The 70,888-nt window shown below is 35.5% G+C and overlaps 2 protein-coding genes across 2 annotated transcripts; one reads left to right on the forward strand and one right to left on the reverse strand.

The window, feature by feature from the left end:
• The first annotated feature begins 1,626 nt into the window (after positions 1–1,626).
• FGF23 (fibroblast growth factor 23) lies at positions 1,627–19,265 on the forward strand. The gene is made up of 3 exons (XM_052000743.1): positions 1,627–1,931; positions 13,929–14,032; positions 16,276–19,265. Exons 1-3 carry the CDS (start codon positions 1,730–1,732, stop codon positions 16,705–16,707), a joined length of 738 nt encoding a protein of 245 aa, XP_051856703.1. The 5' UTR covers positions 1,627–1,729; the 3' UTR covers positions 16,708–19,265.
• A 10,889-nt stretch (positions 19,266–30,154) lies between these two features.
• TIGAR (TP53 induced glycolysis regulatory phosphatase) lies at positions 30,155–55,253 on the reverse strand. Its single transcript, XM_052000742.1, has 6 exons — positions 55,097–55,253; positions 44,124–44,161; positions 41,056–41,177; positions 40,202–40,279; positions 36,115–36,225; positions 30,155–30,988 (listed from the first exon to the last, which is right to left on the reverse strand). Exons 1-6 carry the CDS (start codon positions 55,126–55,128, stop codon positions 30,554–30,556), a joined length of 816 nt encoding a protein of 271 aa, XP_051856702.1. The 5' UTR covers positions 55,129–55,253; the 3' UTR covers positions 30,155–30,553.
• Positions 55,254–70,888: the final 15,635 nt, after the last annotated feature.

The following is a 70,888-nucleotide window of genomic DNA, read 5'->3' on the forward strand; positions in this document are numbered from 1 at the left end:
GAAAAATGCCTCAGGAAAGGATTTTGCAATGGGGGCTCCCTTTATGTTGACTGGATTATACTTCCATGTTCTCCATAGCATCTTGCTGGACATAAGACCCTAAATATATCCTTGCTCCATTAATTCAATCAGAAAATATCCAAGCTGACAGGGAACTGTTAGATATCAGCTAGTCCAAACCCTATTTTATAGATGAGAAAACTGAGACCCACACAGATGACGTGATTTATCTAAAGATACATTATTAGTGGAAAAGCTTACGTCAAATCTCCTCTCAATCCTGAATAAACAAATAAGAGTCTGGAATACATAAAAGAAGGAAAATGAGGAAGCATTCTTTAAAATATTATTTCTTAGACATTTAATATGTAACAAAACCAAAAAACCCAATTCCCTAATTTGTCACTAATTTAAAATTAAGTTTTTTGCTCTCTTGGGGCCTAGATTCAGATGTCTCACTCCTACAAAAAAAAAAAAAAAAAGCTCCCCAACATGGAAGCAAAAGACAGCTCATTGGCTTTGGAGTCAAAAGGACTAAATTCAAATCCTGGCTTTTCTCCTTGTTAATCATATCGATTCTGGGGGCAGTTAGATAATGCAATAGATAGAACACCAGCCCTGGAGTCCTGAGTTCAAATCCAGTCTCAAGACACTTAATATTTACTAGCTGTGACTCTGGGCAAGTCATTTAACCCCAATTACCTTGTCCTCCCACCAAAAAAAAGATAATCGCCATCCTTTATATAGTGCTTTAAAGTTTGCAAAGAACCTTTAAAAATCCAATATCTTTTTATTCTCAGGAGAATCCTGGGTGGTAGGTCTATTTTATGGATGAGGAAACTGAGGCTGAGTTAAATGACTTGTCCAGAGTCACAACTAGTTAGCTGGATTTTGAATTCGAGTTTTGTGCCCTATCCACTGAATCACCCTTATTATTACTTATATATTTTTGGGTAAACTATTTAATCCTGCTGGGGCTCAGTTTCCTTGGCTTTTCCAATATTAAATTTTCTGTTCCTATGTCCCTGATCCTATAGCAAGGACTATCCCTCTGTTGGATTCATCCCCTTTAGTCCTCATTTTATCCTGTCTCAAAAAAGGGCAAAGCAAGTTATTTTTGTTTTAATAAAAAGTCCAAGTCATTTTTAAAAATTCAATTTTATTTCAAGGCATCTTGTTTTTGAACCCACAATAATTGCAATTTTTATTTAATTATTTAATGCTGAATAGGATTACAATAGGATTTCAGGCGCCTGTCTGAAGCTGGGTCACTTGGGAGGCTGCTGCTTTCTCCCTTCCTGGTGGAGGTGGGTGGAGCAGGTCAACAGACATCCCAGAATTGCAGATAATTTTTGCCCACACATCCACTTTTTGGAAAGCTGGCTTGAAAATGAGGTAGGTGTGTGTGTGTGTGTGTGTGTGTGTGTGTGTGTGTGTGTGTATGACTGTGTTTCTCTCTCTAGGGAAACCAACATGCCTTCCGTGTTGAGGTCTTTGCACTTTCTTCAAATGGACCGATTACAGCACAGAGGATGTGGACAGCAGAGTTTTTCCTGTTTGATGTCACACTGCTGCCCTTTATAAGTCCCTGTTAGAAAGGAGGGAGACACATCCAAATTCCCAGACTAAGTGTCCACAGGGAGGAAGAAGAAAGCTCTGAACAGGCAAAAGTGGGGGAAAGAGTGTCTGATTTCAACCCCTTCACTCCAGCCATTCAGAGAACATCAGGATGTCAGGGGGTTGCCTCAGGCTCCTTTTCTGTGCCCTGTGCAGCATAAGGGCCATCCAAGCCTTCCCCAATGCTTCCCCCCTGCTCAGCCTTGGCTGGGGGGGCCTGACTCACCTCTATACGGCCACAGCCAGGAACAGCTACCACCTGCAGATCCACAAAGATGGCCACGTGGATGGGTCTCCTCATCAAACCATTTATAGTAAGTAGAGGGTCAGAACTCAAGAAATGGGGACTCATCAATTTGACTGCTGGTTAAGGGAAAAATCCAAATTTTGTTGGCTGGAAGGCATCTCTAAGAGATCCTATCGTTGACCCAAGTAGAGCAATAGCTAATCCATCTGCCATTGCTGTCACATCTTTAGGCAGAAGGAAGCAGTGGTGATGGTGAAACAGTCAAATAAAGGAGTAGAAAGGCTAGGGAGGTTAGATAAGACAGATTCATATTGGATTATGTATTTGGGACAATTCATTAGCCAGCAAAATCATGGAACTTTCTTCTCTGAAAATCTTGAGAGATCAAATTATAAAGATAAACTGGATTTTATATAGTCCCCTAAAATTTCCTTCCTGACCCTCTTATTTTCTTTTCCCTCCATCTCCTTCTCCTCTCTTCCTTTATTCATTCATTCATCAAAGTAGGTATGGTATTTGGTATAGATAAGAGTATCACTTTTTGAATCAGAAGAGCTGAGTTCAAATCCTATCTCCACTATTTGGTGTTACTGTAATTTTTATCAAATTATTTCATCTCTGCCTCATTTTCCTCATCTGTAGAGTAAGAGCTGGCATTTATAAAAGTCTTTAGGGATATCTTGTATAATACTTCAAAGTTCGGAAAGCACTTTTTTCTAAACGATCTCATGAGAGCGTTACAATAACTCTGAGAGGTAGTCTCATTTTGTAGATAAGGAAATTGAGACACAAGGAAATTAAATAACAGGGCATATTAGTAGGCTAAGAAATATCGGGGGCTGGATTCTAATCCGCGTCCTTCCTAACTAAGAGTCCTCTCCACTAAACTCTGCTGCTTCTCTAGAATTGTTAAAAGTTTTTTGTCTCATGGATCCCTCTGGCACTTTAGTAAAGTTTATAGACTCCTTCTTAAGAGTGATGTGTTGCAATGTAAATAATAGGATTACAAAGAAAAGCAATTATGTTGAAAACAAGTATCAAAATTAAAATATGCTTATATAAGCTTATAGATCTCAAACTCAGGATGTCTAGACTAAATGATCTAAAAGTTTCCTTCTAGTCATGGAACTTACAAAATTCATTACAAATATGATCTTATTTTATACTCATCATCACCTGAGGAGGTGACTAATATTATTATCCTCATTTTACTGATGAGGAAACTGAGGCAAATAGGTTAAGTAACTTGCTCAGGGTCACACAGCTTGTTAGCATTTGAGACTGAATTTGAACTCAGAACTTCATGAATACAGGTTTACTTAGTCCATGGGATAGGGACTGAATTGATGATTTGGATATTATCCTGAATTCCCAAGTGAGCAAAGTTTCCCCCTCACCCCCAAAGCAGATTGCCATCTTCTCTGCAAATTGTATTCCTAGAAAATTGCTTAAAACAATTTAAAATCAAATAACTTATCTAGCAGCCCAGAGCCAGGAAGTATCAAAAACAGAATTTGAACATCGATCTTCCTGGCTACTTTATTTTTGGATTTTTTTTTTCTGAGATAATTGGGGTTAAGTGACTTGCCCAGGGTCATACAGCTAGGAAGTGGTAAGTGTCTGAGACCAAATTTGAACTCAGATCCTCCTGACTTAAGGGCTGGTACTCTATCTATTGCAACAACTAGCTTCCCCCCTGGCTATTTTATTATCTCTATTTGACAACTGAGCAAACTGAGGCACAGAGAGAACAGGCATTGTCCACGATCTAATATGTGACACAGCTGTGTGTATAGATAAGGTTGGCAATTTGGTATATTAACAGATGCAATGGTTCAATGAAAGGAGCATTTTAAAGAGAATCACTTCATAGAATTTAACATGGGAAGAGATCATAAAGATAAATTCCTTCACTATTGGTCTTACTCGAATGAAATGAGAATCAAATGAGATGCCAGTACACTAAACTGCCTTTGTAAACTTTAGTGTGTGATACATATGTCAGCTCTGATTATTATTAGTTTAGTCAATACCTTCCATTTTGCACATGAAGAAAGAGAAGCAGTGATGTGTGGGAAAATGTTTAACAATCAGCTTTTGGGGGGTTGGGAGGGCGGAAGGAGGGCAGTGAATGGGAAATGTATGCAATGGTATTTTTACATTTAATCTATTATTAACATTTTCTCCATCACTTTCTTAAATCTAGGTTTCTTAAACTAACCAAATGATAAATAGAGCTCTGATTTATAGCAATATCCAAAGTGTAAATATCCACACTGAAAATTTAACAATTAGCTCCCTAGTAGATTGGAGCTAACTGACACACTCAGCAAGATAAAGGCACCAGTAGGTAACACAACAAATAGGTGATAGAGCCAGGGGGAAGTGTAAGCTACTGTGGGATAGAAAGAAGGTGGTTTCAGGACCTCCATAATTAGCATCTTCTATAATTACCATAGATCATCAATTTCTTCTTGTGTAATAGATGTGTCTCCTCTTGTCCTACCTCAAGCAGTTGAGTATCTTATGATATGACAGCTCTAGAGAGAACGAGGGAGACCAAATGATGTAAACAGACATATTTAGATTATGGACTTTAGGATAGCTTACCAAGGGAGGGTGTGGAATTATCTTCTCTGAAAATCTCTAAATATAGTCCTGCTCCACCACTATCTATGTCCTATTGAATATGGTATTTTATTTTTTAAAGTCCAAGAACTGAATCATTTTTAGAGCTTAAAGAGATCTTTAATCCTCCTGAATAAAAGGTGTTATTTGGCAATACAAAGGGTCAGAATGTCCCAAAAGTTTATGTGCAGTTGTAAGCTTTAATAGCTTAAAAAGCATTAATCAGAAAGCTTTAATTTCTGTTCTTTAGAGCAACTGCCTCATAGATATCCTGCTTAGCTACCAGGATACACTAGGTTTAATAGCTTAAAATTCAGACTAAGGCATTTCAAATACATTCTATATAGTAAAACAGATCCTGACTTCAGGAAATTTATAATTTAGCTGGGGAGAGAAAATATGCATTAAAAGATAGCTTATAAAACTATGCAGTAAGTGATAAACAAGTAGTATGCCTGTATAGATAAAATAAGCTGATAACCTAGTATAAATAAGAAATGCCAAAGGAGGACAGAAAATTATGAGAAAGTATTTCTAAATACCAAGAAAGTTATAGAACACAAAGAGCACAATAGAAATTTGGAAGTAATTAATTTTAAAATTAAAAATTGAATCCAATGACAAATATCCAGTGCTGGAAAAATCTGAACAACTGAATAGGTTGGAATCATTTCCATCATACCCCTACCCCCCACTCAGTTATATTCTAGTACAAAGGTATGTAATACACACTCTGGCATGTGGCCCAAAACATTCCCAAGTGTGCTGCACCAGATTAAAATGCAATTATGAAATATTTACTTATATAATTAAAAATACAACAAAACATAGATAACATTACATTTTAAAACAAAATTAATAATGCCATCTGTAATGATCCTTCTAAATGGATTAATAGTTCCCGTTCTTATTTGAATTTGATATCACTGTCCTAAGAATCAAATTCTTCAATTCTAAGATAAAATTTAAAAATATTTTTATTTATTTCTATTATACTAATATTATTTTTGTTTCCAAATATATCCCTCATTAAAAACCATTCCTTATGTAAATAAAAAGAGAAGAAAAATTTTCAGAAAAACTGATTTTAAAAAATTAAGCCATTTTCCATATATTTGATATTCCATACTCTTTTTTCCACTACCTCTGCAAAGAAACTATGGAGGAAAGCTTTTCATAAATATGTTACATCTAAAAAGGAAAAAGAAAAGTTGAGGGTAGGAACATTGTATCTAAAAATTGCACCCAAGAGATTTGTGTGGTATGTGGTAGGAAACATGCTTGACTTACATACCTGGGAGAGAGCTGGTTAAAATGCAAGCTCTGACATTTATTAAAGCTATGTGACCTTGGTAAATAGCCTCCCATTTCTGAGCCAGTTTTCTGTCTTATAAAATGGGGGAAATGGGGTTGTTATGAGGGGAAAAAGTTTTTTTTTAACTTAAAGCATAATGTAAATTCAAGCTATTATTTTCATTGTCTATCACTAGCTGGTTAAATCATGTCAAAATTCAATCATGTTGGATTATTATAAAGAACAGAGTAACAGCTGGATATAGAGCAGCAATTTAAACTTAGAATTTTATCAAGAAGTCAGCTAGTACAGTGATCTCAAACCCAAGGCTTTCTGTTTCCGCTTCCCAACCCAATTCTATCTTTTCTTCTTTGAATATTCCATGTCCATATAAGCTCCTTGAAGGCAGGCACTGCTTAGTTTTATCTTTTGTATATAGAAAGGTTTAATATATCATTATTGAATGAAATTAAGTGCACAATAGTACTCGGTTGATCAAGAGGTATTTATTAAGAATATGCTGGGCACTAGCGATACAGAAAATAAAAACTGTCCTTCTTACCCCTCCTTCCCCCAGAGAGCTCACATTCTATCAAGGGAGGATACAACAAATTACATTATAAACATATGCAGAATATACATGAAATAAATATATTTTAGTGGAGGAAATTGCTGGAGGGGGATAATTGTACTGTCGATTTAAACCAACTGTACATCTTCAGTTTGAGATTCCACTTATTTCTTTGGGCAAAATAAAATCTAGCATTCTTGAAAGATGGGAAACCATCAATTCAAAGGAGCTGCAATAGATGAAGAGGATAACCTGAATAAATTAAAATAAGGATTGTAGGAGGCAGAATTATTTTTAAACAAAAAAATGTTTATTATGGAGAAAAAGCCAATTTTTCTTTCGTTCTATTTCTTCTTTCACAGCATGACTAATGTGGAAATATGTTTCCATGATTGCACATGTAAAATTTTTATCAGATTGCTTGCTGTCTTGGGGAGAAAAGAAGGGAGAAAATTTAGAATTCAAAATCATATAAAAATGAATGTTGAAAAACTATCTTTACATATAATTGGAGAAAAAATAAACTACTACTTACAAAAATAGAAAAAAGAATAAGGAAAGTCTCCTCATGGACAAGATCTGAGTTCAAGGTCCACTTCTGATATGTAGCACCAATTTCCCTAGCCTCTCACTGCTAGGGCAATTCTGTGCGACTATAAATAAAACTGTTCCTGATTTGCACTGGCAGAGGGAATTTTCCCTACATAAATTGTCACAAAGCTGGTCCAATTTTCTTCCTCCCCAAAAAACCCCCAAACGAACAAATAAGACAAACTAGTGTTATAGTTTTTTGTTAAGAAATTAAGAAGACCCCAAAAATGGAACTGCTCAAATAAATTTTAAAAATTTTAATCGACATAACAATGGCCAAGAAATAGCTTGAAAGATTGTCTTTAAAAAAATATCCTCCATGAGATCTTATTCACATGGTTAATTTGTTTTATTTCAGTATTTCAAAGACCAGTGATCTCACTGGTGTGATATGCATGGTCTTCATAAGTTGCCATGGCTGAAAAATTAATCAATTGTCCTGGTTAACCTCTGCAATGTTTGGCATTCTAGACCTCCAGTGAGAGAAGTACAGCCTGTCACTGGGATGGTACTTAAAGCCTTTCCAGCTGGGCAGAAGTAGCTAGAGGCAGAGACATTGGGAGGCATGGTATATATCCATGAAGGATATTGGCAAAGGGATTTGCTCAGTAAAGATTCTTTCAATGTCTACTTACCCTCCTTGTCCTTACAACATGTGGTAATATTCGGGTCTATATGTGTTTGTACACAACCTGGATAACTGAAAATTCTTGGGAGATAGGGTTGAAATTAATGATTTCCTGAATCTATTCCTCTTAAAACAAACAAACAAACAAACACTTCTATAGGAAGTCCTATAAACCTTCTTTGGTAGCACGTATCTCAAAACTACTGAAGTCAGCCCTTCCTAAAGCCTGAACCATCATCTCTTTCTCTCATTCCTTATTCTCCTGTTCTTCATGGAAAGAGATAACCATATGCCCTTGGACAGCATTCTTTTGTGGATTCAAAAATCTTTCATTATTAATGTTTCCTTCTTCCTATTTCTTTTCTTTACTTCTCATTTTCACCTCTTTTCCCTTTCCCCTACCTCAGTTTTCTTTTTTTGACACTCAGTTTCCCTAGTCTCTTATCTTTCGTCATTAAGTTTTCTTTCTCCTGAGAATCCATTTACAGTTATCATTCATTCTTCCAGACTTTCTGGAAGGTTAAGAGATACCAAGCATTTTTAAACTCCTTTTTTATGAGTGGAAATTAGAAGTAAAGAAAAGGGGCAGCTAGGTGGTGCAGTGGATACAGCCCCAGCCCTAAAGTCAGGAGGACCCAAGTTCAAATATGGCCTCAGACCAGTTAACCAGCTGTGTGATCTTGGGCAAGTCACTTAACTGCAATTGCCTCAGCTCAAAATGCAAAATATATACATAAAAATAAGTTCAGAAAAAATAAATACTTGGCTGAGAGTCAGCAGTAAGTAAAAGATTGAGTCATCTGAATTTGTTTAAATGGACAGAGTCTCTTGAGAAATTGTGGTGCTGGTATTTGTTGGATAAAATCCTTTTATCTTTAGATACCCAAACTTTCTTTCCAATTATTTTTTTTTACCAATTATTTTATACAATTATTTTGTAAGGCTTATATAAATATAGAACCCCTCCTTGGAACCTTCTTAGCTTAGCATAGAGTTTGGTATAAAGTAATGACTTAAGTGCTTGTTGAATGACATTGTTTGTTCCTGGAACTTCACCTTGGACAGTACTTGACAGAATCTGTTGGAAGCTTATCTCACTTCCTTCTGATAGATAATGTAATAGTCTTTTTCTTTTTGACTGAACCCATGATTTTAATAGTATAGGTAACCTCAGTGTGGAAACATCTACTGATAGGAATTTGGTAACTGTTCTGCAATTCATCAAAGTTTTAGTTGCTCAGTACACTATGAAGTAAAACTACTTGTTCAGGGTCACATAGCTACTATATGTCAGGTGAGATCGCTATTGCCAGATGGATCTTTCTGTAAATCCTCACAGAATTCTGTAGAGCTCACAGAAGCGGGTATCTACCGGCTGTGCTTGATCTCTAGGCTCACTCTCCTTTCCTTTCCCTGGCTCACCAATGAGCTTTTATGCAGGATAAAATAAGCATGAAATGGGTCTTGCCATACCTGGTCAGATGTCCAAAAGAGTCCTTGTTGTCCCAAAATCATCAGTGCACATTTCAACAGAGCCTCAGGGAACCAAAGTCCTAGCTCTTTCACATCCATAGCCTCATCTGATCTTCAGGGACGGGCACCAGGCCATCCCAGTTTTACAGATGCGAAAGTTAAAGATCAGAAAAAGTAAATATCTTGTCAAAGGTGTCGTATTCAGTTTTTTTTTTTTTCCTATTGTGTGAATTGTCATCCTAAAGGCATTTTATAATATGCTTTAGTCCAGGAAGCCAAAAGGTTTAACAAGTTGCTTCCATGGTGTTTGGATTCAAGTCTCCCATGCCTTGATTTTAAAGGCTCAAGTATATTTTTCAGGATTTTCTCACTGTATTATAATATGGAAGCCTAAGAAAAATTTCTGCCTGATAATAATAGTAATGGTGATGATGATTAATAATAATACCAGTAGTAGCTGTAGCTACCGTTTATGTAGCATATTACCAAATTATTTCATTTTACCATCACATCATATCTGAGAGGTAGGTGTTCTCATGATTCCCATTTTACAGATGAAGAAACTGAGGCAGACGGAGATTAAGTGACTTGGCTAGGGTTACACAGTAGCTGTGTGATGGAAGAATTGAACTCAGGTTTTCCTAACCGCAGGTCTATCATATCCCAAGAGCAGCTCCCCACTAGTAACGATGCAGTTTGCAGAATTAAAGGAAGTCTTAAAAGAAGGTGAAAGGAAACAAAATGGACTCGACAACAGATTTCTTGGGACACGATGGCCCCCTCCCAAGGGTCTACACAGGACTTGGGTGACAAATGACTTCCTTTTTCTCGCCCACCTCCTTCTGCCAGGTGGATCTGAAGGGCTCGTAGAAGACGGCGTCAGGTGTTGTTCCCCACGCGGCTTCTGCTCCTGCTGCCATCCGTCTGGAACAGGGTCCTTGAAAGGGTCTCATGCATTTCCCCCTCGCTCCCAGTGGGTGGCAGCAGATATTGCTCTTGGGCGCTCCGAGATGCACCAACCTCGCTGCCAAAGCAAACATTCCTCTTGGCCAGTCCACGCTACCAAAAAGGGGAGTTTTTCAGGTTACGCCCTGTCTGGAGGGATCACAGACTTTTACAGCTGGAAAGGACTGCTCTGGGCACTGCACCTAACGCACACACAACAACTTCTCTAACACTCCAGACGAGTGATCACTCAAAGCTTTGATGACCGAGGAGTGAGTGGTTTGCCCAAGGTAGCATGAGCATTGACTGAGGTATAGTGGAGCCTAAATCATCTTTCAGTAAGTACATTGGAGATTTAATGGATTACAAATACTCTGCAGACTGAAAAGCATTAGACAATGAATGCTAGACACTGGCTAAAACTGAAGACAAAAATAGAAAAGTGACCTCAAGGAGCTTACATTCTAATAGGAACAGACAAAACATAGGAGGAAATACTGGGCATGTGAAAAGGGAATTTTGATTCAGGAAGTCACAGTGATGGTGAATTGATCCATAAACTATTAACTAACACAGGTGACTTTAGTACCTTTCCAGAAGGAACTGTATTACTCATCTGATTACTATCCTAAGAAGAGATAGAAAGAGGGGCAAGACAAACTCTGGCAAGGAATACAGCAATTCTGCCTGAGTGAATGGCCGGCTGAAATATAAAATGAAGTACAGTCTGGGCTAGGGTCTGGGGCCATCCAAGATAGCCAGACCCCAGGATAAGAGTTGCATCAAGAAGTATATTAACTTTTTCTGGGACTGGCAAAAGTGATTTTTTTTTTTTTAAGTCTGGTACAGAAGTCCAGCATGTGGAGTGCTGGTCCACATTGAGAGATGTGGGCCAGGAGCTTCAAAGTTGGGAAGATGATTTGGTAAGACAGAATGTCTGGAACATGAAAGTGAAACATAGTCTAGTCTGGGGTCAGAGAGATAAAGTGAGCAAGTCACAACAATGTAAACTATTTACATAAATTATATTTACTAAATAATAATTGTTACTACTATAAATATGAAAAACATAAGCAAGTGAACAGAAAAGCAATATGTGTTGGAGAAAGGTTGATGAAAGTAAGGAGTTATTAAAGTTCCGACTTTGATATTTGCAGGGTGTTCATTGGCAAGACACTTAATGCTACGTAATCTCAATTTAGACATAAAATGAGGACAATAATACTTGTACAAAATCCTTATTAGACCATCTCCCTCAACCTCTTCACTCCCCACTCATACTTGTAAACAACCTCAGATTAAAAGTGCTCTGCGGGTCCCTACTTCTTAAAACTATATAATGAGCCCCACTGATACATCAGCTTATCTCTACTCAGAGGAAACAATTAGCTCAAAACAAGGGAATGGTAAATTTTCATAAAAATGAAATTACTTAGTAAGGATGTAACAAAACATCTCCATAGCAATATGGCACACATTAAATACCTAGTGTCAATGGAAATAATGGACAACTTAAGTTTCAGTAGTGGAGAGCCACACTTGTAGGAAAGACATGTGACCAAGGTAGCTTAATACAGTACTGCTATGGGGCCCTTGGGGTATAGAGATGCATTCTTGGAAAGAACTGGAGCCCGAGTCCTAGGATTAGCAGTAGCCTATTCAGTTCTGTTCTGTTATTCTTAGCTCTCAAGCCTATCATGTTCTGAGCAAGAAAATCCCAGCTCCAAGAACCTGACTGATACAAACACTGATCTTAAGGCTCTAATTCACACAAGATCAATTTGTTTTATAACATAAAGTTGTAAGATACGGAAACTGTTCTCTGGATTTAATTAGTTTAGGAGACCAAAGACCAAAGCAACTGACAAACCAGGATACAAACTGCCATCTGGCTGCTCTTTCAGGCTTTTGATTGTGCCATCCTAAACAATATGGAGGTAGAGAAGCTTTACCCAACTGATCAGTGCTATATTTTTGCAGAATATTCTTTCCCTTCTTTGAATATCTTTCCCTTGCAAACTAAGCAAACCTTTTGTTAAGAATCAACTATGCTAAGATATTCATTCCAATCTCCAAACTAAAGTATTGGACCATCCCTCTCTACTTGATCAGACTATTGGATTCCTTTGGACACTTGCCCATCTGTTTCAGCTACAGGACAGAATTGATAGAGAGGGAAAGGGAAGAAGAAAAGAAACCTCCATTCCCCTCTTCCTATCTGAGAGAAAGGCGGAAAGGTAGAAATTGAACTTTCTTCAGGGTAAATGACTCCCAAAGTGGCTAACTGGCTTTTTAAAAACACTAAAGGTGCGGCTCTTCTGTAGACAGTTATTTTCATTCAGTGGCCAAGGACTTACGATTTCATTAGGTTGATTGATGAACTCTTTGGACTGAATATTTCTCAGCTGTAAAAATAAGTGGGTTGAACTCGATGACCTATGTGGTCCTTTCCAGCTCCGAATCTATCTTCCTAGACTTTATTGCATTATAGAAATCTGAACTCAACTTTAAGGACAAGAGTTCATAAGAGCTCTTATTCCTTAAAAATCTCCTTCAAAAATAAGCAGCAAAAATGCCAACAGAGAACAAAAACTATCAGAAACTCTCAAAAATTAGTTTTCAGGGAGAAAAACTACTCAAAATGAAGAAAGGAGAGTTCCAAAAGAATTCAAGATGAAATATATATATATATATACATATATATATAATATATATTATTATTATTATTATTATTAAAACAAATGGAGGCAGAAATATAGAAGAAAATTATGCTAAAAGAAAACCAACAGAAAAAAAACACTGGAAATGAAGCTGAAATTGCTTCAGGATTATTCATAATTAAAAAAACAACAAAACCTGAAAGGAATCCATGAATCTAGTGATTGAGGAAAAGCTAAGTAAAACGAGGATAGATATATATGCAGTGTTTTTCCCCCGCCCTATCTATATCCCTCAATTTAAAAATCAGTCAGATTAAAAAATTCATTTATTGAAATAGCATTGCTATAAGTATGGTAACAAAGACTACTCCAATAAAGCTGTAGTGTACTTTCCCATCGATACACAGTGTCAGTGGAAAGAGCAGGCACACACATAGAGCATAAGACTAAGAGGTGAAACACAGAAGCAAAGCAACATTGATGCATTGCCCTCTTGTTGCTTCTTCTAGTGGTGTCAATCTGCTTCCCCTGGCCATGTCTCTGCTGGTTATGTCACTTCCCTAGGTCTGCTACTTGTCACAGTTCATGTTAACTCTACAAAGTACTTTTTGGATGAGTTTTTTATTTAGCATGATGTCTCCTACTGATTGAGTTGCTATATTACAAGATGCCATTCCTGAGAATAGGGAACATATAGAAGAGAGGTCCCTCTACCCTCCCTCCCTCCATCCATACATACATGGCTTTGGAAAAGCATTCTGGAAAAAGCAGAAAGGAAAAGATATATTAGATGAGTCTCTCTTAAGAGCTGGGTTCTTTCTTTATAGCTGGATCTCTTCTTTCTTAATTCTTCCAAACTTACTCAGGCTTTGAAAAAGCATTTCAGGGCTCATGTGAAGGCAAAGATGAGACAAAGTGGAAAGTTTTTCATCTCAAATGGTTTTCTGTCTTTTTTTTTATTTAATTTAATTTAATTTTTTAAAAATAACTTTTTATTGACTGAACTCATGCCAGGGTAATTTTTTACAGCATTATCCCTTGCATTCATTTCTGTTCCGATTTTTCCCCTCCCTCCCTCAACCCCCTCCCCCAGATGGCAAGCAGTCCTTTTCATGTTAAATAGGTTACAGTATATCCTAGATACAATATATGTTTGCAGAACCGAACAGTTCTCTTGTTGCACAGGGAAAATTGGATTCAGAAGGTATAAATAACCCGGGAAGAAAAGCAAAAATGAAAGCAGTTTATATTCATTCAAATGGTTTTCTCAACAGGTGCCTTGATGATCAGATCAGAGGATGCTGGGCTAGTCATAATAACTGGTGTGATGAGCAGGAGATATCTCTGTATGGACATCAGGGGCAACATCTTCGGATCGGTGAGTCTTTGAACTCTGGTTGTGTGACTTGCAGGTTACTGTATGGCTGCTTTCAAGAAAAACATAAGATACTAGAATGAAATAATCTCATGTGACATTCTGTTGACCTGCTTTCTCTCTCTTGGTACCTTTCCCCAAACCAATGTGCTAATATATAAAATGTGGGGAATCTACCCAAATTATCTCAATGCTCCATTTTGCTTTACAGAAGACCAAGCCTCACAGGGAACTACTAGAATCTTTGGTTTATCCAGGTTCTGTCTGTCCTCATACTCTTAAATCCACAACAGAACAAAAGATTCTGAGTTCAGATCCATCTAGGAATCTGATCCATTGCTATTCCTCTTTATAAAAAGGTGACTTACATTAAGTTATCTGAATCCATTTTCTTATCTGTAAATGAGAGGGATAGATTAGACCACCTCAAAAATAATCTGCAACTCTGATATCCTAGTCCATGTAATTAAGTATATTTGTAGGATGCTAAGTTGTGGGGAAACTCAGATGAAGTAGCAGACTTGAAGAGTAAACTTTCAAGCTCAGTGTCGGGCATCCTGCAAAGTAAATCGATTGAAAACCTTACCTTATGCTATACAGAAGTTGCAAGTGAGAGTGTTAGTCACTGTCAAAACAAGTTTGTTTTTTTTAACCAAAGGATTTGTGCATGTGCAAGCAATTAAATATTAAATATATTTATATGAATAAATATCAAATAAAATATTAAATCAAGAAATTATACCATCACCAGATTATATTACTTGTTAGTTGTGAAATTGGTCCTGATGCCGTTTATATTTCCTTTCTCCTTAATAGTGGAGCATGGGTAAAGTAGGCTAGATTTGAATCATGGCTCTGCTATGTGTAACTTCTGGGTCATTCTATCTCCCAGCCCAGCAATTAGATATTTGAGTAGATACCACATTTAAAATGCAAATCCCTCTAGATATCAGTCTAGATGTCCTAGGATTAAATAATGGAAGTGCCTTGAAGGAATGGGAATTTAAACATATGATAACTGTTTGCATCAGGAAGGGGAGGTGGGAAGAGGGAAAGACAATTTTAGAGGATGGGAGAGTGCTGGGTATAACAGCCCTAAATAGGATTCTGTAAGGAGGGGATGGTTGTAGGCAGCCAGATGCAGCCATGAGACCACTGACTACCTAGGAGGTAAGTGAAAGGTGTAAGAAAGGGACACAGAAAAATAGAAAGATTATCAAATACAACATTGAAGACTGACTGTTTTTCCCCAAAACTCTAGTGGGAAGATCCTCCTTTGGCTTGGTGGGCTATTCTTGCATCATTACTTGCATTTCCTTAACTAGAATTGTCCCACTTCTCCCTCTCCACCTAACTCCTAACCATTCTGACTGTGAGAATGGATCCCTTTTTCTCAATCCCTGCTGTCTAATGCTACTTAAAAAACTTCCAGCACCTGCTTCAGTAAGCTGGCTCTATTGTAAACGGACAGGAAGAACCTGAGGATGTAAGGATTCTTACAATTAAGTATACCACAAGCTTGGGAGAGGACACATTTACCCAGATATTCAAATACCTTAGAAAGAAGTGTCTTATGGTTCTCAAGGTAATCACTCCCTTGATCTTGACATATATAACCTATTCTGAATATATACCTGCAAATCGGCTGACCTTATAGTAGATTCTGAAGCAGAAGGATGAAGCCAACATATCAAAGACAGAAAGAAAATGGTTTTCTCCAATCAGAGAATTCAATTCGCTGCAATCAACACAGGTTAATAATCATGAAACTCTGAAGTCCTTTTCCTCATAACTACCTGCACCTTGAGTTTATATACTTCTTTCTTGTTTATAAACCCAAATAGCCTGATGTTATAATTGGAAACATATTAGGTCTCTAGCTTATCTTGCAAAGAGGGAATGCCTTGTAGTTGGAAGAATTAGGAATTAGGAAGGGGCAAGGGGAAGGGAGGGAGAAAATTTTGGAAAACAAAGTTTTGCAAGGTGGAATGTAGAAAACTATCTTTGCATGTATTTTGAAAACAAAAAGCTATTATTTTAAAATAAAAATGGGTCTAGTGCTTAAACTACCTACCTTACGGGTTTAAAAGGAAAATGAAATGCATATATCTCATATATAAAAAGCTATAATTTAAAAAAAAAAAGTGTGTGGTAGATTTAAGATGATACTATTTCTATATTGATCCTGAACATGCGAAAGGAGTCATTAAGTCAGTCTTCATCTGGTTCCTTCTCTATTCTTTCAGCATTTCTTCAGCCCAGACAACTGCAGGTTCAAACACCGGACATTAGAAAATGGGTATGACATCTATCACTCTCCCCAGAACAACTTCCTGATCAGCCTTGGCAAGGCAAAGAGGGCCTTCCTACCAGGGATGAACCCACCTCCTTACTCCCAATTCCTGTCTCGGAGAAATGAAATCCCCATAATACACTTCAATACACCTGAACCCCACCGGCATACCAGGAGTGCAGAAAACAGTCCTGACTTGGACCCAATGAATGTGCTGAAACCCCGACCAAGGATAACTCCCTGCTCCCAGGAACTCCAAAGCGCTGAAGAGAACAGTGTAGTGGATGATGACCCTTTGGAAGTACTCAGAAATAGCAATAGGCTGAAGCCCTATCCTGGCAGAATGAGTTTGGAAAGATGCCTCCATGTCCCCAAGGCAGCTTAAGTGGACTACAACAAAATTCCTTTTCATCATCCCTAACTCATTTTTTTAGCAGCTAGCCTGTCTTTAAGGGGTTCAGACTCTTTAAACTTTAAAGAACAAGGGAGGGATCATTTTTCCCGACCCCCTTACTATCTTAGGACCCCATGAAAATTAAACCTGGAATAATGTGCTAAGCCCTAGACTTAATGGTAAAGTTCTACTCTCTTTTGCACCTTGACTTGACATTCCAATCAAGAACCAATGTGGATGTTCCCCCACCCCCCTTCATCTTTAATCAACTGTTAAAGGCTCTGCTTTCAACAGATTTTGGCATATTAATAGTATCACTCTTGTAACTTCTTCCAGTTTAAGGTTATGGAAGATACATAGGTGGTAGGAGAATGCACTGGCTGAAAAACAAGTAAGACTTGGTCCTATAGTGGACTTTGCCCAACCTGAAGCCAACATTTGCTCTTCTGTGTCCATAACCTTTATCATCATGCTTCTACACTGCAACTCAGGATGAGATCTGTAAAATTAAAAATCCTTCCCTAATTTCCCATGTAATCTTGAGACATCTCCTTATAAAAGCCCTTTATTTGCTTATGACAAGTTACTATCCTGACTAGATTCACTTATCTTTTTCCTTGAGCCCCTTCTAAGGACTCCCATTGGGAGAAGTTGTTTTGAAAAGCAAGCAGAAGTTGGTTAATATTGAAAAATTTTATCTATTTAGTACCAAGAAGGTACCAGGAAACATGCTAGAAATAACCCTGACAGAGTGGGATAGATTGCTGTTCACTCCCTTATTACATTATAGGCCAGGCGAGAGGGGTCACTTCCAAGCTTAGCAAAAGTCAGGCAAAGACAGAAGATTAAGCATTTTCCAGTCTTGAAAATCAAAACACTCTATGCACTTTTTGGAGGAACACTGAACCTTTGTATTTTACTAGCCTATTTTTTTTCCAAGCTGACCTTAATTTAAAGTCATTCAGTTCAGTGCAGCTTCCCTTTGCAATAAGAATAGATTTGAAGTCTTCAGAAGTTTTTAACAAACTTCCTTATCCAAGGTTGGTAATACTATTCTGGATGGTCATAAAAATGTTAGTGTGTACAAAGGGAAGTTGTTCAAAGTTTTCGGTGGCTCAGCAAATTTCCGAAGACCTTTCTGAAAAACCAATTTTAATTTTGAAGTTTTTCACGGAGATCAGACCAGGCTGCCCATCTCTAATTCAATTCAGTTCAAAAACAAAAATTAATTAAATGACTCTTATTTGTTTGGCACTGTACAAAGCATCAGGGATAGAAGAGCAAAAGGAAAACTCTCTCCCTTCAAAGAATTTAAATTGTATCGATTGTGGATAATCTGAAATATCAAAGAAGACAAAAGTGAAATCCCTATGTTTTTCTTCTTAATGGGCTAGGAATGTGTGCTTTCTTTCCCTCCTGCAACATTGTCTTGAACATTCCCCTAAAGATGAATCCCAAGGCATTCTATTAACTCCAACTTTGCTAACTGATTTCATACTATAAGCATCACTTCTGTGGCTTCCCTGAGCTTAAGATGAAGAATGGAAGGTGATGAGTACACTGGCTGCGAAACAACTAAGACTTCTTTCCGTACAGACAAAACTCTAGCCCAGTCTGGGGCCCATTTTTGCTTTTCTATAGGATCCTTTACCCTATACCATTTCATCACTCCCCTCTTCCTTTGCAAATCAGGATGAGACCTATAAAGCTAGAACCCTATAATTTTCCAACCCCAAAAGTAACACTGAGAAACCACTTGGTAAACAGTCTTGGGGCCCACGCTGTATAAAAACAGTAAATAAAGGATTAGTGACCACTAATTTTGACTTTCCTAAGACTGTCCTGATTTCTGGACATGATGCCAAAAAATATAACTCAGTACAGGAAAAGAAATTGGGAAATTCTAGAAGTCTAAAACTTTGAGGTTTAATGTTTGTTTATTAGGTCTTGTTCCAGTCTACCATTTCTGAATTTGAATCTTTCTACCTGAGGCCCCTCTCTCCTCTTCTAAATCTTTCCTGAGTAGTCAAATGATATAAAGATTCAGACAGAGTCTCACTTCTTTGTTTATTTTCCTTCCTATCTTGTTCTGTTAGAGCTCGATTCATTCTATTTTACTTCTTGGAGGAACAACAGTCCTTGGCTATTTTTTTCCTTTTTTTTTTCCCTTAAGCTTTTTTCCCTTATTCTGGAATACACAACAAACTATGCACAACACAAAACAGTAGTGTTTTTAAAATGTATTCATTCTGTTATAGAATCACCAATATCCATTCCTATTGAGGACCTGACACCAAGAAATAGATGGGAAACAAAGAAATACTTCTAGAGTTGACTAGTTTGAGTCAACAGTACTAGCAACAGCAGCAGAGAGGCCTCTCTGGCAATCCCTTGTAATTCTAGAAGTGTTCCTTTGGAAGTAAAAGTATTTATTTATTTATATTTTGTCTATCACCTGATATTTATGGATATTTATAATGTATTCCCACTTGTTTCTTTGCTTTTACTTTGTTAAGAAGAAAAATAAACTTTTTCTTAGCCTCAGTAAACTTCTTTCCATTGCTTTATAAACAGACAAGGGTAATATAAGAGTCTCAGAGACTGGAAGCAACCTTGGACATAATCTAGCTCAAGGAAAGCATGTAAAAACCTTTCATTTTACAGATCAGATGCTTGGGACCAGAGATATGCCCAAAGTTATAAAAGTGCCCAATCCCAAATGGCTTACCTAAGGTTATACAGCATTTATAGGCTATGATTATTGAATCTTGTGTCTAAATCCTCTGCCCCCTTCTGCTATACCATGTTGCCTCTTGGATGGAGTTTGGAGAATACCACATTTTCAAGTGTGTTTTTTTCCCCAAAAATTCTCACAGAAGGAAACAGAGAAGCTCTATAGCCCTAAGATGGTCCCACTGGAGGGAACTAGTACCATAAATTGGGGCAGCATAAGATTTGCTCACTACTATGGGGAATTGACTACCCATATTTCCTTCTGTAGTCACTTAGTTTCCAATTTCCTGCCTGCTATGGGGAGGTCTATAATGATTGGTGATTCCCATAAGAGATGATCCTGGTAATGAAAACATGGGTGAAAAACACCAATTTTGGACTGAGTCATTTAAAAAATATTTTATTAGAGACCTAATGTGTCAAACATTATACTAAGTGCTGGAGATACAAAGAAGGCAAAAGGCAGTCCCTGCCAACAAGAGGACCACAGCCTAATATAGGAGACAAGTAAACAAATATGTACAATCAGGAGATATACAGTATAATCTGGAGAGAATCAGCCAAGGGAAGGCACTTGAATTAAGAGTGGGGAAAGGCTTCCTGTAGAAGATGGGGTTTTAATTGGGACTTGAAGGAAGCCAGAGAAGCCATGAGACAGAGATGAAGAGAACATTACAAGTATGGCAGATAGCCAGAGAAAATTCCTGGAACCAAGAGGTTAAGTGTCTTCATGGAAAAGCAAGAAGGCTTTGTGGCTAGATCCAAGAGTATATGACTGGGCATGTAATGCAGGAGGCCTGGAAAGGTGGAGGGAGGAGAGTAGATTATGAAGGGCTTTGAACAACCAAGAGAGGGGTTTATATTTGATCCTGGAGATGAGAAGTCCCTAGAGTTTGCACGCACATGTGTTTGTGTGTGATTGTGAAAGACATGGTCCACCTGCATTTTAGGGAAGTCACTTTGATGGCTGAATAGAGGATGGTTTGGAGCAGAGAGCAGAGCAGCAAGCCATTGCAACAGTTCAAACATGAGGGGATGAGGGCCAGCATCAGGGTATATGATAAGGTGACACAGTCAATAAATGTTAAAGGTGAAATTGGCAGGTAAGAGAACACATTGGATATTAGCGATTAAAATGAGTAGAGGATAAGAATAGGGAGGATGGCTAGTCTGAGAGACTGGGAGAATGGGTGTTCCTCTTAATGGTTACAGGGAAGTTTAGAAGGGAGGAGGATTTAGGGGGAAAGACAATGGGTTATATTTTTAACATGTTGAATTTAAAATATCCACTGGACATCCAGTCTGGGATAGTTGAAAAGCAGTTGGAGAAGTGAAACTAGAGGTCAGCAAATGGGTTAAGGCAGGATAAGTAGATTAAAATTATCAGCACAGAAATGGTAATAAAATCAGTTAGCGCTAATGAAAACACTGTGAAGACATTTACAAGAGGATCTGGGATGGAGAATTGTGGAATTCATCTACAATGCAAGTGATCCAGATAAGGATCCAGAAAAAGACACTTAGGAGTGGTGTCCTGAAATTTAAAAAGGAGAGTACAAGAACAGGAGGATGATCAACAGTGCCAAAGGTTTTGCAGAGGTCAAGAAAAATAAAGACTGAGAAAAAGACTCAGGATTTGGCAATTAAAAGATTATTGGTAATTTTGGAGAGAACAGTTTCAGCAGAAGGATATTGGAAGCTGTGTTATAAAGGGTTAAAAAGAGAGTGAAAGGAGAGAAAGTGAAGGTCTCTACTGGAGACTGCCTTCTCAAGGAGTATAGCCACAAAAGCCAGAAGAGATATTTTTGAGGATAAGGGCCAATGGGAATGTTTAAAGAAGCACCCAATAAGGCATGGAGAGACTGAAAGTGATAGGGTAGAGATGACAATAGAGTAGGGGGCAATCTGTTGGAAGTGCTGGGAGGAAGGGCTTATTAGAATTAAAAATGAGGTGTAACGTTACTTCATCATGTGAAACTGATGTGAAGGAAGAGATAATGGCAAAAGACACAGGAGATGAGGAAGAGGAAGAACAGAGTTCATGGTGATTGATCACAAATTTTTTCTGTAAAAAGAATTAGTGCAGAAGAGAAAGAAACTGAGGAGTCAAAGGATTGGAGGTCACAATGTAGACAGAGTAAGGTTTGGTAAGGGAAGGCATGAAGCTAATAGATCATGGTCAGTTTTTTAGAATTCCTGAAAATGAAGATAATGAATTTGAGTCAGGCAAGATCAAAGGTAATGACTGTGTGTGGCTGAGGCAGGATGGCGGAGTAGGTTATAGGAAATGAGTAGGTTGAAGAACTGAGTGATGAGTGTATTTGAGAGAAAAACATTATGTATGATGAAGTCACCCTAAAATGAGGACAGGAGCTGTGGAGAAGGAATTGGAATAATTGTGAACCAAGAAATGAACTTATTTAGAAAAAGCATTAGAGTAATTTGGAGGTGTGCATACAACAGGTACCAGGATTTTATTGAGATAGATTAAAATTATAAGGATTCCATAAGGTGACAGTATAACTACACGCAGCTCAATATTCAAATGACCAACCCAAACTACCAGATCTTTAGAAGTAATCTCGATTTGTAAGAGGTCTTGCCAACCCCCCACCCGCCTTGGACATCACACAGGGCATGGGTCGGGTAAACTGAGGGTAGCCTTGTAAGGGTGAACAAGATGGCGCTGGGAAGAAGGGGTCCCACCCGACGAAGCAACGTGGCAGTTCCCAGGAGAGGCGTGCTGGACCTCGGAGGGGAGTACCTTGAATATTCCTATTAGGAAAGGAATGTACACGTAGATATATCTATGTGTAGCTTCCTGCAGAGAATCGCGTATCTACCATAGGTTAGAATGTGCTTACGTATGATGTAGGAACTAGAAGCAGGCACCGAAGAGATAAAAGGACTTGCAGTCTTTGCAATAAAGCAGAATCTCACACCACCCTCATTACTCAGTCTTCACCATTCAAGTGGACGGGCAGTGCTGGTCACATAAGGCCTGTTCCAATCAGCAGTTGGGGCGGTGACCCCCAACATAGATTAATCCAGATCCTTGGCTATTATGACACCACTGGGGTGGAGAGCTTCTTACCAATCTCCTTATTCCTTTAATACATCCCTGGATCTGTAGCAAGGGTCCTGAACATATTCCCTATTCTCCACCTCCTCCCCAAACACATACATTTACTTTCTATCAGCTTCAGACAATGGGATAGGGGAGTCTCCTGGTTATATCTGAAATCCTGGCAGGTCAAGAGTTAGAAGATGGTTGGTGGAAGGAATATGGTTCCATGTGAGAATGGTTATTTTTTTCTTTTCTTCATTTTCACTGTTCAACAAACTAAGTCATATTATGTTTGAATATCTTAGCTCTGTGAAAGAGAGTGGGTGTGTGGTTGGGAAAGGACTTTTGGGGGAGTTGTGACAAGAGAGGAAAGCCTAAAGAAGGATTTGGAGTTACTGAGCCATAATTTGCATTTTTAAAATGTTTTGAGTAATATTCCATCATATAACTCCAAACCTGACCATCAGAGCCAGAGGTCTAGACACTTGCAACCCGAGCGCCCTCTAGTGACCTATGAGGATACCATAGATTTTAGGAAGGACTGTTAAAAGGCCTAACACCCAAAAGGAACTAGGGAGCTACTGGGCTAGTTGTTCATGGAGAGAGCCACCAAGTGAGCACCTCAGATATTCCGGCTTACTCCAATAGACAGACTTGTGATGGAGAGAGCCATCTGCATTCAGAGAGAGAACTACAGAGACTGAATGTGGAATGTGCTTCACAACATGGTTTAGTATAGTATAGTGTTGTTTACCTCTCATTTTTCTTCTTTTTTGATCTGATTTTTCTTGTGTAGCATGATAAATGTGGAAATGTTTTGAAGAATTGTACTAGATTGGATTACTCGCTATTTTAGAGGAGGAAGAAAAATTTGGAACACAAGATTTTGCAAGGGTGAAAATTATCTTTGCATGTATTTTGAAAAATAAAAAAGATGTTATTTCAAAAAAAAAAAAATAATTCCAACCTGAAAAAAACTTACGAATGGCTTTCTAGAGGTTTATGGCAACATGAGCTAGTTTGTGCTGCTTCTACAGCAGTGTTCCAACTAACATTGTGGGACAAATAGATGTCACACAAGTGATTTCTTGTTTCAAAAAACTTTTTTAAAGTTTTTTTCAAAAAAGTCCTTCTTGCTACATGAATTTCCCAAATATATCTGAGGTTGCACTTGTACCCATTGGATTAGCAAATTTGATAAAAAGGGGAAATGACAAATTTTAGAGGAAATGAAAATATTATACTTCTGGTAGAACAAGTATAGACTAATCCATTCAGGAATACAGTTGGAAGTTATTTAAATGAATATACTCTGTACTCAAATCATAGCCATTAATGCTACTCCTAGCCCTATACCATAAGGAGACCGAAGAAAGAGGGAAAGGATCCAAAAATATATTTTTAAAAAATTTATAGGAGCTCTTTTTATAGTGCCAAAGAACAAGAAAACTACAGGGATGACCATCAACTAGAGAATGGCTCAACAAATTATGCTATACAAACATAATAGAATATCATTATGCCATATTAGACATGAAGCACAGTGAGTAGAACCAATACATAATATTATGTAATAATATTGTAAATAATAAACAACTTTGGAACACAAGAACTCTGATCAACTACGATTCTAGAGAACGATGATGAAGCATGCTACCAGACATCCTTGGAAAAAATGATGGATTCAAGATGCAGAAATAAACACGTTTTTGAACACAATGTGGAAATTTGTTTTGTTTGTGCACACTTGTTACAAAGATTGTTTTCTTCCCAATTAATAGGTGGAGGGAAAAGTAAATGCTCTTTAATTTAAATAATTATTTTTTAAATATATAAAATACATTCAAAAAACATTATGGAGAGAGCAAATCCAATATTGTGACAGAGAGAACATTCTAATACAACTTTCCAAAAAGCCCCTTGAAACAATTTTAAAATAATGAATCAAACAGAATTCTGGAGTGACATAACAAAAAGGTGGGGCGAGACACACCTAGACAAAAAGAGATTACAGGGGATGTGTGTGGAGACTGGACACAGGTAGGTCAATGAAATACTGCAAGATATGAAAAAAACAGTTAATATACTGTACAGCCACTGTCAGAATGATGGATCGTCTGTGTAGATCTACAGACCAACTATGATAAAGGAGTAGAGGGAAAGAAAAGGATCTAGAATTACAACCAAGAATAACCTACTTTGCCAAAATGAGTACAGTTTTATGGAGGTAGAAGTGTAGATACTGATGGAAAAAACATTCAATGAAATAGATTTCTGGTGTAAAGACAACACCTGAATAGAAAATATGACATTCAAATATGAAATTCAAGAGAGGCATAAAAAGGTAAATGTAAGAAATCATGAGGAACTTTACAAGATAAAAATGTTTATATTCCCAAACAGGAAGATGATACAAGAAAGTTCCAAGAACTTTATCTTCATTAAAACTTCATTAGTTAGAAGCTTATCCATTTAGAAGGATGGATTTTGTTGGAATAATCTCAAATTAAAACAGAAAGAAGAAAGAGAATGTCCTGGGAGAAGATGGTAGGGAAAGGAAGAATGGAAAAAATTATTTCACCTAAAAGATGCATGCAAAATAAGAGTTTTACAGTAGAGGGAAAAAATGGGGAGAAGATAAACAAAGCTTTAACTTCATTCTCATCTAAACATAGGTTCCAAGAGGGAAGAATATAAATATACAGACAGCTGGATATAGAAATCTCACCCAAGAGGGCACTACAAGGAGAATACGCTAAGAGAAAGGCAAAAGGGTACATGCTAAGAGGAAGGAATGATTAAGAGACAGTGGTCAAAATCAAAGTAGATTTTTGAGAAGGATAAACAGAAGAAAACAGGATATAGTTATCAATTATAATTGTGAATGTGAACAGGATGAACTCACCCATAAAATGGAAGTGGATAGCAAAAAAAAAAAAATTCAGAAATTGGATTCTAATTTCAATATGTTGTTTACAAGAAACAAACTTAAAATAAAAAGTTCAAATAATGAACTATAATGGAATCCATTATGCTATCCACATTCAGACAGAAATGATGAACTCTGAATGCATTCTGAATAATTTTTTCCTATTTCCTTTATTTTTCTTGACTTTTCCTCCCCAATATGCCTAAAATGGAACTGTTTTACATGACTTCACATGAACTCTGTGTATCATATTTCTTGCCTACTCAATGGCTAGGGGAGGAAGTAGAGGGAAAAGAATCTGGAAATTTTTAAATGAATGTTTAAAAAAAAGTTTTTAGTGATTCCTCAGAAAACATTAAAGGCAAAGGTACTAAATAGAAGAGAATGTTGCAGTTTTTCAATATTGAATCACTATAAACTGATGTGGCACCCTTAAAAAAGAGATGCAATTTTAAAAATCATTACAACACAAACCACTCACAAGAACCAGGTGGCATAACGACATAAACTTAATGATACCCTGTAGGGTCTTATAATAGATCATCCTAATAAATATGGATATAAAGGAAAGCTGTTTCCAATTCTTCTACCCCTTAGTAAAGTTTGCTATGGGCAAAAAAATACATTAGCTAGTAGAAAGTCTTCTGATGTTGAACCTTTCAAATGAGCTAGGCCAGTCCTTGGATGACCAATCCAAGCCACGACAAGCCCTATGGTCTAAGTTTTGCCAACCCATATTCTACTACATGTATACACAAATGGATCCATTCTCTCATGGCTTCTATAATGGTGACCACAATCCATCCATGCCTTCCCATTCTGTGCAATTCTTGTTCATGTCTTTCTATAAATTTACCATAAGCCAGAGTTCACAGATTGTATAATTCTAAGCACTCTGTTCCCTTTTCTACCATTCTACTACTGTCAAATGAGAAAGGGGCCTCACAGGACAGACATTGTATATTTTCTTTGTTCTTTAGGTTGCCATGGCCAAAGAATTCATCGCCAAGTGACAAGCCTACTGGTGACGAGTCTCTGCATACTGAGCTAGGTCAAAAAGACCTAGCTTTGTTGTCACAACCTCAGTTGAAGTTTTTCCAGCAAAGTGAATTTGCTTGCATACCTTTCAAAAACCATCAGGTACCATGATGCTGTGATAAGACTCTGAAGTAGAGTTTTAAAACACTATCCCCAAATTTGAGGAGATTTAAGATTTTTACCCATGGTTTCTAAATTTTTGTCTCCCTGAAAGGATGACAAATCCACAAACCTTTGGCTTCTTTTGTTTTGTACTCTTGAAGCATATTTTTCAGCATCTTTCTCACCATGACTCAAAAGTTTTATATTGAAGTCATCAATTACCCAAGCATATCTTGGTGTGAAAGATCTTGTTAAATTGAACAATAGTAATGAATTTCTTTTCTTCTCCTCCCACCACAAATGTCACGTCTTCATAATCATCATGAGTACATCTTGATATACAACAAAGTGTCCTATAAAATGTCAGTGACCACTTGATGTTAGGCAGCAAAGTGCAATGAAAAGACCCATACATGGAAAGTCAAAAGATTAAAGTCTGAATATTGGCTCTTCTGTGTCACACAGGACTTTTGGACCTATTAAGAGACTGAAAAATGAAGGGACTGTCCTAGATAAATGATCTCCAAATCTAACAAATATTTATTAAATGCCTGTTATGTGTATGGGGAAAAGGATACAAACAAAAAATAAAATCTAACATCTGTATGGTGCTTTGACATTTATTAAGTTCTTTGTATATATTACCTGATTTGAGCTTTGAACTTTCCCCCAAATCATATAGAAATAAATGTCAAAGATAGGATTTCCATATTCATTACTCTATTTAGTCACAGTGTACAATATGGCATAATAATACTCATTGGCATAAGTCAGTTTTTACCTTTCTCCTTTTTTATGAACTTTTGGGGAAGCGGACCATGAGTGAGAATGCTAGATCAAAGGCTATGCACAGTTTTAATGCACTTTGAACATAGTTCCAAATTATTCTCCAGAATGGTTGGATCATTTCACAACTCACACAACAATGCAATAATGTCCCAGTTTTTCCATATATCCGCCAACATTTATCATTATTTTTTCCTATTATCTTAGCCAATCTAAAAGATATGAAGAGTCCCACAGTTCTATGCCAAAACCTTGAGGTTCAAACCAGACTAAATAATGATCAAAAATTCATTGAGAAACTACTCTAAGTGAGTTCCATGCCAGAATTGAATAGAAAGGTCTGCCAAAAACCCAAAGCCAATAAGGGTGGGGGGAGAGGAGAAAAGGAGTCAGGGAAAGGAAGGAAAAAATGGCTAAAAAAAGAAATTTACATGAAAACTTTGTTGTATAGTTGAAGGAAATCTCAAGGAAAATCAAAAAAGTAGGAACATAGGTCGAGTAGTAAAGATCTTCAACCATATTACAAAGCACTAATCATCAAAACAACAGTGAAACTGGATTAGGAAAGAATGCATGACCAAAGGACTAGAAAGGATCACAAACGATAAAATGGACAATCTTGACCACATAAAATTAAAAAGGGTTTGCAAAAAAAAATCCAAATCCAACACAAGTATGATTATAACTGGAGAAAAGAAATCTTTATAACAAGTTTTTCTAATAAAAGTTTCACTTAAGACATATATGGAACCAATTCAAATATATATAAAAGTAAAAGTTGTTCCCTACAATTGACAGTTAAAGAATATGAACAAACAGTTCTCAAGAAAAATCTAGTCTATCTATATTTTAAAAAGGTTCCAAATTACTAAACATTAGAGATGATCATTAAAGTAACTGAAGTTCAACCCAATTTGTTGATACTGACAAAAAAGAAAAATAAAAAAAAGAAGGGACTTCAGGAAAACAAATGAAGCTGTGCAAAGCAATTTGGAACTATTCCCAAAAGTCAGTAAATTATGAAAATCCTTTAGATTCAGCAATACAGGGACTGTGCTTAAACTATCCTTAAAGAGATCTAAGAGAAAAGGTCCCTATACACAAATATCTATAGCAACTTATTTTATAGTGGTAAAGGACTAGAAACTAAAGGGATACCCATTAACTAGGGAAAGGTTGAACATATTATAGCATATGAATATAATAAATACTATTTTGTTAAAAAAAATTAAGGGAATAATTTTAGAGAAACCTGGGAAGATGAATAAACCAATGTAAAGTGAACAGCTAGAATAATAACTGAATAACAACATTACAAAATGTTGACATACTTGATCAACCATGATTCCAAGAGAATGATACAGGCAAATTTACTTGACAAAGCAGAAGAAGCTATAAGATGATGTGATATTGACATTCTGATAGAAGGAAAAGAAACCAGTGTCCCTCAGAATTTTAACATCTTCAAAGGGTACTGAGAGTTAAATAAGAAAAGGAGAGGTTCCAGGAGGTAAAATGATTCTGTTTTTAAGGTTTTAAGAGGGGAAAGAAAAGGAAAAATCAAAGGAATAGGAGAAAAAGTATAAATAGGAAAGTATACTGAAGTAAGTACCATTATGGAGGGAGTTTAAGAAAAATGAATATCAGATGAGCCTTACTCTAATTTGAAATGGTCAAAGAAGGGACTCGAGAGTCTGAACAGAAACAGAATAGGCATCAAGACCTTCCAATGTGAGATCTTGGGCTCTTTCTGAAGCCCAGCTGATTCCTTTAGTTCTGTATAACTAAGTATCTACAAAGGATCCTAAGACTTAGAACTATGATCTTTAAAATTATCTAGTCCAACCACCACATTTTAGAGATGAAAACAATCAATCACATAGATATTAATGAGAGAAGCTTGGATTCAATGCTCGATCTTGAGCCTAACTCAGGGCCCTTCCCTCATCTTTCCTCCTTAGAGCAGCTCCATTTACTTTTCCAAGGCTGATTCCTCTGATTCATCCTTCCCTTCACTGGTTTACTGGAGGCATTTAGTAAGCAAGTTGAATTGTATTCTCTCCAATTTAGAATTCCAGCATGTCAGGAATGGAGGGGACACCAGATATGCTCTAGTCCAACCCCCATACTTTATAGATAAGGAAATTGAAGCTCAGAAGAGTCAGAAAGAAGTGTCCTGTCAAAGAGCATGTGACTACTAGGAGCAAAGCTAGTATCTAGACAAGGTTTCTTGAACTCCCAGGACAGTGTTCTTTCCTTCTTGTGGGATGACTTAAAAAATCCTCTCCTTAATTCTTCGCTTTGAATCAAGTACTGCTCCAAAGTTCTGTGATTCAGCAACTTATTTTGTTCTAATAATTTGGGCTTATTCTTTCTAAGAAATCTTACTTCTAAAAGGCTCTAACAATTATTTTCTTCATAAAAATTATTAATGTTGCTTTGTTTTTTATAATCTTCATGTTGATACATGTTTTATTCAGAAAGTAGATTTCTTCAACTTAGAAGCACTCTATATATTAGGAGACAATATTTCATAATAAATAGTTGCTTTTTCCAAACACAAAAAGACCAAGAAATATAATGTATGTTACATACTAAAAGTCAATCATAAAGCCTATAATTATTTTGGGCTGTGAAAAAAACCAAACAATATAAGAAACAAAGTAGAACAAAACAAAAAACATGATCTGATAGCTGCAAAATCTAGCCATAATTAGTTAAAAAGGAAAAAAAAATCCTCAGACACAAGCAATTCTTTTATAAATCATGGTAGTGTTATTAAAAATAACCATCCTCAGTGCTAACATTTAGCAAAATAAAGCAATACATTAAATACAGTGATAATAAATTATATTTCAAAATTATAACAAAGTTATAATACTTCATTTGACAACACTGGATTTTATCAACAAGGACATGGCCATTTCTACTCAAATGACATTTGACATGTCAAAGTGACATTTCTTTTGCAAAACGCCAGTAGTGGATCTTTTTCAAAACATACTTTAAAATTCATTCCCTGGGTTCTCTTTGAGAACAGAGTTTTTATGTTACTAGCTTTCCATGTTCATTTTGTAACCTATTTCTGAAAACTTTTTTAAGTATTTGGAATCAAAACTATTGGAAGCAAGGTGCTCCCTCAATGACACAAAAATATTAAGATCCTAATGATTTATTTGAGGCTAGGCACTTTCTGTCATTCTGGCTAGGTGATCCTGTAGATTAATACAAATGCACTTTATGGTTTTTTTAATTCCTGTAGCACTTTGTTCTATATTTATTATAAAGTGACTTATCCCTGTATTGGGGCTGACTGAACTGAGGTCCGATTTAGTTAAGTTTGCTGGTAAGTTACAGAGTAGATCAACTACAAAATAAGTAAACATGTTTCTCATGTAAGCCCCGTGACTCACCACCAATATATTAGCATCTAATACTTGGGAAACACTCTCTGAATTAAGATCAGATCCACAGTTGCTTCCTAATGAAAATGTTCCTGTTAGAAAGGCCTCTAGGCCACTGTCCATTATTCCTGATGAGGGCTTTTCTTTCTGACCCGCTTCATCCAGTACCAGTTGACAAAGAAATTCAAAAAAGTCCTTTGCTCGTAATTTCACCTAAAACAAAATAAAAACAAAAAATTAGGAATTTCCAATAAGCAAAGAGTTTTGACTGCTCTCCGGCATTTAATAACTCCATTTGAACATTTCAAAAAAAAACAAACAAATACTAGTTCATCCAAATCATGGATTCATAAATTAAAAGTGACCTCAGAGGTCATTTCGACCCCGTCAAGCCTGCAGCATAACTTTTTTCCATGCTTCTTAACCTAGCCCTTTTCTTCCAAAAACAAAAAAATCTATTATCTCACAAGGGAATCCATTAGGTTTTAGGTTACAAAATGTAATTGTTAGTTCTTCTTTATGTTGAGGCAAGATTTATCTTTTCTCTAACTTCTATCTTCCTGGACTCCTCTGGAGACCAGGAATTTATATCTAGTTCTGCTTTCCCAGGAGGAACTCCTTAGACATTTAAAGAGGGTGGTATCTTTTCTAGAGAAACTTCAGTTTATAAATATGTAAATTGCATTCCCCTAAACTACACATGGTACTTAAGAGTATAGGGGTACAACCATTTCCCTAATTTGTTCATTTGTTTAAAACATCTATGTAATTTGTCTTTGATTTCATATTACTTCTACTTTTATTCCTTCCAGAGAGGTAGCACAGAGAAGCAGATAGAGAATTAAGTTACAAAGTCAGGAAAGCCTGGATTCAAGTCTTCTGCTACATAATGAAGATGGGAGGGGCTCTAGTCAAATCTTTTAATAGCTCAGTGCCCAGTACTGGGGCATTACCAAGTTCTGAATAAAAGTCTGGCAATGACAATCATAGGCTTGCTCAATGAATTTAGTAACATTTTTCTTTCATAGCAATTGTCCTAAGTGTCTAGAGAGCTTGCAGTGTCTCGATTGGTCAATGGCAGACCCACATTGAAATGCAAAAGGTTTTATGTCAGCCTTTCAAACTGCACACATAATAGGAAATTAATCAACCCGCAAACATTTATTAAGCACTTGTGTTACAGAAGCTCCAGTATGTATCAGGTAAGTGATATATGATAAATTTTATCAATTCAACAAATATTTAATAATTTATTGAGCAGCAAAGTGTTAGACTCTGCCACTCAGCACTGGGGACACAGAGACAAAATTAAGTAAGACTAATCTTATCTGTTTAAAAATCCAAGTTAAATATAGTCAAAGCATTTGTCAATGTCTCCTGATACCTATGACTACACATTATCTACATCTTTCAAATAAACCTACTTGGGATTTTTTTTAATTGGTCACCTTTCTGTAACCCTTTTTATTTGTCCCTACTTTACCTTTTAATAAGATTTCTGTGTGAAGCACAATTTTGAAGGTTTTCAGGATTATTCCTGTTTTACTTGGTTTCTAACTACCCCTCCTTTTCTTTTCTTTTTTAAAATTTTTAATAGTATTTTATCTTTCCAAATACATGCAAAATATCTTCAACATTCATATTCACAAAACCTTGTGTTCCAAATTTTTCTCCCTTATGTCTCCCCTCCCCAAGACAAGAAGCAATCTGATATAGGTTAAACATATTTTCATATTTATCATGTTGAGGGGGAAAAAAACCAAAAACAACAACACAAGGGAAAAACAAGCAAACAACACAAAAAAGGTGAAAAAGATATGCTCTGATCTACATTCAGTCTTCATAGTTCTCTCTCTGGATGGAGATGACACAATCACATTCCTATTGGAAATGCCTTGAATTACCACATCATTGAAAAGAGCCAAGTACGTCATTGTTGATCATCGCATAATCTTATTATTGTATATAATGTTCTTTTAGTTCTGCTCACTTCACTCAATATCACTTCATGATCTTTCCAGGCTTTTCTGAAATTAGCCTGCTCATTTTTTCTTATGGAATAGCAATATTCTGTAATATACATATACCACAACTTACTTAGTCATCCCCCAATTAGGAGCATCTACTCAATCCCCACTTCCTTGCCACTATAAAGGACTGCTACAAACATTTTTGCTTATCTTCTCCACATTCTCTTCATCACCAATAATTAAGTACTTCCTAATTTCTATGTTTTCTTTAAGCTCCTAGAAAGAAAAGAACTGTTTCATGGTTGTTTTATGTCTCTCCCAATACTATGATAACCCATCCTTGTCATGGAAGTTGATCAAATAGAGGCAGTCACTTTGTTTTCTCTAGTAGTAAGAATATATTATTTAACTAAGGAAAAGATATTGTTTAACCTATATCAGATTGCTTGCCGTCTTGGAGAGGGAGACAGGAAGAAAGAGAAAAACACAAGGTTTTGAAAAGGTGAATATTGAAATCTATCTTTGCATGTATTTGGAAAAATAAATACTATTTTTAAGAATTTTTTTAAATTAAGGAAATGATAAATAACTATAGTTCTAGGATATTAATCCCAATATGTATTTTAGTACATTACCATCTTTTCACTTATTCAAGTCCCCTGTGAATATCACCTGAAAATCTCTTTTTAAAAAATTTTTGCTGAGGCAATTGAGACCAAATGACTTGCCCAAGGGAATACAGCTAAGAAGTATTAAGTATCTGAGCCCAGATTTGAACTCAGGTTCTCCTACTTCAGGGCTGGTGCTCTATCCACTGGGCCACCTAACTGCCCCTGTGACCTCAAATTCTCATAGGTTATAGAGAATTATAGTGGAGGGCATAGGAAAAATTTGGACATCTCAAAGCTAAAAACAGTTTGGACATTATACTTATGTTAAATTAGGGAGCTTCTGAAAGACTTGTACTCAAAACACAGAGTACAGAACTAATTTTTTTTCCTCTACTATCTAGACTTTGGCATATTCCTCAGCAGAGCCAACATCAGACAAGGTAAGCAGCTGCCTTAAGAATGAGAAAAGATATTTTCACAAATTTGGATATAATTAAAACCAGAAAATTCTAAACCCTTTGGAACTTCTTTGATACTGTCTTCCAATCAGAATTTCCATATCCTGCTGCTTTCTTTCACAATAATTCTTTAATTTTACTAGAAATTCAAAATTTACAACAAATATGAATTGATCAACAATTAAACCAAACATGATAAATCTGAACATTTTATATCTTGATCAAAGGAAAAAAACCCAAAAGAAAACTGCCATGGACCTATTAAAGTACTGTGCAACAGAATACATGGTTGAGAAAATCCCAGAACGTCAGGTTGAAACAACTAAAAAAAAACAAAAAAAATCACCTCCAAAAACTGTTATGAAACTATATGGTACTGGCTAGGAAATAGAAAGGTAGATCAGTGGGAGTAGATAATTTATAACAGCAAGTAACAATACTGTCATTGTGTTTTAGCAAGTGTAAAGACTTAAGTTTTTGGAGTAAGAATTCATTATTTAGTAAAACAATTTGGGAAATCAGGAAAACATTTAGACAAACTTAAGTCACAGACTAATATCTCACACCATTTGTGAAGAAAAGATGAAAATGGTTAATGAGCTAGGTATAAAAGAAGATATTAAGAAAATTTGAAGAACATGGAACAAATTCCATGAAGATCATGGAAGAGACAGAATAGTGTGAAGTATAAAATGAATAACTTTGATTACATTAAATTAAAAGTTCTGCACAAATAAAACCAATGTCGTAAAGATCAGGCAGAAAACAGAATTGGAAAATAAATTTCATAGACTGTTTCTCAGAGAAAGTCTCATATCTTAACTACTACAAGCAAGCAAAGAAAAGATGGATAGTTATGAATACAATGTATTTTATTACAATACATGCTTTCTTGAAACAAACTTTTTATTGATATTGTTGGGCACATGACAATTTTCTTTTTCTGTCATCTTCTATTCTGCCATTTTCTTATTTGCATTTGTTTTAAATACTTTAAAAAGAAAAAAACAGGGAATATATATATTTTATATAGGTATATAATGCTTCAAATAATCAAACATCACTTTGGGGAGGAGGAGGGGTTGCAAGACTATCAAAATTAAAAGACTTGCCCAGGGTTACATAGTGTCTGAAGCTGGATTTGAATTCAGATCTTCCTGAGCCCAGGGCTGGAGCTCTATCCACTGTGTTACCTACCTGCTCCAAATGGAGCAGTATTCTTGAATACCTGAATACGTAAAAAGATATCGATTGCATGATTATATTAAACATTAATATTCTTCTCTCAGAACCGAAGTAAATTCCAAAAGATAATGTAAATTCACAGCTGAATAAGTAGTTGGGAAAATTCATTTGACTAACATATTGACTTATGAATGGAAATATTAAATAATGCCCATTCCTCAGCATCCCACAATACTTTATTTAAAAAATCATGCTAAATAGGAAAAAAAATTACTGAGACTGTGTCCTACATTTTAGCCACAAGTATGCCAGAAACAATTTGTTTTTCACTTAATGGTATTGTTTTAAAAAAGAAAAATGGCCAATCATAGCTCTCCCAATGCTTGGGCATTTTCCTCTCTACTCCATGACTACAAATAACTTCATAAATATTTTGAAGAAGGAATAGCTCATAATATATTAAACCACAGTTGGGAGTTAACACTGCCAAAAAAGTCATAACTGAATTTCTTAAATACTCTTCTTGTATAATCCAAGGGACCTGCGCTTTGTTATTAATAGTCTATGGAGGATGGAAGAAAAAGAAGAATGTCCTCAGACGGGTCATCAGACCATTTCAGGAAAGCAGTACTTTAAACAAGGGAAGAGGTACTCAGTTTGCCATTCTTAATATATTTATTCATTTGTTCTTTATATAATCCGTCTTTCTAAGACAAATCTGAAAAGGATTTTTAAACTAGAGAAATATTTATTTATTACAATTTCTAGACAGACTAAAAGTATTCTCACATAGAGTACAAAAGAATCAGTAACAAATTTAAAAGGGCAGAAATAAGTTCATTTTTTATGTATGCAATATTAAGATGATCATAGGATTTTCACCAATTCACCTATTAGGAAGCAATTTTATACTCGGCTTGCCCACATCCATTCATCAAACCCTACTGAACCTGGGAGTGAGGGAGGGACAAAAATAAGCTCTCATTCTTTTAATTTCATGGAGATGCTTTATTATATGAACTCAAAACACACTAATATATTCATATTAGCCCATCGCTAACCGAGTAAAATTTTAATCATTCTGTGTAAACAACAATTCCAAAAGTGTAGCATACCTGATCTAATGTTTCTCCTTCAGGAGGTGTAAAATTTGGGCACTGTTCCCCAGCTGCTTTGGCCAATGCCTTTAATTCACATAGAGGTTTACCTTCTGCAATGCCATACTTCTGCAATAGGACAACAGGTAAAAATGTAATTTAAGGTATTTGCAATATGACGATGCTCACTTTTAGTACAAAATATATAGCCCAAATAAATAAAATAAGTTTGATATACTGGATTACTTACCATCAAGGGGAGGAGATAGAGGGAAGAAAGGGGGAAAAAAATTTTGGAACACAAGGTTTTGCAAGAGTGAATTTTGCATATGTTTTGAAAATAAAAAGTTTAATAATAAAAAAGAAACAAAGAAAATTTTTAAAATAAAATAAGTTTAACTCCCTCACATCTCTGATGTTTCTCTATACTACTCATCCATAATAAAAATGAATATAAGAACTCTTATCATCATGCTTCCAGAGGAGGTTCACTAAATTGCTTGAGAGGCATGGTTCTATATACTTAATATGCAGGTCTAGAAATAACTAGATTAAATTACCCACCCATATGTTCTCAGGTAACTATATGGAGCAAATGAAAATAAATAAAAAGATCACACTGGTGTTATGATAAAAACCTGTGGTGAAGAGAAGTTGACACATAAAGCTCCAAACATAATTTATGAGCAAAGCTGGCAACAGCCAATAAATGGGTTTCAAGGTTTCTGGAGAGCCAAGAATGCACCTGAGAATGAAGGCAGCTCTTTTAAAATCATAAAAAGGAGACTAAAATGGTCAAGGACAACAATCTGGCACACCAGAAGCTCATCTCACTTCTGACTGATCAGTGCTAAGATCACTAACCACAAGTTACATCAGTTTGTCACCAGGTAGGCAGAAATTCTCTGCAAAATCCCATGACTGGCAATTTTTGGAAAGAGTACAGTTTACATGCTAGTAATTTCTAATAGATTAGAACAGGATTAGAATTGTGTCTGGAAATTCCTGAGGAGTTCAGAGGGAGTTCACATATTGAGAGAAATACATAGCACCTCGATATTTAATACCTAGTAAACTGATTAAGACAACAAAATAATACAAAATAAAGTGGGGTCTCAATTTCCCATTCGATGCTAGTTGCTCCTTAATAAGTTACTTTAAAGTCTTCTGCATATTTAATAGATAAAAAATATTCCATTTCAGTATAATTACTTTTATTTCTGTCCCTGAATTGCAAAACATTATCATCTAAGATTAGATCTCACTAGAGAAGCATCAGGGAATAATGATAGAAAACTGAATGAGAAACTAAAAAATCCTGGTTGAATACAATCACGTCCTGCTGCTGATACATATTGGCTATTTAGTCCTGGGAAATCATACTTCATTTCTCAGTGTTCTAGGCAATTCTGATCTGCACTCACAGAATTTTTTCACCCAGAGTTCCCAATATTAATGAAACCATTAGTCCAATAAGTATATACAAAGCATTATGATTCTAACATGACATACAAAGAAAAATCCAATGTGGTAAACTATTTTACTTGCTACCAAAAATACAAACTTTTATTTAACTTTTAGATTCTCCACTAGCACTCATTTGCATTAGAAATGAGAAAATATACTTTAAAAGTCCTTTTCCCTTCTGCACTATCCTGTCCCCATTCTGAGATGGAAAGGCAAGAAGATATCATTTCCATCACTTTAATTCTTTAAAAACTAAATTTTATTCGTATATAGAGAACATGAATTTTATGTTATACACACATACCACATATGAATAAAACTTCAGGGACATCATCAAAATTAACACTTAGATTAGTGCTTGCTATGTATGTGTTGGACACTGTGTTAAGCACTTTACAAGTATTATCTCACTTCTTCATAACAATCAATTTTATACAGAAGGAAACTAAGGCAAACTGAGATTAAGTGACTTTCCTAAGGTGCCTCATATCACGTGTCTGTTTATACACATACATATAAGTGCATATATGTATGTGTATGTGTATATTTGTTTATATGTAGAGATACCACATAAAAATATAATAAAATTTTTAATTTTAAAATAGTTTACTATTTCTGATAGTTTCACTTTTTTTTTTTTTTGGCTGAGAAAACCTGCAGTACTTATTAATATTTAAGTTTCTTTGTCTAGGGAGCAATGGACTGAGATTCAGGATATCTGGGTTCTAATGTATTGCTAGCTGTATGATTTTAGAAAGATCACTTGGATATCAACTAACTTACCCAAGTGAAGGGATTTAAGGTCTGAAGTTCTTCTGAGCTCTAAAAATGCCTTCTATTTTAAATTTATCAATCCTAACCCCATTGAGAGTTAATCATCTATCTTATGAGAGATTTAATTATTTATGTAAAGAGAGGTAGAGGGGCAGCTAGGTGGCACAGTGGATAGAGCCCCAGCTTTAAAATCAGAAAGACCCGAGTTCAAATGTGACCTCAGACACTTAATACTTTCTACCTGTGTGACTGTGGGCAAGTCAATTACCAGTTGTCTTCAGTCCAAAATCTACCTATATGACCAATACTGGATCTAGAGCATTTTCTAGCTACAAAAGAGATTTCCTTATACCTATATAATTAGTATACAAGAACTAGTAGGGCACCTAATCATCCATCTACTTTTATAGTAGTCTATAAATAAAGTCTATTTAGATTTTGTAATAATCTATTAAGAGATGGAATGCTTGAAAGGCTTATATCAATTACTAATGTAATTAAAGATGATTGTAGTGAATTAATTATAGAATTAAAGTCCACTATTGGTAAATTGTTCTCTTCTTCTCAATATGGTAGCAAAATCTTATTTTGGCATTTGCTTAGTATTAACATTCAGAAGTGATTTAGGAAATTCCAAACTTGCACTGCTCTAGACATTCCCAAAGCTGCAATTTCCTTCAAATATGAGGCAAACTTATAGAAATTATAATGCTGAAATTTCAGATGACTGATTCCCTGATGTCTGAGAGCCCAAAGAGAGATTGTAAAAGGATGTGCGCGCGCGCACACACACACACACCCCAAACATGGTCATTCTGTAGAATGAATAAATGAATGATATACTTTGAACTGATATGTTTGGCTTTTTATTTAGGATTCAGAGAACTGAAAGGTTAAGTGATTCACTCCATATCACAAGGTTAGTATAGGTCAGAAACAGAATTTGAACTTAGGTTTTCTCCAATCCAAGGTTAGCTTTCTATATCCACTATGACATTGCTTGCATTTCAAATGTACTATTTTTCAAACAAATGTAGATATTCTTGTCATTAATAAAATACAGAATGTTATAGTCACAGCAATTGTGTCATTGCAGATTTTGTAAAGCAATTTGCAATATTATAAAACTGCAATAAAATGAAGAATCTAATGAGTGATGACGGGGACCTAAGAAATTATCTAGTTAAATATTCTCTTTTCACCTATAAAGAAACTAAAGCCCACAGGGGTTAAGTGACTTGTTTAAGATCAGAAAAAAGAAGTAGCTGAGCTGGGATCCAAATCTGGGTCTTCTTGACTCTAAATCCAATCATTGTTCTTTCAAATTCATCACAATGTCTTCTCAATGGTACCACTACTATCCTGTGAGGCTTCCTGTATTTTTTTACACTAAAATATGGCTTTCATTCTTGGTCTAAAAAACATGAATCATCAACTTTCAGTAGGGAGATGAGGGGCTAGAGTTGCAAAATACTGAATAAGATATACCACATGGCTAAGATAGTTTGATAAAGGAAGATCTCTTAGAAAAATTATGCCAGGCTTAAAAAAAAATAGCCAACTTTTTAAAATGGGTTATTTATACTTGAAAAAGTTGAAAATCATTGATATAGAACAGAAGGAGTAAATAGTTTGATAGTTAACATATTTAGATAAGGATGCATAAGACTGAAAATCTATGTGAAAAATACATGAGCTTCCAGTTTTTACAAGTATCACTTCATCAAAAAAAATACCATGTCATCTATTATAAAGTGATATTATTTTTTATAAATAAAGTGGCTTCTTAATTATTTTTTGGAAAAATACATGCTATAAATTAATTATCTGTTCCAATACCACAGCAAGAATCCTTAACACTTACTCTTTCACGAAGTCTTCTATCATATTTTACTGTTGCTTCTTTACAAAATTTACTTTTCTCCAAAATCATAGCAGTGGTCTGAAAATATAAAGTGAATTAGTTCTCTTTTCCAAAAATATTTTCATTTTCATAAATATGAATACATTTAGATATGAATACATAATACATTCATAAATATGAAAAAACTAGCTATGAATGAGTTATATGAAATAAATACATTGGCATTTCACCTAAAGGTCAAAATAGGAAAGTTATCTAAGATGACTATTCAACTAACAGCAAACTGTGGCCTACGGGCCAAATTTGACTATGTTCTATTTTTATATGGCTCATGGGGCTAGAATGATTTTTATTTTAAAATAAAATAGAATATATTGGTTTACCTGCTGTCTAGAGAAGGGGGTAAGGGGAAGGGAGGGAGAGTTTTGCAAGGATGAATGTTGAAAATTATCTTTGCATATATTTTGAAGATAAAAAGCCATTATTTAAAATAAAATAAAGTATAACAGGCAGTGGACTAGAACTGCTTTCAGGTCAGTTTGTAAATTCATGATATATATTTATTTACTTGTATATTTTTTTTCTATAATAATCAATATAATAAATATAATAATTTTCTATGATAATTTTAGGTCTATCCACCTAATTAACAGGTAGAGAAAGATTTCAGTATAAGGGAATATTAAAAAGTTTTTTTAAAAATAAGTATGAATACCTTATTTATTTCCTAGTCCTTACTACCACAATACACTTAAGATCAGATTATATAGTTGTGTGTAGCTTTTAAAAATCATATGGTACTTGATTATAAAAAAGTTAACAGATACTAAGGATTAATTCCAAATAAGATTCACCTGTTTTGTACGCATGAGATCACTTGAGAAAACATGAGTAAACTTCACATTCTTAAGAAATTCACCAGCAGCAGATGCTTGTCTAAAACCAGTTTCTGAAAGAGGTTCATCTACACCTTGACCTAAAGGGGAAAAAAAAAAAAAAAATTCACTTAAGAGAATCAGAATTTCATTTGAGAATCAGAATTATTTCATTGTCCACATTTTTTTAAAGAGAAGACGATTGACAAACTGTACATACCCTTTGATCCAGCAATGTTTCTACTGGCTTATACCGCAAAGAAATACTAAGGAAGGGAAAGGGACCTGTATATGCCAAAATGTTTGTGGCAGCCCTGTTTATAGTGGCTAAAAGCTGGTAAATGAACGGATGCCTATCAATTCGAGAATGGTTGAATAAATTGTGGTGTATGAACATTATGGAATATTATTGTTCTGTAAGAAATGACCAGCAGGATGAATACAGAGAGGACTGGCGAGACTTACATGAACTGATACTGAGTGAAATGAGCAGAACCAGGAGATCATTATATACCTCAACAACAATACTGTATGAGAATGTATTCTGATGGAAGTGGATCTCTTCGATAAAGAGAGTTAATTCAGTTTCAGTTGATCAAGGATGGACAGAAGCAGCTATACCCAAAGAAAGAACACTGGGAAATGAATATAAACTGCTTGCATTTCTGTTTTTCTTCTAGGGTTATTTATACTTTCTGAATCCAATTCTCCCTGTGCAACAAGAGAACTGTTCGGTTCTGCACACATATATTGTATCTAGGATATACTGTAACCTATTTAACATGTAAAGGATTGCTTGCCATCTGGGGGAGGGGGGAGGGAGAAGGAGGGGAGAAGTCAGAACAGAAGTGAGTGCAAGGGATAGTGCTGTAAAAAATTACCCTGGCATGGATTCTGTCAATATTTTTTAAAAAAGGAGAAAGAGGGAAGACGATTGAGTTAAGTATGTCCTCCATAAAATTCAACACAGAGAAATCAATAATTCAAATCAATTGTATCCCAAAAGTACATTTTACATAGGTCAGTGCCTTAGTAAAGAACACTCAACCACCTTTGGTCTTATTAGCCTTTTGCATTATTTTGCTCATTCCAACATCCTCTTTAGTTGCTTTTTAGAACACACGTTCATTCAAGTAAACAATTTAAGATCTGTGACAAGAAACCTTTCTTAATCTATTTTTGTTCTTTCCTTGGGCATGTTTCTTCTATCCAATCAAAAATCATCTAAATGAATTACTTTATTTACATGTACTTTAAATGTAATAATCATCCATCCCCAATTTAGGAAACTCATTCTTTCAATAAACATTTACTAAGCTATTATGTGCCAAATGGGACAAAGACAGAGGTGGGAAGAGTGGAAGGAAGCTAAGAAACTTACTCTAAGTCCTCTTAACTTGGGGATGGTTCACTGTTTATAGTGAAATGAAATCTGTTTAAAATTATCTTGTAGTATTTCCTTTGATGCAATTAGCTAACAGTTAAACAAATTTCGTGGCCCAAGGCAAAATTACTAAACTTATGGGAAATGAGTGGCCTCTAAAATTTTTTTTAATATATTTTATTTTATAATAACTTTATATTGACAGAATTCATGCCAGGGTAATTTTTTTTACAACATTATCCCTTGCACTCGCTTCTGTTCCAATTTTTCCCCTCTCTCCCTCTACCCTCTTCCCCTAGATGACAAGCAGTCCTATATATGTTAGATATGTTGCAGTATATCCTAGATACAATATATGTTTGCAGAACCGAGCAGTTCTCTTGTTGCACAGGGAGAATTGGATTCAAAAGGTAAAAACAACTCAGAAAGAAAAACAAAAATGCAAATAGTTCACATTCATTTCCCAGTGTTCTTTCTTTGGGTGTAGCTGCTTCTGTCCATCATTTATCAAATTTAAACTGAGTCTTTGTCAAAGAAATCTACTTCCATCAGAATACATCCTCATACAATATCGTTGTCGAAGTGTATAATGATCTCCTGGTTCTGCTCATTTCACTTAGCATCAGTTCATGTAAGTCTCTCCAAGCCTCTCTGTATTCATCCTGCTGGTCATTTCTTACAGAACAATATTCCATAACGTTCATATACCACAATTTACCCAGCCATTCTCCAATTGATGGGCATCCATTCAATTTCCAATTTCTAGCCACTACAAACAGGGCTGAGTGGCCTCTAAAAATTAAAGATTTTTTTTTCCTACTCCTTCCACAGCATTCTAAATGAATGAAACCTTTCACTTTATTAGAAGCCCTCCCCATATCTTACTTTATGATCTCTTCATGCACAGCAAATAACTATCCACTTATACTGCTCTTTTTCTTTAGCTCAGGAGGTAAATAATAGACTAACTTTGGGTATAGTACATATCAAACAGAAAAACCAAAAAGAAAACTTTATTTAGGAATGAGGAAGTGGGGCAAGAGGATCACAGAATGAGAAATCAGATTTGTTCCAGGAACAAAAATTTGAATACACCAGGAATGAGAATCATTTATCTGTAACCTCCAGAAATGAGCTGTCTTTATCACAAAATAAAGCTAAATGTTTTCAGAACCAAGGTACAAAAATTAGTCTGTTTAGTCAGGTATCTGGGAGCTTAAAACTCAAAAGATCTAACTGTAAGAGAAGAGGACTAATCAGAAGAGTCTGTTCAGAACAGAATCATGTGCAGAAATAGGAGACTTCAATTTAGTCCTTCTCTTTGCTATTGAACTTAGAACTAAATTAAAAGAAACCTTAGAAGGAAATAGCATCAACACTGGGCAGTGACATTTATTAAACCAAGTCATTTTTAAATTAGTCAGTTTATTTTTAAAACAAACTGTAATATAACTCTTTAATCAGTTGATTTTGCTCCTTTGAAGTCACTCAGGAGGAATTACTTTGGAAAACTGTTCTTTGCACTTGGTTCACTACTAAAATTAATCAAATCAGTTGCTCTGATCATCACTCATTTGGATACTTTTTAAAAGCCATTATTAGCTAGATCATATTAACATTGAAAAAAATTTCCAAAACATATTTGCAGTAGAATTAGACTAACCTTGAAGAATTTTCTCTCTGTTATATCTTGTTTCTCCACTGAAATAGAGAGAAAGACTCTGATTATCATATCATGCTATTGAGACAAAGAAAAAAATACAAGTAACAAAAACTCTTACAATGTACAGTGAATGTAATGATGGTAAAACACAACATAAACCACAGAAATACAAATACTTGAAATTTCTTTAATGGAAGCAGTATAATTTAGGGGAAAGACTGGATTGAAAGTTGAAGAACCTTTAAATCTCAGTTCTCCCACTTTACCTTGACAAGTCATACAACCTCTCTGGTTTTGAAGAAACCGCCGTTTCTTCATCCATAAAATGAGCAAGTTAGCTTACAGCAGGGTTTTTTAAATTTTTCAGTCACAACCTCTTTTCACCAGAGAAATTTTTATATGATCCCAGTTATATAGGTTTATAAGACATGTATACAAGCTAAACATTTACTGATAATAAATCATAAAGAAATTTATCTTAAAACAATTCTTTGATATACACACAATTTTACCATTTATCAAAGACTGCTGTCAAACATTTCACTATTCCTATATTTAGTTATGCAACCCATATGGGATCACAACCTGTAGTTTAAGAAACTTTGGCCCAGAAGAAAAGACCTCTGCAATTTGTTGCAGTTCTAAATCTCTGATCCTATGATTTAGTACTAACTTTAACTGACACTAAACTACTTTAAGTATCCACTTTATTTGAAAGACAATTTGTTATTATTATTAATACTATTATAAACTCATAAATTCCAGTTTACAAAGCACTTTTCTCACAAAAATAAATCAGAGTTGACAGTATAAGAACTATACAAACTACAGCAAAGAGAGGTTATGTGAATTATTCATAGTTCCAATATTCTAACTCCAAACCCTATTCCTGGAATCATACCACTTCAACATTGTAAAGGTATGTATTTCTCAGACCACTTAGAAGATCTCTTCTTAGAACATGCCTCATAGGTAGTAGGCCATCCCACTTTGTGATAACTCTTCTAGGAAGTATTAGCTCCCTTTAAGTTGAAATAATCTTCTCTGCAAGTTATATCTACTGCTCTCAAACTCTTGAGCAGAAGGATCTAACTCGAGTTCTTAAAACTTTTTTTTATATTGCAGGTTTCTTTGGGAAGAAAAAGGCAACTAGTTACTAGGTTATATATGTGCAATCATATGTATCTCCATATCAGGCTTGTTGTGAAAGAACAGAGGAAAGCAGAGGAAAAAAGTCCAAAAAAAGATAAAGTGAAAATAGTATGTTTAAATCTATTCAGATTCCATCATTTCTTTCTCTAGATGTGCAAAGCATCCTCTATCACAACTCTTGAAATGCTTGAAATGTTCTTGAAATGTATTGTTAAGAATAGCTAAGTTATTCATAGTTGATCATGTTGTTGATCATGGTTGATAAATGTTAATGCTGTATACAATGTTCTTCTGGCTCTGCTCACTTCACTCAACATCAGTGCATGCAAGTCTTTCCAAGTTTTTCTGAAATCTACATGTTCTTTTCTTATGACATAATAGTACTACATTACATCCACATATCACAACTTATTCAGTCATTCTCCAAATGATATTCAGCCATTCCTCAATCCAATTCTTTGCTACCACAAAGGAGGTATTTTTTCACATGTAGGTGTTTTCCCTTTTTTGGTGATCTCTTTGGAATACATACTTAATAGCGGTATATATAATAAGCCCTTCAAATATTAAGAGAGCTATTCTACCTTTCCACTTCTCCTCCCCATCCACCCCCATATTTTAGCTAAATCTTATTTTGTTTTCTCCAGAGTAAAGTAAATTTTCAAATGATTTTGAATTCCTTCAATACTCTCCCCTCTGGACTAGCTTCCAGTTTGTCAATGGCCTTGCGCTACATACAAAGTATGCATACACTACTCCAAATGTTTAAGAAGAGCAGATGCAGTCTATAAGGAAGGGGGCTCATACTGGACCTCATACTATTGATTAATATAGTCTCTGGTAGCCTTATGGACCAGATGAAAAGATAAGAGTTAGCTTTAGTTTTAAGGTTTGCAAAGTACTTTATGATGTTTATATTGTTTGATCCTCAAAATCACCCTGTGAGGTTTGATCTTCTGGTATCCAAAGATGAGAAAACTGAGGCTCATGCAAAGTGTTAAGAAGCATAACTGGCACTGTGTCTTCACTTCAAATCCAATATTCCATCCACCACCATATAGCCTCATATTAATTGTTCTTTCATCTTTTAAGACTATAAATAGGGCAAATGCTTTAAATAATTGAAACAAATACTGAATAGATAGTATCAAAGGGAGACCTCCCTCCAGGATGACATCAATTTATTAATTAGCTATTATTCAACTAATTGCAAACGCATTATATTAATAGCTCTCCATCCTGTCCCTAAGATTTTCTTCAGAGATTCTCATCAATAGTCTTGTACATTAGCATCTCCCTCAGTATAATACATTTATTTTTCATCTTATTAACTCAAATAAGACAACTTTAGGGGTCTATGAGGAAAATAAATCTAATGAGTCTAGAAATGCCCTGACAACAATAGCAGAGAATAAATATAAAGATAAAGATGTAAAGCCATGGCAATGTAGTTTTAAAGAGTCAGTAGCAAAATTACTTATTTGAGTCTGCTATATTATCTATCGTTCAGCTCCCCAGAATGCCTGAAATACCAAAGACTTAAACTTTAATTGGAAATCAATCCAAAAAAGAGAGACCCCATATCTTTAGAGAGATGAAAAAATCATTTTATGATAAACTGAAGAATTGTACAGAACAGTAGACTTCATGACAGGATTTAACAAAAAATAATAATGTTATATTGGATTGCTACTTGTCATCTAGGGGAGAGGGAAGGTGGAAGAGAGGGAAAAAATTTTGGAACACAAGGTTTTACAAAGGTGAAAGCTGAAAATTTTCCATGTGTTTTGAAAATAAAAATCTTTAATAAAAAGACAAAAAAGAATGTTGACTAGAAACAAGTATCAGTGAAAACTGAGTAGGAAACCAGTTAGTTTTACCCCTTTCCCAGGCAATTTATTCTTAAACATATTTTTATGACATCTGCACAAAATTCAATGTACAAGGTATTATGCTAAGTGCTACAAATAAAAATAACACTCCCCACTCTTGAAGGGATTAGGATAGGAAGAAGCAGATAGAGACACAAGACACACAGAGACATACACAGATACATACACACAGTTGAGAATTATGTGAGCAAAGAAAAGATGCAGAAAAAAATTTCCGTGGAAATTAAAGGAAGGAAACAACACTTTCAGCAGGAAGGAGAGAATGCAGCATTTGAGCAGAAACTAGAAAGAAGTTAAGGATGCTACAAGAGAAGAAGATAAGCAAGGTAGACTTTCCTGCCTGAATAAAGTTGGGAGATGGCTAGTCAAGAGGAGCAGTCCAAACTGATTCAGGATACAGAATGAAGTCAAGGGGAGAAATACTAATTAATGCCAGAAAGTTACTGTACAGCCAGATTATGGAGGGCCTGACCTAGAAAAAATAATGAAAGCTTTTAAGCAAAGGAATGAATGAATCTGGCATTTTATTAAGGATAAATTATAGGTGAAAAAGGATAGAAACAGGGAAACCAATTAGTAGGATAATATAATTGCCCAGGTAAAAGGCAATGAAGGCCAGAACAAGGGTGGTAGTCATCTCAAGTGGAGAGAAAAGTATGGCTACAAGAGAATGAAGTTAGAATTAAACTTTGGCATCTACTTGAATTCAGTTCCACAAACATTAAATATTTACTGCAGGGTGAAGAGGCAGGATGCTAAAATGCTATAAATGGCCAGAAATACCTGGATTTATATCCTGATTCTACATATACATATACATGTACATGTAATCTCAACCTTACTTAAAAATTTCACTGGGCCCAAACAGCCTCAGCCTGTATGTTGTCTTCCTTGATAGGAGTTTTCTCAACAGAAATTCTTTATATCAAGAAAATCACAGGTCTGAGCAAAAAATTAAATTAAAATGTCCTAGCAAAACACCAAGAACAGAAAAACCAAACAGTCCTTGTTGTCATGAACCTTAAATCGAGATGTAAGATTTCATCTTGAATGAAGAAAAGTTGAAGTTTTCCCATCTTGCAACTAAAAGGATTTGTAGAACACTGAAGAGAAACAGGGTGAGATAATGAGGTCAGTTTTAGATATGCTGAGTTTAAGGTACTGAAAGGATATTCAAGTGGGAAGAAACAGAAAAATGAAATACTAAAATTGTTCTGCAAAGTATTTTGAAAAGTGAAAACTACAACCATTAGCTAATTATTAATGATAGCCCTTAATGTTAGCTTCAACTTTTTGCTTTCAAAGTACTTTACAAATATTAGCAAAGAAAAAGAACTCTTTCTCAACAACTTTTAATGTTTAATTTTATAGTTACCGGACAAGCATTCTTTGAATTTATTTTGGGAAATGAAGACAGAAGATAAAAAAGATAATTTCACTATTAATTCAAAGCCTTAAATTATTTTCAAATAAAATGTTTTATTGTAAACTTAATCATCAATACAAACCTTAAGTGATGAGTAAAAAGGGAAACGCATAAGAAATTAAATTTGCTAAAGAATATTTGTTTACTTACAAACATGTGTGAAGGACACATCTACACATATACATACACAAACATATGCACATGCGTATGTGTGCGTGTGTGCACACATACACAATTAAGGGCACAAAAAATATAGTAACAAACCACTTTATTTGTTAAAACTACTTTTGTGACAATGACGGTAAAGGCAATAGCAAGTAGTGTATTATGAAAGAGTTCATGGTAACAACATTCAATTTCACATTCTGCAGTATGATCCATTTCCAAATTCCAGGGCTCTGCCAGAATACAAATGTTTATGCCAAGAGTCTCATGACCAGTCATTTATAGGTTCTACAAATAGACTACACTCATTTTTGCAGGCTTATTCTCCATTGTACTTTAAATCACTTTTTTTGAGGGCTAGAATTTTTTCATTCTCAGATTTATCCCTAACAATTTATAAAAACTCATAATTCAATTAATCAAAGCACTTCCCCAAAAGAGAAGACCAATGATGTCAATGTTCTCTGAGTTAAAGTAATGGAAATTAGTGAATTATTATTATGGGAAAGAATAAGATTTATATTCTTTGAGCACCTTTTAAACAAAAAAGTTAATTTAAACATCTCAGTTACCTGCATATATCACACAATGTCCTCATATCATCAGAAAACCCATTTACCAAGATAATCCAAAAATAGGATCCATTTTTCCTCAATTTTGGAAATGTGTGCATACACACACACACATACACATGTATGTATATATGATTATTTCTCCCTTCTTCAAAGAGGCAAGATGGCATAATATTTGAAGCAATATAGTAAAATATTCCCAATGCCAATTTTAAGGATCAGTTTACTAAAAATCAGTGAGGAAGGACATATCTATAATGCTTCATTGAGTAACATTATTAAGATTTACATAGAATATACATATGGAATTTAACAGTTTAAAGGAATTATTGGTTTCTTGATAGTTCAGCAGTGAGATTTTTCTAATAGAAAAATTTAAATTTCAAAAGGCTAGGTCCTGTAGAAACTATGTGCTTGGTGCTTTTAGAAAAGGTAAAGCTTTTCAGACTAAACCCAATGTATATTTAAGCTGATTCAATTAGCCATAATCGCATTACCAGTCACAAAACAAAAAGGCCCTTTGATAAAGATCAGGTATTTCATTTAAAAACAGATTGCTCCTCCAGCAGTTCTACATATCACAGAACAGCTTAAAGAGCACGAAGAATGTTAACATTCAACAAATGCTACATATATATATAAATTTGAAGTATGGCATAGCTTAAATGTGTGTGGCCTAAGAACCCCAAGACCCTTTCAGAGGATTTGTGAGGTGAAAACCATTTTCATATTAAGATATTTTCATTTATAACATGGTAAATGATAGGGTGTGCAATGGATACATTCTAGGCCACGAGTCAGGAAGATTCATCTTCAAATCCCACCTCAGACACTCACTAGCTGTGTGATCCTGGGTAAGCCACTTAACCTTTTGCCTGAGTTTCCTCACCTATCAAATGAGCTGGAGAAGGAAATGGCAAACCACTAAAGTATCTCTTGCCCAGAGATGTAGTCAAAGACATGACCAAAAAACATCTGAATAAACTGTAGCTAGATATAACCTAAATAAACCTTCAAAGTTCTTTGAAGGGAATTTCAAATAGAATTTTCATTTTTAAAGAGAATTTTAATTCAAGTTCAGCCAGTCTTAGGCACTGGCCATGTGACACTCATTCTTTCAGTGCTCCAGGCCACTCTTTAAGACTTTAAATTATACAACACCTACAGATTTTCATTGGGTAGTTTCTAGTTTCTCAAAACCCATAGGAGTACTTATATAACAAAACAATGAGTTTCTTCCGAAAAATCCTAATTAACACTTTGTCTTTACATTTTCCATCTTAAAATGAATTTGTATCATTTAGCAGTGTTTAATTTTTGAAAAACTAAAAGTTGAACATCCGGGATAAAAATCATAGATGAACTGCAATATTCATAACATGTCAGGACCAGGAAAAATCCTTTCATTTGTGCAAAACTTGAAATTTCAGCCTTATGTGTGCTGGATTTTTGGAAACTATTCTGTGATACCATAGGAAGCCACTACATTAATGACTGGCACATTCAGAAATGGGTAAAAGATTAGACCCAAAGTAAATAATAGTTTAACAACCCTGAAAGAAGGTAACAAAAAGACATCTGTGCCTAATCCTGTTCTATTTAACATTTTTATTTATCACTCAATCAAATGAAAGGTATATTAGCCAAATTCATTAACAACACAAAATTTAAAAGAGATAGCTAAAGTAATGGATAATACACAAAGAAGTCAAAAAAATCCTGACAGGCTAGAAGGATGGTTCATATATATTTAAAGTAATGTTAATAGTGATAGTAACTTATACTTAGCTTCAAAAAGATCAACTCAGTGTCACTAATGAATCTATACTCCAATGAGATCATAAAAGTGGGAAAAGGTCCCACACATGCAAAAATGTAGCAGCTATTTCAGGGATGGTGAAATGATCCAACCATTCTGGAAAGCAATTTGGAACTATGCCCAAAGGGCAACAAAACTGTGCATTCCCTTTAATCCAACAGTCTCACTACTGGATCTATATAAAAGACCTACATGTGCAAAAATATTTGTAGCAGACCTTTTTGTAATGGCAAGGAAGTGGAAATTGAGTGGATGCTCATCAGTTGAGGAATGGCTGAAAAAGTTTTGGTATATGAATATAATGAAATATTGTTCTATAAGAAATGATGAGCAGGCCGGTTTTTTAAAAATCTGTAAAGATTTACATGAACTGATGCTGAGTGCAACACTGCAACAAGATTATATGACAATCAACTGTGATAAACTTGGCTCTTCTCAGCAATACTGTGATTCAAAGCCATAACAGAATTGGGAGGAAATGTCTCTCCAGAGAGAAAAGTATAGAGACTGAAATGTGGATCAAAGCATAGTTTTTTATCTTTTTTTCTTTGGTAGTGTGGGTTTTTTCCTTTTAATCCAATTTTTTTTTTGGGGGGGGGGGGAGCAGGCATGATGAATAAGGAAATAGGTTTAGAAAAATTGCACATGTTAACCTATATCAGATTGCTTGCTATGTTAGGGCAAGGGCAAAGTGGAGTAGAGGGAGAAATATTTGGAACACAAGGTTTTACAAAAGTGAATGTTAAAAACTATCTTTGCATGTGTATCTGGAAAATAAAATAATGTTTTTTTAATTTTAAATTTTTATAGTATTTTACAAAATGGAGAAGAGTTAGAAGTATATCCAAAAAATATCTATGAGTCTCAGTTTCCCCATCTGAGAAATAAGACATAATTAATGATCAAAGTCTAATCTTTAGCCCTGTTTCTTCATTTCTAAAATAAGGAAGTTATTCTAGACCAGAAGTGTCAAATATACAAGCTACATGCTACATGTAATATTCCCCAGTGAGGTTTGACTCAGATTTCAAATGCAATAAAATATAAATAACATTACACTTAAAAAATATGTAGCTCGAAAGGATCTTTATGTATAGATAGTAGCCTATTTCTATTAGAATTTTAAATTATAGAACTGGATAATCAAATTCAGAGCTACTTCATAACCCAATGAATGCTGAAAGGTCATGAAACCTAACACTATTTACTAATAAAGTGCTTAGCCCAATAGTAAATAAGAAAATGAATATTATTCATTCAACAGCACTTAAATGCTTACCCTGTGCTAGGTATTGTTCTTACATAGATAACCATTTAATAGCTGGCTTCTTTTGGAATCCAAATCATGATCATTTTGTAAATTCTGTTGGCTTTTATGTTTTTTTACATACTCAAGTTCGAACGGCCAATTGTATCCAACTTAGTTTTCTACTGTTGTTCAGGTCTTTCCTTCAGAAATTACTTGCTCAATGACTTATGAATCAAGAAAAACATCAAGAAAGGATACTGGAGAACTGGGTTCTATTTCTGATTCTGCCAGCTGTGTGAACTCCAGCAAATATTTTTATCAACTTCCAAATCAGCTTCCTCAATCAGTAAAGGAAAGTTCTAATAATAGAAACTGCTCATGTTTTTATAACACTTTAAGATTTACAGAGCATGGATTTCTCTTCTTAGAAACTAATGCTCAAACAAGTTCATCAATCACTCAACAAGTATTTATTATGCTCCAGCTTTGTGCCAGGCACTGTGCTAGCAATAGATACAAAGTCAGTCAACAAACATTTAACATAATGCAAAACAATTCTTGCCCTGAAGGAGCCCTCTTAACAGGGATGAAAAAGAGTGAACAAGTATGTGCAAACAAGCTAAATACAACATAAATAAGCAAATACAATGAAAGCAACAATCTGTCCAGGTGCCAGAGAAGACAATAAGGACACAAAAAGCATATACAAGTTAATGTAAAATATTTAAATACACTACAATGAGATTAAGTGCACTAGCAATTGAGAACATTGGGAAAAGCTTCCAGAAGATAGTGCTTGAGCGAAATCAAGGACTTAAGTGACTTGTCTGTCAGGGTCACAGGCCCTGGTGATGTTTCATCACCTAGATGTTCCTTAAGACTGAATAGCTCAAAGACACCAAGAAGCTGCTTGTTATGTATGATGTCAAAAGACTTGGGTTCAATTGCAGACTTTCAGAAATCCTTTACTCTCCTCTGGATGGCAAATTCCATTTTACATAATCTCATTAGACTCCCAGTATATTAGAACTGGAAAGTGATCTAAAAGATTTTCTAGTCCAACTTCCTTATTTTAACCTGAGGTGGAAAAATCAAGGTCACAAAGGTAATTAGTGGGATGGAATTAGATCTGATTTAAATTACATTCTCTTGATCCTAGTTGTAGCATAATTCCCAAGGGAGCAAAACAGATTTGGAAGTAAGCAAGAGGAAAATAACAGAAAAAATGCATTCTAATTATTTGGTTTAATTTCACATCTGGACAGGCCTAGGGATTGGACCTCCTACCCTAAAGGAAAAAAAGAGTTACTATCTCCAGAGCAGGTTCAATTAGACTTGAAACACACCTTAGAAATAAGAAATCACTTCGTTCAATCCATTCATGTTACAAATGAGGAAAGTAAAACCTAGAGTGCAATGACCAGCATAAATTAGCAAATGCCAAATTTGAACCTAGGTCCTCTAACTCAAAATCCAGTGCTTTTTCAACACAAATGAAGGTCTATGAAGAAGAGAGGGTGGTAGACCAGTTTAAGATAAAGAAAATCCCTATTCTGAGCCAGTTTAGAACAGATGAACAGAGGTTATTTTCATACCCGAGATTCTCAAGATGCTGCAGCATACCTCTGAGATCTCTAGCTAATGGAGGTGAGGAAATCAGATGCTACAGGGATATCAGTTTACAATAAGATTTTTGTTTGCAATTCTGAATACCCATAGGACTAAGAGCAAGACATTTCACTGCTCTGGACAATCAGCTTTTTTCTCTATAAAATGGAGCTGTACTCCAACAGGGGTGCTTGCTTAACCTTTCTTGTTGCCTCATTAACAACTCTAGCAGCCTGGTTAAGTCTTCAGAAAAAAGGTCTTTAAATAAATAAAATATACGTGGCTACAAAGTAATTATAATTTCAATGACATTGGCATAGTTACATGAAACAATTATTTATAAACAATACCTAGTCATTTATGAACGTATTTATAAACATTTTATAATTTGTTAATATGTACGCAACGTATATTTATAAACAACACAACTTTAATGTAGTCGTGTCAACAGAATTATTCACATTAAGCTATTATAATCTAAGTTGCTACTTAAAAACAAACAAGCAAAAAACCATTTCACAGACTTAGGTAAAGAACTCCTGCACATTGCATTTCTAGTCCCTCCCAGCTCCAAAAACGCAGCCCTCCACCCGGGATCCCTCTTCGCCTCCAAGATGGGAAACGAGGCAGCGTACACAGAGCACTAGTTCAGAAGTCAAGATGACTTGGGTTCAAACATCAAATCACACTTGACGTGTGACCTTGGACAAGTATCAATTTCTCAAGGTCTGTTTCCGCAACTGTAATTTATGAGTTTGACTCAGGCGTGTTCTTAAATGGGGATCGGACATTAAATACCTACTGTGTACCAAGGGGGGGGGGGGAAAGGGGGGAAGATGAGAGGGAGAGAGGATGCGGGGAAGAGAGAAAAAAATTAAGAAACAGTCCCTGCTCTCCGGGAGCATCCCTGGGTCGGGGCTTTAGGATGCTGCTGCTTCTGTTCCTTCTCTTCTCCCCCAAAGAGCAGGGAGGCTCCTTTCGGGGAAGGGGCTTTTAAGGGGGAGGAGAGGGTCACAGGGAGAAGGGCTGCGCCCTCCACCCGCACCCCGCCCACAGAGGGGTGGGCGCCGCCTCCCACGTGCTTACTTACTGTCGGACAACGGTTAAAGCGAAACGCGCCATTCTCTGCCCGGCGTCGAGGTGAGGAGAGGTGAGGGTCTCGGGAGATCCCCAAGAGCAGCCCGGGATCGGCTCTGAGGAGCCTATGGCCGCCAGCGCTGCTCAGTCGGTACTGCAGAAGACCGAAGACTTCCGCCTGCGCAGACCTAAAGCCGGGTCAGCCGGCCGGCTCCGTTCCTATTGGTGGCGGAGAGGGACGCCCTCATGGAGCTACCCAATAGAAGGCGAGGAAGGTGAGTGACATCATGGAGGGGCTGGCCTGGGGAGGGGTGGAGGGGCAAGAGTTGCTGAGTTTTCTGCCCGCACTCTCGGCTGGGCGGAGGCTGTTGGTGCAGCTTGCTGCTCCGCCCCTCCAGGCTTGGTTCCAGCAGCCAGCATTGCCCAGATTGACTTGTAATTTCAGTTCAATTTCTGTTTTTTGCTTTCCGCCCCCTCCACCCTGTAGGCCATAAATTCTCTGATTCTTCCTCCACGATATCTTTCATTTGCATTTCTTCCACTCACGTGGTCCCCACCCCAATGCAGGACCCCTTGCCTTTACCATTGCAATAACCCTACGGGAGTCTCTATCTCACTTATTCCCCATTACTGTCCATCCTTTATCCAATTGCCAAATGACTTTCCTAAAGCGCAAGTCCACCTGTTGTCCAAAAAACAAAACAAAACAATCACTTCCAGTGGCTCCCTTATTACCTATACGTTCATCTGAAACCTCTTTCCCTCCATATCTAAATCACTCTCCATGTTTATATACTCTTCTTATGCACATCAATTATGAGAAACCGCAAGTTCCACTTTTTTTCTTCCTTTCTACACCAGTGTATTCATTTTCTTTTCCTTTCTCTTTCCCCTCTTCAAATTCTCAAATTAGAACCAATCCATACCACCCTGTGGCCCTAATACCTCTGTTTTTCTTATTAAGTTCCTCTATATTCTTTGAAAACATTAATGTTCTGAAAGGACATTTATTTCTTCTCCTTCTAATGTATTAACATTACATAACCATATGACTCCTTCCAATAGCTCAAATAAATTTATCTAAGTTTCTCGATATTCTTTTTATGTTTGTATTTCAGAGTCTCTATTCAGCTCTAGTTTTTCCATCAGAAATGTTTGAAAGCACTCTATTCCATCAAAGATTCATTTATCCCTCTGTGAGAAAAGTTATTCTTGCTTGCAAGTCTACATCTGTTGTCTTTCAGAATATTGTATTCCTAGTTCTCTTTTGATTTACAGAAGTGGATATTTTTGTGTCATCCTACTTGAAGTTCCATGATACTGGTGTTCAGAATTGCTTGAGTCTGAATGGTTGTAATAAATTTATTTTGGTAGAGGTGCTCCAGATTTTCAAATTTTTCTTTTGAGGTTCCTTTCAGAGGATAATCAGTATATTCTTTATATCTTTACCTTCTGGATGTAACAGATCTGTAATTGTTTTAGGAAGATTCTGAAGATCATCTGACAGGATTAAATACTAGACAATGAGGTCCCTTCTCAAACCAAACTGCCCCAAACATTCAAACTCTATTGCAAAGAGCACAATTCCATTATGCTGGCCACATTGTTTAAATGCCAAATGTACAATTACCAAAAAGACTATGTTATGGAAAACTCATACATGCAAACAGTCATGAAGTGGTTAGAAAAACTGATACAAGGATATTCTCAAGCTCTCAAGAACTTTGGAATGGATTGTATAATATGAGAGACATTGGCACAGGAGCACTCAGCATAGCATGTCCTCATCAGAGAAGGTGCTGTGCTTTATGAACAAAGCAGAATTGAATTAGCTCAGAAGAAATATGAGATGTGCAAAATTAGAGAAGCTACCTCAAATGTTTATAGGGACTATTTGTATCTGATTTGTAGCAGAGCATTCCGAACTTCTATTGGTCTGATCATCCACAGTCAGACACATAGGCTCTAATATAGAATAACTATACTCTAGCATAGTGATATTCTTTTGGTCCTTTTTGAGAACAAAAGAGAACAACTTATATTGGTATTCATATAGTCTTTGTGAAAAATCTATTTTTATCTTTTGATTTTCCATTTACATACAATTGCTAAACAGTTGCTCTCTCTTTTAAAGAGATTTCTAGATTTGTGATTTTTTTTTTCGTGTTAGTCTATGTTTTCTTTGATTTACTAACCTTTCAGCTTTAGTTCCTGAATTAGGGTTTTGTGTTAGTGCCAATGTCCACTCCTTGCTGGGATGGTCCTTAGTATATTTTGCTCTATATCCAGTGGTGTGCTATTTAATGTTTAACAATTATTATTTCAAAAAGGGAAATGTACCCATGACACACTTATTTTCATTTGTATTTTTAACATTTCTTCTATTACTTTCTTAAGCTCATACAATCAACAAACAATAAATCATTCCTTGATTTGAGCATTTACTAATTTCTGTGTTATAAATGATCACACTAAAAATTTAACCATCTGCTCTTGTGAGACTATCAGAGGTGGCTGCAGCATAATCCTATCTTGACTTCTTATGCTACCCTGGTTAGACTACACTGGATCTTTGAGGTTCAAGGACTCTCTCTAGAATCTCAGGATAAAATATTAGGGATTCCAGAACATCTGTCTTGGAGTATCCTAGTCAGATCAATATAGCTCAACAATGGTTGCTGATCACTAATACCTGCTTGGGATTTCCAAGGTCCCCATCTTGAAAACCAGTCTGGAGCTTTCTGAGAAGAGTTTTTCTGGACACAGAATCTTACAAACTAGAGAGTTGCCTCACTTGGCTGATAGAGTCTCTTTTTCTATACTCACAGAGTTCTGGCTGACTTTTTTGTGCATTTTGGGGAGGCAGAGGCAGAAGACTAGCAACGAGAGCTCTTGGAACCAAAGAAAACTAACTGGGTTATTTTGAAGGAGACAATAAAGGATTTAAGCTTTTAACATCTGGCTGCATTTGAGGTGATTTTTACTCCGAACTGAAACGAAGTCTCCCTTTCCAAGAAACCTCCTCCCAGAGAGTGATTATATTTTTAGAAAAGAAGAGAACACTACACCTTAATATATTTTCTCATTGGGCTTTTTTTTTTTTTTCATAATTATATAGGCTGGTGAGAAATTCAGGATTTTGCTAAAGTGTTATATGGAAACTGAGCAGTCTGTAGTCATCTTATCAGAAATTTTCTGGCACTATTGACCCTATAATATAAAATATTTACTAAACAATTAGGCAAAAGCAAAAATTAAAAAAAAAAAAAACTTGCTTACTCAATAGAGAATAAAACAGGTGTAATCATAACATTGTCTACCTCTCCAACTGCTTGATCTCTCTCCCATTAATATGCACAGTCTGTTCTGGTAAAGAGTGGGCAACTCAAATACTAGTAGTGAGGCCCATAAGTAGGGAAACCCATGTGCCTGGGGCAACTCACAACTAACTTCAGACTTGGAGGTCCACAGTCTCTGTTGGGGAAATCTTAGACTGGTTATAGCTGTTTCTTTGTTACTTGAGGGCACAAAGTAGTTTTACACTCTTTTAGTAATAACAACAATAATAGTTCATTTATATATACTTACTATGTGACAAGTGCTTTACAATGAACTCATTTGTTCTTTACAACAATCCTGGGAGGGGGTGCTATTCAAATCCTCCCATTTTACAGATGAAAAAACTGAGGCAAAGATCCTTGCCCAGAGTCACATAGCTAGGGTCTGAGGCTGAATTTGAACTCAGGTCTTTCTGATTCCTGGCTCAGAGTTTTTATCTATTGCACCATCTAGTTGCCCAGTAACATTCCTTATACTCTTAGTGACACAATAGTCCTAAATTTGGAGTCAGCAGCTTTCCAAATTGACTCCTTTGGGTGGTGATACAGTACTTCAACTATTTCAGGAACACATTTTGCTTTTGAGACAGGCAATTGCTGGGTTCTTTCCTACTTGTGTTTTCTAAAAGCTCTTGAGAAATTTCTCCTTCTCAAAAGAGCCAGAAGTCAATAGAGAAAACAGAATCAAAGCTCTCTTAGGATATAAATGGTACTAATGGGCAAGAAGCCCAACTATCTCTTCAGGCAACAGGCCCTAACTCTCCAATAAGCTCCCAGCAGCAGCAGAGCTGCTAGTCAGCTTCTTTCTATCTGACTGAAGCTGAAAGCACGAATACTGATTTTCAAGTAGCCGGGCATGATTTCCATCATCAGCTTTTCACTTGAAGCAGCCTCAGTTTTTTCTCATTCTTCCAAACTCTAGTTTTTCATTGCCTTATTTCCTGTAGCTTAGGTTAGCAGGCCTAAAACCAGAGCCTTTGTATGAATCGTAATCCATATCTTATTTGAATTGGAAAAAGTTATAAATCCTAATTCAATAAAACATAGCATAAAGAAAAAACAGATTATTTTCCCGTGGTCCCCAAACATTCTATGATTTCATAGTTTCTCAGTTATAGCCTTCAAAAGAACAACAATGCCTTATAGTTATCTTGACCTTCAGTCAATACTTGTATCTTTGATCTGCTTTCAGTTAGGAGTTCTCAGTACATTTATAAGGGCAGCAGGATTCTTTTCAGGCCCTCAGAATGGTTTTGTTGAGGTGTGGGAATAAAGGGGAGAAATCCCCTCTGCTTGGAGATGCAGATACAAATGCAAAAGAATTCACAAACCTCAAAATCTGTGTCAAACAGAAGAAACTCTCTTAGCAGGCAAATTCCTAATGAGGAATTTGGCAAAGATATATTTGACAGACCCCTGTTTTATGAACAAAATGTTGGCCTGCGGCTGGGAGCTGTCTGGGCTAATCAATAAAGGACCATCAGACAGAGATATCCAATTGAATGGAATCATTTTGAAGGTTTTTTCCCAGTCTGGGAATTTCCTGAAGGAATCCTGGCCACCCCCAAAAGATCAATGGAGGGTGATTTGACCAAGATCTCCAATTGAATGATACTGCTTAACTTGGGAAGGGCTTGTCTGGGAAAGTATCTTTCCCAGGGTTTGGGAATATCCTTCCCTTCCCCCCAAAGTTACATCACTTTTCCCAAAAAGATCTCAATTGTGATCAGTTTCAACCTGCTTTTCTCAAAAATATATTCTTTTTCTACCCCCTCTTAGAAAATAAAATGTCCATTTATGAAAGGGCCAGTAGCATACACCGAAATACCAAATCTTTGTCCTCTTAGAGGCCTCTAGTGAAAAACTGGTAGATAGTTTCATGTCATCCCTCTTGTCAGAAAGCAAACTGTGAGAAATAATTCCATTGGATTTGAGAGGATTGAAGTTAAGTCTTTGATTACCTAACTGAAGAAGTAAGTATCCTATACAACAGGAATACTTGGAATCAATACTTGTTTTTTAATGCCGAAAATGCAAATCCCTTCTTTGAAGCCCTATTGACTTAGTACTGAAGATCACAGTCTATCAAGAGGGCATAATCCCACCAAGTGAGTGTGAATCTCCACCCCTGATTACATCATTTAGTCCTTCCCCTGATTCTCCATTAACTGAATACTATTCTATCTGAAAAGTCTAATTATCTTCTCTGATTACATCTTTACATCTATCACTCTCCTCCTTACCCTCCCATGAATTAGTAGTTTTCTACCTCTAATTACATTACATACAACAATGTTTCTTATTCTAAATATCCACCTCTCTTTTTATTTATTTAAAATTTTATTTTATTTAATAATAACTTTACATTGACAGAATCCCTGCTAGGGTAATTTTTTTACAACATTATCCCTTGCACTCATTTCTGTTCCATCTTTTTATTTATTAAAGCTTTTTATTTTCAAAATATATGAACAAATAATTTTCAATATTCACCCTTGCAAAACCTTGTGTTCCAAAATTTTTCCCTCCCTTCCTTCTCCTTCCCTAGATGACAAGTCATCCAATATATGTTAAACATGTTCAATTCTTCTATACATATTTTCACAAATATCATGTTGCACAAGAAAAATCAGATCAATAAAAAAAAATGAGAAAGAAAACAAAACACAAGCAAACAAAAATAAAAAGAGTGAAACTAGGTTGTGATCTACACTTGTTATGCCATGGTTGCCACAGTTCTCTTTTATTGTCCTGACTCAATTTGCCTAATTATCCTGACCCAGTCCTGACTTAGTTTCCCTAATTGTTCTGCTTCAGTTTATAATTATCAGTTCAAAGCTCAGTTCTGCAAAACCACCCCTCCCTCTTTATCAAAATATTTGATAAGGAAAAAAGATCTTATGTTTTAGAATATCAGAATGCCAGTCCCCATCCCAAGCTATCAGAATGTCAGATACCGTCTTATTAAGATGCCTCTTCCCACGTCCGGGGTGCCTTCCCCTATTATGTCATACCCATCTCCGGAAGCTCACCCCACCTTGTCAGATCCTGTTCTCAGCACCCTGACTCCACCCCTGCCTCAGTCTACCCCCTGAGTCTGAGCCATGTGTATGTATATCATTGAGAACTCACATTATTTGCTGGATTCTTGGAGATAATAGTCTCATTCAGCCCTGGGACCAAACCATGGATCCATTTGGTCCCAGTAAATCTCACCCTTTTAAATAAATTATTAAATACTCTCTAATCTCTATCTTGCCTCAGTTTCTCCGGCATTACATACTCAGTTCCCATGGTCCTCTCTCTGGATGCAGATGACTCTCTTTATCACAAGATCATTGGAACTGGCCTGAATCATCTCATTGTTGAAGAAAGCCAAGTCCGTCAGAATTGATCATCATATAATTTTGCTGTTGCCATGTATAATGATCTCTGGTTCTGTTCATTTCACTCATCATCACTTTATGTAAGTCTCTCCAGGCCTCTCTGAAATCATCCTGTTGATCATTTCTTATAGAACAATAGTATCCATAACATCCATATACCATTCATCCATTCTCCAGCTGATAGACATTCACTCAGTTTCCAGTTTCTTGACACTACAAAAAGGGCTGCCACAAACAATTTTGCACATTCTATTCTGTTCTTGTTCTAAATCTCCACTCTTGATTACATTTTCCTTTCCTTTTCAAGTCTTAATCTCCCACCTCTGATTACATTCTCCTTCTGTGATTGTTATTTTATTTCCTTATTTCTCATCCTAGTCCTAGCCTCTATTTCTTAGGTTCCAATTTTATTTTTCTAATTTAAGCTTCATTTATCTGTATTTCTCTAATTTAATTTTCATAACTCTGGGGAAACTAAACCCTTATCTACCATTTTCAAATAGTTACCTTTTCATCTTCTAAGCCCTTCCTGGGAAGATGTCCAATGACTACTATAATCTCCTCAGAGCTCTCTCTGAAGCAAGGCAATCTTTTTATACCTCCCTCATAGATCCTATTTCATCATAATGGTTATTCCAAACATCAATCCTCCTATGTTATTCCCTCTACCCATCCTCTTATCTGAGAAACTCACTTCATATTTTCCTAAAAAAAAAAAAAAAAAATGTATAGAAATCTAACACTAAGAGCCATTCCTCAAAAAACAAGGGGTGACTATTCCAGTCACCTGAGAGCCAAGCTGTTCCATCCACTAGAAGCTCCATCTCTCAAGTCTGAATATTATCACTACCTGAAATTCTCTGTTCTCATGCTCATCTTCTGTCCATTTCCTCTTCAGTTCTGGGTTAAAATTCATTCTTCAACAAAGAAGCCTTTGTGACATTCCCTCAAAGTTTATATTTTCCCTCTGCTAAACACCTCCAATTTATCCTGTATGTATTTTGTTTCTACATAATTGTTTGCTCCTAAAGCAATTAAAATGAAAGTAAACTGAGGCACAGTTCTGATTATTATCAGTTTATTAGTAGTATGAATCTTCTAATAGAATGGGTCAACAGATAACTCGTAATGACAGAGAAATCGAGTAAGGGCTGACAAGGGCTTTTATGACAATAAAATAACAGATTCAAGCAACAATCTTGATTGACTACTGATGACATAATTAAAATTAGATTACATAATTTGGATTTCCCCTTCTAAAATCCCCTCAACCACAGCCAAGACAAAGATTCTCAGGTGAAAAGAAAATTAAATCTAATTTGACTATGTCTTTAAAAATAATTAAAATTAATCTCCAAGTTTATATTCCTTAAGGGCAGGAATTGCCTTTTGCTTTTCTTTGGATCCATTAATCTACTCAATGGACTCCTCTTTGTTTCAATTTTTTAAAAATTTCCCCTCCTGCTAACATAATGATGTTATTTTGGCATATGTTAGACTTTTGTTTCTGCCTTTGAGTTGAGTTTCTTTTCTTGGCTAATTTCAATATGATATCCAGAATGGCTGGGGCAATTCTCATGTCCACTAACAGTAAGCTAGTGTCCCTATCATCCCATAGTTCCACATGGACTTGCATTTTGCTGGGGTTTTTTTGTTTTTTTGATAATTTGCAGGATGTGAGGTGAATCTTCTAAGCTGTTTAATTTGCATTTCCCTTACTATTCTTTATGTGTAGTTATCTATAGTTTACAATTCTTTTAAAAACTATTTCATTGTATTCTTTCACCCCTTGTCTATTGAGGAATGGTTCTGAGTATTAGAGGAATGGATCTGTATATCTTGTAAATTAGATTTTTGTTATTTGATTTATGTGTTTGATATTTGATTTTATATGTGTTATGATATTGATTTATGTTTTCTCGACTCGACAGATTTTCTTTTTGTTCTTTTATTTAAAAAAAAACTTCACAATTTTGTATGATCAAAAATTATTTTATTGTACTTCCTATGATTTCCTTTTTTTTTTTTTTTTTAACATTATAATTCCCTGCCCTGCAGTAATGGTAGGGAAAGTTAGCTCCTCCTCTCTTCTAATTTAAAAAAAAATTTGTGATCTTTAAGATTCAGACTGAACATCTACTTTGAGTATATTGTGGCATATACTATACATTGTACAATTAGATTTAATTTCTATCAAACTGATGCCCACTTTTATTAGCAGGTATTGTAAAAAGGTACCTACCCTAGCAATTTATTTGTTTTGATATATCGCATACTGGGCTACTACTGTTTTTGATTGCTTCTGTTTCTTTCTTATCTAGTGAATTTGTGATTATTTTATCCAGTTCTATAAAATATTCCCTAGTAAATTCAGCTAATAAATAGCATAACACTAAATATGTAAATTATATTAGATATCATCATTTTACTATATTGGAAAGTCCTAATTTAAAGTGGTGAATATTTCTTCAATTATTTGCCTTTGAATTATCTTTGAAAGTATGAAATCTTATGTGAATTTTCTCAAATTATCATTGCTTCCTAGCTTTTTTGTGAATTATATGAAAATGATCATAACTTTTGTTGATTTATTTTGTGTACGCTACTTTTCTGATGTTACTAATCATGTTAGTTTCTTTGCAAATAGAGATAATATCCACTTTTTTTAGTGTTTATACTTTTATTTTGTTCTCTTGTTTTCTTATAGTAGCTAGCATTTCTAGAGCTATGTTAAATAACAGGAGGGTATCTCTGTCCTGTTCCTGGGAAAACTTCTTGTGTTATTGTTCTGCATACAATGCTGGCTCCTGGTTTTAAATATAGGCTTTTGGTCATATTTTTAAAAGGACCCTTTGATACTTTTGCTTTTCAAAAGTTTCACACAATTTAACATTATGACCAGGTCCTTTTAACCTAATCTCTAAAGGAATTGTTTGTTATTTCTGTTTTCTTAAATATTTGTTTATGATTCATTTTACCCTAGCATGATACATATATATGTAAATGTGTATATATATATGTATGTATGTATGTGGTTAAATATGTGCATATACTTTTACGTTCCTATTTTGAAATCATTCTGTGTAAATAAACTATACTTTTCCAGTATTATGCTCAGCTTTATATTTTTCTTCTATTGCATTTTTATATTTATTAATTATATTTATATTTAATATATCTAGTTCTGAGAGAGGAATGTTAGTTTTCTTTTATTTATTATGCTATCACAAATATTTTTCTGAAAGATGAAAAACTTTTAGTTTAAAAACAGCTTCTACTATATTTAATATATGCACATATACATATATATTACACAGAGATAAAGATATACACTGTTTTCATCATCGTTTGTAATGTTTTGACAAAAAGTTTCCCTATTTTTCTGCCATGACATTAGTTTTTATTGTTGCCTAATTTGAAATTGTAATTGCAACCTACCAAAATTAATCTATTTCTAATTAGTATATCTGTACTAATAAAAATATGTATGTATATATGTACATACACATCCTCATCTTTTAAGCCAGCTTTTAATCTTTGTAGTTTTATTTTTCTAATATTTGTCTGATGCTGGTTTCCACCTAACTCTGCTTTCATTGCCCTTTACCAATTCAAAGATCCTTGTGTTTACTATCTTTTCTATTCTTTCTCTTCTGTTGCAGCCTTTCGTTTTTTCAGATCTTATAACATTGTGTACCTAATCCTCCATATCCTTCTCTCTCCTTCTAAAGCTTGTAAAGTGTACCTGAAGGAAATTAAACTAAGTGTATGGCCTTCCAAGGTAATTACTTTGAAAGACAGTACTCATTTGGATGTCTAAGTTCCACTCTCTTTGCTAAAATCAAGATAATTTACTTTGCATTCAAAACAAAATAGCCCAATTTAAAACCAAAATGGATTTCAAATAGAATATTTCATATACAATTAAAATGATGGTTAAAAACAAATATTTACTGTACAACTGGACAAAAAACCAACAATAGAATGGACATAAAGATTGATTTCTCATTCCTTTTTTTTTTTTTTTTAAAGCAATTACAGTTTAGTGACTTGTTCAGGGTCACACAGCTAGTAAGTATTAGGTGTCAGGTCACATTTGAATTCAGGTCCCCCCAATCCCAGGCCTGCTCCTCTATCCACTGCACCATCTAGCCACCTCTTCTCATTGCTTTTCTAGCCAAATTTGAAACCACAGTAAATGGGAATAAAATGTATTGGCATTAAGGAGAGAGTTTATTCTGTAGATCTTGAGAAAGTTTTTGCCATTGTGTGGATTACTTCATCTAGAAATATTAACCTGGGCATTGCAAATAATCAATAAATTGACTCTGAAGCCTTACCCCCTTTTCCCTGCCCCTCCCCACCCACATGTCCCCAAAGGTGAAGATTGCTGGGGGGAAATAAATCAATAATTTATTGTAAGATCATATGCTTGGTGTTTATAAAGCACTTTATGTCAACTCTGTGAAGTGCTCTTGTTCTCCCCATTAAAGTGATGAGAAAACCGAGGCAGAGAGGTAAAGAGACCCAGTTAATAAATATGAGGCAGGATTTGAAGGCTGTCTAGTATAATATGCAGAACAGAGCTGTTTACTCTTTAATATCAATATAGTCTGGGATATTCAAACATGGTTAATTATTGGACATCCAATAATGTTCTAAAGTATTTGTTGTCTTCCATTGAAGTAAGAATGAAACTTAAGTTCTTCTAAATTAACTCAAATACAGTTATTAGTGTCTTTCAACTTACAAAAGAGACAGAACTAATATCAAACATTATAGAATATTTAGCAAATTGAGATTCTGCTTTCAAAAAAACAATGAGATTTGAAATGGAACAATTCAAAGCTTAGCTATGGTCTGGGATCTGCAAATCATAACTTTTTCCTCTTCCATTCTAATCAATTTCAAGTACTTTAATTTAGGATACTTTTATTTTGAGCTTAAAAATTTTTTTTTTTTTAAATTAAGCGATTTGGATTTATTGGCAGAGATTTTCTTTTGTCACTCAATGTCCTAATTGATTACATGCTGTAGGCTGATGGTTTTCAGGCCAACAGAGATGCACAAATATATGGCAAACCATCTGCTTTGTCCAGAACTCACATAATAATAACATGACCCATGAGCCAAGAGAAACAGAGCTGCCAGCCCAAATGTGCCCAGGCCTTCTATCAGTTTGATGCCCAAAGGTGGAAAGAGATTTGTTTTGGCAGCTGTTTTGCCAAAATCTGGCATCTGGCATAGCTCCACATTATAGTTAGTTCCAAAAACTTCTATGTCATTTGAACAGATTTCCCCCACTGGACAATTTAACCGTGCCTCCTCAATCTGACTCCCTTCTGAAGAGATACTTCTCATTTGAATAGGAGATGACCCCTTTGCTGATCTCCTTTCATGCCTTGCCGTAGCTTGTCACTTAGTATAACAAGCCTCTCCCAAACCTGAGCTGATTGCTAGCTGGAATAAATGACAAGCTGCATGGGGGTGGGAGTGGGTGCCTGCTACTTTGGGAACTGCCAATGCTCACAGTTTTATTGCCTTAGAGTCAACAGAACTTCCCTCTTCTTGGATTCACATGAAAAGAGGTTCACACACATTGACCTTGTGCTGATAGGAAGTCAGGGCGTTTAGGATGCCACAATACTGGTGCTTCTTGTACTTCTGTACCTTTCAAACACATTTTATAGAGTTTTCTAAAAAATAAAAGAGCAATCACAAAAGACCATTAAAACTTGCAAGTACTGGCTGTGTTGCAAAAGCAAACTTGGAGGCCTTTAAAAGCTCTCGATCTTATCTGGAGCCTTAGGCAACAAAGTTAGGGAAAGTTAAATCTTGTTGGGGCCAAGAACTCTAATCTGCAGGCCCTAGCATTCTGTAAAGATTTAGGACCCAAAGCAAACAAACTGAGCAAAACTGGTGTGCTAGATAGAGCAGAGCAGCCAAATTAAGTTAATTTAGATTTTATAGTATGAATCTATTTGTGGACTGGATTGTACTTGTTTCAGTTTGATAAATTAAGTTTTACCCTCTTCTCATCCTTTCTACCCTTGAAGACAGATAGCCTAGAGCTAAGGAAATACAGGGAGCTATTTCATCTGCATAGAGAGGCTGTCTAAGGTAGATCTAATGAGATAATCTGCTTATGATAGGGTTCCGTTTGTTTCGGTGAGGCAAGAATATACTGACTGCCAATTAAAGGCAGCTGGGCAGATAGTTTAGTCTTATTAGTCCTATGACCAGAAAAGTCAGGAAACCAACTCTAAATAAATTAAACTTTACTTAGAAGCACCCAGCAACTGAGCCTTTTGAAGCTAATAATCATGGCAAATAGGCAACTTGCCACATTACAATTTCGAGGGTTAGCTGAGAGAATTATCAAAATGGGGGGGAAGGGAGAGAGGGGAGGAGAATGGTTTGAAGGCCTGGTTTCAAGAAAATAGGAAAAAACAGGTAGAATTTTGTCCTGATTTGCAGAGTATGTTAGCATGTAGGGATATGCTAGCTCCCAGGAGAAGATTACTAAATTCTCAATGTGGGTTTATAATGTCTCAGAAATAAGCAAACTACTACAAGTCAGGATTTGATTTTAATGATTGTCTAGATTTGAAGTGATAAAGAAAATGTTAATAATTCATATTAAACTTTAAAGTATGTGGTGGGTAAATATTTTTTCTTCTGAGAGCTGGTTGTTAAATATTTATTAAAACACCCCAGATTCTAGATTTGCATTTCTGTCAGTAGCAAGTAAGGTTCAAGTTCATCTCCAAACTGAAAAAGGAAGGGAAAAGGCTAGAAGCATAAATTCCTTAATTTTTTTCCCCTGAGACAACTGGGATTAAGTGATTTGCTCAGGATCACACAACTAGCAAGTGTTAAATGTCTGAAGTCAAATTCGAATTCAGTTCTTCCTGACTTGAGGGCCAGCACTCTATCCACTACGCCATCTAGTTGCCCCGCTAATTTTCCATATCATCAAGGAGAATTAAGTCAATAAGCATTTATTAAGTGCCTATTATGTACTAAGCACTGCAATAAGGATAGTCCCTATCCTGAAGGAACTCAGAATCTAACGGAGGAGACAATAAGCAAACAAATATGTACCAATACACTGGATAAATAGGAAATAATGAATAGAGGGAAGAATCTGGGGAATTTGGAAAGGCTTTCTGTAGAAGGTAGGATTTTAACTGGGTGTTGTGGGTAAGCTCTGTGTAAGAATGGTAGATGACTACCATAATGTGAAGGAAAATAATACTGAAACATGTACATCAGAACTCTGATATTTGCAGTGATAAATCATAACTCCAGTATACCACTGATGAAACATTCCATCCTTAATGAAAAGAAATGATGGAAGGAAATATAATTACCTTAGCCAAGAACAATGTGATTTGTTTTTCATGGTTATACTATATTGTGAGGGACAATTTTGTTTTGTTTTTGGTTTTTTTTGGTGACAGGGTTAAGTGACTTACACAAGATCACACAGCTAGTAAGTGTTAAGTATCTGAGGCCAGATTCATAGGAATTGTTATTTTTAAGCAATATAATAGGACTGGTCAGTGACCTCAATTTTTATATGCATGCAAAGGGTACTTGACTCATATAAATACCATATCGACTTTGAAGTATGCATAGATTTCTGAAGAGGAGCCTTTTTTGATTATCTGTGGAGCTGGAAGTGCAATACACTCAAAACTTACTTAGTTAAGGGTTTGGCCTTAGCTTTGCTCAATCTCTCTTCTGCCAGTTGTTCTTTAGATGAGGATTAAGAAGATAAAGGGAGAGGTTTTAGACCTTTTTCTGAGATGAGGAGATAGTCCATTAAGACAGGGTTCAGTTCTTTACCTTTTTGTATTTTTTTTTTCTATGTTTGGTGAAGAAGATTGGAGATGAGCTTCAAAAGTTCAGGAGAGTGAACTACCTGTAACAGTTGATGCTGGATTTTGTGACTTTCTGGTTTAGCATAGAATCTCTGAAAAAAAAAATGACCTTTGAAATCCAGTCAAGTAATAGCTTTGAGGCAAACATACCCAGAAGTTAAGCTTCATTTGCATATAAAATTAGTGGGACCAATGTTGTGAAGAAATTTCATTGTCTCCCCTTCTCTCTGGGGTCAGGGATAGTCTGAGAGTGTCTTGGGTTGGGAAAAGGAGGAGGAATGTTTTTACTTCTATTCTTGCTATATCTATAATGTAAATATCTCTTTGTAAAAGCTAAACACTGATCAATGGTTAAATGGAATTCTTGATTACTGTAACAGTAATCAAGCTAACAGTAAAGAGAACACCTTAGAGGGAAAGTGTGATCCAACATCAATGTATGACTACAACAGAGTGGAAATAATTGGCATTTTAAAAAAAGAAAGTCAATACATTATTTATTTAATACATTTAATTAAAAATTTTAATGGCTATTCATGAATTAGTTCTGAATACTGATAACTGACTTACGGCAAATTTAAGGTAGAAAACCCTGCCTAAGACAATATCTCTTAGAATTAATAAAAATTCCTTAAGAATTGCTTAAGGTATAAAAATCTAATTTTAATGTAATTTTAGACCCCATAAATAATTAATGTTGCCAGAGCTATTGAAATAAAATATATTGGAATATTAGAAGGAGAATCAAAAATTAAATGGAGAATAACATAAAACATCATTTGGAATTTGTATACCAAAAATTTGGTAGTACAAAGATACAAAAAATAGTAATATTCTAATCTCTGAAGTATATGCTATACAACTAAAGATCATAAATAACAACACATTTTTAACTGTTTATTTCAAAGAAAGGCAGCATGATAAAGCACAATGTTTCCCATTTAGGAAAGGTGGTCTAAGGGTTTTGCACTGTGATGGCACTTTAAGCAGTAAATATTGCCCAGTGATGTTATAAGTATATTTTTCTTTTGTGACAACATGTGCAAGTTTGAAGCATTATATGTGTTTCTGTGGTGATCTGAAACTATGATGATCATGTTTAACTAAACAGAGTATATTCTTACAGTTTCTCAACCAGTTATCAAATTGTTTCCAAACTTCCATGAGAGCTTGACATTTGAATACAAACATTTCC

Source organism: Antechinus flavipes, chromosome 5 (genome assembly GCF_016432865.1).
Source record: "Antechinus flavipes isolate AdamAnt ecotype Samford, QLD, Australia chromosome 5, AdamAnt_v2, whole genome shotgun sequence".
NCBI lineage: Eukaryota > Metazoa > Chordata > Mammalia > Dasyuromorphia > Dasyuridae > Antechinus > Antechinus flavipes.

Coding starts and splice junctions, on each gene's coding strand:
- FGF23 (XM_052000743.1), top strand. CDS start 1,730: ATGTCAGGGGGTTGCCTCAGGCTCCTTTTCTGTGCCCTGTGCAGCATA. Junction 1,932..13,928: donor TCCTCATCAAACCATTTATA/GTAAGTAGAGGG, acceptor TTTTCTCAACAG/GTGCCTTGATGATCAGATCA. Junction 14,033..16,275: donor GGGGCAACATCTTCGGATCG/GTGAGTCTTTGA, acceptor CTATTCTTTCAG/CATTTCTTCAGCCCAGACAA.
- TIGAR (XM_052000742.1), bottom strand. CDS start 55,128: ATGGCGCGTTTCGCTTTAACCGTTGTCCGACA. Junction 36,226..40,201: donor ATAGAAGACTTCGTGAAAGA/GTAAGTGTTAAG, acceptor GTCCTATTGCAG/AAGTATGGCATTGCAGAAGG. Junction 30,989..36,114: donor AAGGAGAAACATTAGATCAG/GTATGCTACACT, acceptor ATTTTGTTTTAG/GTGAAATTACGAGCAAAGGA.